Raw genomic sequence first — 60,948 nt, 5'->3', positions numbered from 1 at the left:
CTTTTTTTTTTTTTTTGATTTTTAACCTCCGCCAAGGAACGACAGAGGCTTTGTTTTCATCTGGGTTTGTTTGTTTGTTTGTCTGTTAGCAAGATAACTCAAAAAGTTACAGATGGATTTGGATGGAATTTTCAGTAAATGTTTATACTGGCACAAGGAACAAATGATTAAATTTTGGTGGTGATGGGGGGGGGGCTGATTGGCCGTGGCAGAGGTCTGCTTTTCTAATTTTTTTGTTTCTTTATTTTTTATTTATTTATTTATTTTTTTTACCAAGTTTTGACCTTGTAACTGCTTTTTGGAGTTTAACCAGGTGTCAAAAAATAGCTGGACTGATTTAGAAAAACAAACTACTGAGCCAAAATTCAAATACTTGTTCGGTGTGTTCCAGTCCACAGTTTATGTTCAACTTCCTAAATCTCTTATTAATGTACGTTTGAGACTCGAGGGTTAAATTTGAAAAATGTATTAATCTGGGGAGTCTATCTTCTGATATGACAGGCAATCAAATTTCCATGCCTTTCACTTACCACATCATACCATGTCACTTTTATTTGTATAGCATATTTTACCAACACAAAGTCTCCAAAGTGATGTAGAGAGTCCAAACTAGCATAAATAAAATAAAAAAAAATAAAAAAAAGAAAACATAAAAATTTTTTTATAATCATACAATCAACAATATAAGAATTATATAGAATAAAAAACAATTGATCTCACCAAGTCTAGCTCACCTTTTCTCATTTCTTGGTCATGTTTTTTTTTCTTTGGAAAATAATGTTTTAACTATTCAAAAGGTTTAGAATGATGTTTTCTGGTTAATTATTTTCACTCAGATTGTGTTGGCTGCTTAAGAACACTCAACTGCTATATCATAAATGCATTTGTGCTATTCCAAGCCAAATATCCAGCAGCTTTAAGGACATAAAAAGCCACTTCAATATTGCCTGCGGTACAGAGAGAAGTTAATACAGGTCCTTATGTCTGAAATGGATGGTGAGGTCAGCTGTCAGTGAGTGTGGTTCATTAGTTTACAGCCGTGACTGGCTCCCAGGTATGGGGGTCTCCACTCAGTGACTTATTGCTGTAATTTAGCCTTGATTACATACAACCATTACTTTAACTCTAATTAGTCTGTCACTCAGGGGAGGGTTGAAGGATGCAGACATGCTCCCCGTGAGGCATTGGTATACTGTAGCAGATGCAGGGTTAATGGTCTGAGCGCAAATAGAGAAAAGCCACAAACCGGAAACGCAAAGTCAGATCTGTTTAGTTTCGCCGATGACACCCTCTCATTGACAGACTGATAGACTGATTGACTTGCGTATGCCACAGAAACACTCTAAAACCTCTCTATTCCATACATTGAGATGCAGAGGTATATTAATCAGCTTGCTCCGACCTTTCGTCACATAATGAATCACTGCCTCTGCTCCGGCCCTGACCCCGGGGTCATGCTTTTATAGACGACCACTCCATCACGGAACAATCTGCCTCACGACTGCAGACAAAAGACACACAACCTCACCTGATGACCTTGTGTCCTGATCCGTGGAGGAAGGTTGGAACATAAAATAAACAGGAAGTAAGAAGAAAGACATTGCAATTTATAGCTTTTCATCACTTTATAATGCGAATGTATAAATCCGGATCTACTCCCTTTGTAAAGGTTTGTCGTTTAGTGGCGGAGTGAAAGGATACGGTAACATTGGTGGTGGGTGTTAGTGAATAAATGGAGCAGATAATGATTTTCTTATTTCAGGGTCAGTTGAGCACTGCATGGAATTGCTTCAGTACTGATACTTCATTTACTGAGATAATGTGACAAATTTGGGCAATGCCTTTCCCATTTTTCCCAACAAATTTCCCCCCAAAAATGTATGCAACTTCAGATATTTCCTACAAACTTAGCTGTATATGGACTTTTGCAAAAATGAGTCAAGCATTGAAGTTTATAACTCCTTTGTCTTGAAGTCAGTGGGCTTTTCAACGTTTTTTTTTTTGTTTTTGTTTTTGGGGGAGGGGGGAACTAATGAGTCTCCTATGAGCTATTAGCCATACCTCGGCTACGCACTCTGTATTAATATAAGTCAACATTACAGCGAACCCAAACACAGAAAACACATACTATGCAACAAAATGCACTTCTGCTAATTCAAGTAATAAACCATCAGCTTATTAAGTACAAACTACGTAGGTTCATATTAGTTTAGAGTGTTAGCGTGCAAATTGTTGCTAATCAGCATAACTCAGTCAGATGGGAATACAGTAGAGTTCTGCAGAAATCAATCTTAAACCCAAATGTGAATTCACATGTTCAACTTCCTAAATTCAAGGGGTTATTTGAGAAGGTTTGTGGCTATATTATTCTCACATAAGGCAAAAAAAAAAAACAAAAAAAAAAAAACCTGTTTTGTTCTATGATGTAAAATATACAGATAAATACCCCACTTGATTTTTTTTTGCTAACATGGAGCTAAAATGGGACTACAGAGGTTACTGGGGTTGTAAAATGTAATCACACCAAACACCAGTCTACTTTACATTCATTCACTGGCTTTTTGCAGAACAGGTAAGTGTGTGAAATCAAATTACAAGGTAAGTGGGGTGATGCATCTTCCAAGTCAGCCCGCAGCACCGTATCAAGTCGTAAATTAGGGGTATTACAACACTGTGCAAAAGTCTTACACGACCTTTAGTTTTGTTGTTTCTGCATGGTTGTGATGAGCATTCATATTTCTTTTTCAGTCTGTTTTCTACAGAGACAACAAGAAAATACAGGAAATATGTGCATGGTATTAAAAAGATGCAAAAAATCTGAAGAAAAATATCCTATAGGCTAAAATCTGTAATTATTTTGACCCTATGTGACAAAAAGTAGCCCCAAAAAATAAATGTCTGACATGTTTTGAATGAATCCTGAGTCCTGAAAATTAATGCTATAAATCTCATATTGTCTGATTAAGAGTCAAAAAGATTTAGGTGGAAAGGGAGACTTTAAATACTTGACATTTTAATCCGTGTGTCATTTGATCTTTTCATATTCAATTGAGAATCCTCAATCGGAAAACGAAAAAATGACTTGTTATTTCACCATTCACAATAAATCAAAAATAAAAAAACAAGTTGTTCTTCATTGTTTCGATTGTACGCACAAATTAAAAACTGGAAATTAGCAAATGGACCAAATGTCAGGTTTCATGTTGACATTTTTTGTATCCGATTTGTTATGACCCTGAAGTTACTGACTTTTTGTGACTGGCTTTTGCTTAGATTGGCAACCATGGCCAAAACAACAATACCTGAAAGATCCTGACAATTTTTTTAGTTTTCATGTTCTCCTCCTCGAGAGTAACGTGTTTGCTGCCTCTTAATAACATGAAATTCTCCATTTTCGCAGAATGCATTCGGCAGAATGCTAGCAAACCCATGATTGTCCAGTTCAACACACGAAGAAGTCAGTAACTTCCGGGTCATACCAAATCGGATATCAAAAATGTCAACATAAAACCCTACATTTGGTCCATTTGCTTATTTCCAATGTTTAATTGGTGCGTACAATTGAAAGAATGAAAAACAACTCGTTGATTTTTAATTTGTACATGAATAATGAAATAACAAGCAATTTTTTCATTTTCCGATTGTGGATTCTCAATTGAATATGAAAAGAACGAATAATACACAGATTCATTTTGTTCTGTAGAGGATGTTTTTTGTTTTGTTGTTTTGTATTGTACATATTTCTAGTACAACCTGGTTGCATCTCAATACAGAGACTCTGAATTACAAGGCTGTACATCTATAAGACATGACGCAGGTCTCACTACTATTTATAAGGCATGGAAGGAAAGTGGCACCCATTATATGTGTTTTTTTTCAGATATTAAAGTAAACACTTCATTACCAGACCACAGATCCACAAGAGAAACTGTTCATTTCTACTCTCATGACGCCAAACATCATCGATCCTGGTAAGATGTGAAGATTAATTTAATCCACATGTAAGATGTGTATTATTTTTATAATTATAACAGTGTAAACATGCAGCTCAAAGTTAAACTTGCAACCAATTAGTGCCAAATTGCTTTGGCTTGGAAATATTTAAGTAACTAATGTCAGAATAACAAGTTAGCTTTAAGAAATTATGGGAAAAGTTTCAGAAACCGGCTTCATAGTATTAAGAATAGTGTAAAAAAAAAGAAAAGTGAGCTGACTTACAGTATCTCTTATCTATCTATCTATCTATCTATCTATCTATCTATCTATCTATCTATCTATCTATCTATCTATCTATCTATCTATCTATCTATCTATCTATCTATCTGCTTGTCTGTCTGTCTGCCTATCTGTCTGTCTGTTGCAAGTGCAATTTTTACAATATTCTGTCTGTTACTAAATGTTTTGTGCCTTTGAAGATCCATTCTGATCTGTAAGTCACAATGCACATGTATAAATGATAAACTGAGACATGATATTTTTAAAATTGTTTGTATTTTTCTTAAGACGTTTCAGGTTGTTTCAAGTTATTCGCATTTCTTTGTGAAAGGATAGTTTGTAAATGTTAACAGTTTCACAGTGTAATCTTATTTTTTCAAATTAAAACACAAAAAAACTTTCAAATTCCATTATTTATAGGTTATTATGCTATTATTTTACCGATATGACCCACTTAAAATCACACTAGATGTATGTTTCCCTGAAAAAGTGATGAAGAAAACTGCAGTATATATTTTAAGGCAATTTTACACATATGCAGCTCATTTTAAAGAACATATGTGTGAGTAAATCATATGGAGGGGAAAGTCACTGGAATGACCTTCATTTTCACAGACTTTCCCCAAAACAGTCAAAAAGCACTAAGTTTTATCTTGTTGTTGACAGCGGATGACGTCTCTGTAGACTGGGACTGCAGGACAATGCAGTGGTTTTATGGCATGTGTCACATCTGCTGCCAGATAATGACGGGTAAGCCAAATGGATCATGAAGTAGGTGAGCATTAGTGTGTGCGAGTATGTGCGCGAGCTGGTGCGCGTGGTCGGAGGGGGAACTAATGAGTCTCCTATGAGCTATTATCCAAACCTTAGCTCCGCACTCTGCAATAATAAAAGCCAACATTGCAGAGCTCCCTAACACAAAAACACTCGCTCCTCACAGACTGTAATGCAAGCGATAAACCATCCTATTATTATATGCAAACCTCTTCTTGGATCAATCCTTAAACCTGACGCTAGTTTCTTCCTCTGTGTTTATCATTAGGCTTTTAACATCCACCCTCTTTCATGGAGTTTTCACTTAGAGTTCAGGGTTATAGCAGAAGTGTATAACTGTAATGCATGTATTAAACTTCCTTTTAACAGAAACAATTTCTACTTTTTACATGCACTGTAAAAAAACTCCTGTTGTTTTTACAGAAAAAAAACTGGCAGCTGTGGTTTCCAGAACAATACTGTAAAAAACACATCCAACTGTAAACATATTTACAGAGTAACATGTAGACTGAACATTTTAAACATGTAGATTTAACACTGGATTTAACTGGTAAATGGACTGCACTTATTTAGCACATTTTCTACACCTTCATGGTGTCCAAAGAACTTTCCAAAACCACCAGGTCCAACTAGGAGCAATTTAGGGTTCAGTGTCTTCCATGGACACTTGGACATATGGACTGTCAGAGGCAGGATTTGAACCACCAACCCTTTGGTTATTAGACAAGCCACTCTACCAACTCTACCAACTCATTAATTTACAAATTTAAAATGTTACATTGTTAAATGTTTACTTTTTTTAAATATCTTTTTTATTTAAAAAAAAAAAAAAAGCAATTATGCCGTTATTTCAACAATAAAACAATAGAAATACATCATTTCTACATACAAATCTGGTTTTGTTCACATACTCTTCCTGTAAGGACTACAGCTATATTTGATTCAATCGTTAACACAATTTTTTTTTCAAATAAACAACTTTGCATTGTATTGTCACTTACAGTTTTTTTTTATGTTGCAATTTTACAAGTTTTTGGTGTTAATTCTACAGTCATTTTTTACAGTGTGTAATTCAAGTATGGCTAAAACTTTTACACTGGCACCATCAAGAGTGTCATGTGTTGGAGCATCATCAACTAGAAGGGAAACTCCACCAGGCAGAACTTCCTGACCTGGAGCCTCTTAAGCCCAGTTGACCCTGGTATCTGAGGTAGCCTCAGTTCTATCTGTGCTGCCATGGTAATAGTATAAAACACTTCTAACAACATATATATTCTATACATCCACGTGATTAGAAGAACATCAGCAAAAAACTCAACAAAACCAATTGTCAGACAAAATAAATAATCAACACAATAAATTAATATGTTAAAATGAAAAAAATATCTTTATCTTGGGATAACGAATTAACATCTGACATGTGTTGAATGAAACCTGGTAGAAAACATCAGAAAATTAACACAATAGTACTCATATTGTCTGGACAAATGGGTTAAAGACATGTCAAGTGCAAAGGGAAGTCATACTAAATACCACTTTGGTTAATCGAAGCTTTTGTTTTTACTACTGCACATATTTCCCATATATCCAGACTGGATTTTAATACAGAGACTGAGAAATGCATATGTTTGGTCATTAGAACTTTACTAAACCAACAAACCTACAAACCAATACTGTACATTTATATTTATTTTATCTTGTGTACTGCATATGTAAAAAAAAAGTACATAAATACATTTCACTGAGCATCGTACTCCAGTATGTATAACTAAATGTGCATTTGAAGAATAAATCCTTATCTTAATGTAACCGTTAAACATGTCCTCGACGAATCTGAAAAGGGAATGAAACGCTGCTTTCAGATTCCAGATATTCCGGCTGATGCCTTAACATGGGTCGACAGAGCGCCCTTTGGGTCAGGATCAGTAGAGTCTTGGCAGCTGCAGCTACAGTCTGATACTGTCTGACCACTAAGCTAATTATGTGTTTGGCCTTAGAGCGTAGCACAGGGTCAGCTGAGTGCGATAAAGCCAGTTCCAAGTGGCAGCAGTGACCCACTCATTTTATCCATTCCTGTCAGGTTATTGCTGATAGAGAAAAGGGGGCAGTGTACCCAGGATCCCAATGCAAGGTCCTCAAACAGTCTGGAATGAACATATTTCTGTTTCTAATTAGTGCCTTAAAGGGGTCATATTTTGCTAAACCCACAATTATTAGTCTTTGGTGCATTTATTTGTGTATCTGGGGACCCTAATAGTTCAAAAAAGTTTGAATTTGAACCCTCCAGGTGCTCCAAAGCTATCTTTATATTCATTTTGGCAAAAATCAAATGGATCTCTACAACCTGTTTTAATTTGTGCTTAATTTGTTACATTTTATAACTAGTTAGGTTGTGATATTTGCATATATAAGGTCAAGGCTTCCAACGAACATTTCTCCTAGTACGACATCGTTGTTTATCAGCAGCAGCGGTTGTAGTAAAAACTGAAAATTTGTCTAAACATCAAGCCGATCACCCAAAATGTTCAGTTGTTGGTTGTATTAACAAACACAAGGGGCTGAACAGGACAAAGAAACACAGTCAACAACCTGGAGGGGGTGGGGTGTGAAGTGGCTCATTAGCATTTAAAGGGACAGCGCTCAAAACGACCTTTCTGGTGTCATTACTTAGAAATAGGTTTGAAGATGGACCTGTGGAGTTGAATTAATGAAGAATTCAGACCCAAGCAAAGCATTTACAGTTTATGTAGACCACAGGGACATGTTTTCAAATGAATAATTCCATTTAAAAAAAAAGCAAAATATCACTCCTTTAATGTTGCTTTCCAGGCAATCCATAACCCATGTTTTTCCAACCTACCAGTGAAAATGTAGACCACAGGGAACTGTTTTTAAAATACATAATTCCATTTTTTTCTTTTTTTTAAAAAGCTAAATATCACTCCTTTAAGTATTTGGGCACGAAGGACAATTGACAGTAAAAAAAAAAAAGTATGCACTAGGGGAAAGGGGAATTATTCTGAGAAAATATAGAATTTGGTGTTATAAATGTTAGACAAGAAAAACTCTATATCAAAATCAAAAATTCACAAGAAAAGGCAAAGAAAGAAAGAAACTGGGATGTTCTCTGAGCTGATCAAGTCATACATTTATGGGAAAATGCTTTTCTTTCAAATAAAATTCACCAACTTACAGAAGAACAGAAGCCATTAGTATTGTTTTTTTCTCCAAATATTGCCAAACAAGTAAATTGGTCTAATGCTGCGTTCAAGGCAGGTTTTTGAGTCCGTAAGTCACGACTTCGAACCACGACTCTCGACTTTGTAGCATTCCAGGCAAGTCATGCCAAACTACCTGAGGGCAAAAAATTGTGGTAGCTAGATGTAAACAAACCAGCGTGGTGGACCATAAGGGGCTTATGCTCATTTATAATCCTATCTATCGCCAAAGGTCCTTGGTCCTTGCTTATTTTAGGGAGACAGAGGAGGAAAAACAGCACATAAGGCAAGAGAAGCGGTTATACCTTTTATGTTACATAATTTGAATATTTGGATATGTACTTGGTATTAATTTATTTTTGTCCTCAATGGACTGAAAACTAGCTAACGATAGAGTAGCTGCTGATTATGCATAATGACATTACGCATTATGATAAGTAATGTTTGAGCAATACCTTAATATACAATTTGCATTAACACCCCATCCATGGGCGCCACCATAGTTTTTTCAGGGGCTGTGTGACATCAGAGTACAGAACTGGGAGTACATCAGTCTAGTACGAGTTCACAGGTGGGAAATCACCGGTTTGACTGCCATTCCAGTGCATTTTCACTGGTAGGTTGGCAAAACATGGGTTACGGGTTGCCTGGAACGCAGCATTAAAGGAGTGATGTTCTGCTTTTTTAAATAGAATTATGCATTTGAAAACATTTCCCTGTGGTCTATATAAACTGTAAATGCTATACTTGGGTCTGAATTCTTCATTAATTCAACTTCACAGGTCCATCTTCAACCCTATTTCTGAGTAATGACACCAGAAAGGTCGTTTTGAGCGCTGGCCCTTTAAATGCAAATGAACCACTTCATGCCCCACCCCCTCCAGGTGGTTGACTGTGCTTTCTGTCCTGTTCAACCACTTGTGTTTGTTAATACAACCAAGAACTGAACATTTTAGGTAATCAGCTTGAAGTTTGGACACATTTTCAGTTTTCACTACAACCGCTGCTGCTGACAAACAATTATGGTGTACTCTGAGAAATATTCATCAGACGTTTTGACCTTATATGTGCAAATGTCGAGACGTAACTACTTATAAAACTTAACAAATTAAGCAGGAATAAAAACAGGTTGTCGAAATCCACTCTATTTTTGCCAGAATTAATATAAAGATAGCTTTGCAGCACCTGGAGGGTTCAAAATCAAAATTTTTTGAACTGTTAGGGTCCAAATACACAAATAAATGTACCAAAGACTAATAAAAGTAGGTTTAGCAAAATATGACCCCTTTAATACACTAATGTGTTTCAAGAAAACAACAGACGGAATAAATCAGTTCTCCAAAATGTGGTTTCCTATTAGTAGCAGCACAATGAATTCACACATAAACATTCACCTGCTAAAAAAAAAAATAGGAGAATCATGTGAAAATATCCACTTTCCTTAGTATCTTTCATATACACTACCAGTCAAAAGTTTGGACTCACCTTTTTTTTCTTTATTTTCATGACTATTTACATTGTAGATTCTCACAAAAACCATCAAAACTATGAATGAACACAAATGGAATTATGTAGTTAAAAAAAAAAAAAGTGACATAACTCAAAGCACGTTTTATATTTTAGATTCTTCAAAACAAGACACATTTTGCTTTTATTACTGCTTTGCAAATTCTTGGAATTCTCTCTTGAGCTTCATGAGGTGGTCACCTGAAATGTTTTCCAACAGTCTTGAAGGAGTTCCCAGTGATGCTGAGCACTGGTTGGCCATCTGTGGTCCATCTCATGTCATTTAAATTAGAAGATGAGTCCAGACTTTTGACTGGTAGTGTTTGAGTGACATGTTTTTTGATTTATGTGTGGCAGACATGGATAAAAGGAAAAAGAAAATGAATAAGGTCCACAGACCCCCCCGACCCCCCCCCCCCCCCCCCCCCCTTTAGGGCCCAGCATATTTTTGCTACACCTCTGATTCCTGTCTGCACTAACTTATACTTACTTACTTAATATACATTACCAGTCAAAAGTTTGGACTGACCTTCTAATTTAAATGACATGAGATGGACCACAGATGGCCAACCAGTGCTCAGCATCACTGGGAACGCCTTCAAGACTGTTGGAAAACATTTCAGGTGACCACCTCATGAAGCTCATCGAGAGAATGCCGAGAATTTGCAAAGCAGTAATAAAAGCTAAATGTGTCTGTTTTGAAGAATCTAAAATATAAAACGTGCTTTGAGTTATGTCACACTTTTTTTAACTACATAATTCCATATGTGTTCATTCATAGTTTTGATGGTTTTAGTGAGAATCTACAATGTAAATAGTCATGAAAATAAAGAAAAAACAGGTGAGTCCAAACTTTTGGCTGGTAGTGTATGAGTGACATGTTTTTTTATTTATGTGTGGCAGACATGGATAAAAGGAAAAAGAAAATGAATAAGGTCCACAGACACCCCCCCCCCCCCACCTTTAGGCCCCAGCATATTTTTGCTACACCTCTGATTCCTGTCTGCACTAACTTCATCCATCGATCAGAACATTCTATGGAATATAAGAGTATGATGATCCATCCAAACACCATTATTTCATTATAAAATGTGCCATGGAAACCAGTCATTTATCAGTCTCTTACCCCCAATAAATAATACTGGAATTAAATGTGCCTCAGGACATGACCCTGTAATTAAAGGTATCTAAGGAGAGGGAGGCTGAGGGGAAGAGAGGAACAGAGGGAGGGAAGGAGGGAGGGAGTGTGAATCCCTGGACTCAAATCCCCGTGAGATCAGCCGTGTCAGAGAGAGTAATCCCGCAGAGTGGAAACAGCCACAGATCCCACCCGTCCGACTGGAATATTAAAGCTTTATTCTCCTCCCCACGTTGCCAGAGTGGGCGAGTAAGTGGGCGCATATCCCGTGTGTCACGCAATAACTAGTTGTAGTGATTTAAAGAATCTGTCTGGTCGAGGGGGTGAGGGGGGGTGACCGGCTTAACGCGCACCGGACGCGCAAAATGAAGGAGGAGGATGGGTACGAGCGCAGCGCACTGACACAGACTCTCCAAGAGTTTGCGAAGAACATGACGGGATGTGAGCTGAACTCTCGGTAGAATGGCCCCTCATCTCACATGGATCTCTGAGGGATGGCGACTTTCCACCACCACCACCACCATCATCATCACCATCATCCCAGTGCGGACCTGCGCCGGCTCTTCCACCGGCTCACCATCGCGTCCTCTCTGAGCATCCTCTGCTTCTCTTTGGTGTATCTCCTCACCGGGTGTTGTGAGTCGGAGCTCACGGAGAACTTTGAGATCAAACCGGCAGCGCGTGAGTTCCTCGTATCTGGAGGATGGACGCACGAGAGGAACGGAACCGTGTCCAGAGGCGAGGACGCGGCGGTTGGCGAAGGCGCGTTAAGTGGTCATCCCGGACTGGAGGCGAACAGTACGGGTAAAGAGTGGACCGCCACAAGGAGGTTACCCCAGGCACTGATCATTGGGGTTAAAAAAGGAGGCACCAGGGCTCTGCTGGAGTTCCTGCGTCTCCACCCGGACATCCGCGCTCTTGGGTCGGAACCACATTTCTTTGACCGGCATTACGCACGGGGACTGGAGTGGTACAGGTACGCGCAAATTACGCAGAGCCTCTCAGCAGAGTTTACACTCCTGAGGTGTCACTTTTTACACTTTACACTAAACGTAGCTCAGTTCTTGTTCTAATTTAGACTCAATATCAGATTTTTTTTGTTTATTTTATTTATTTATTTTTAGATTTTTGCAAAATGCCAATCTAATAGAACGCAGAGCAGTGGGCTCTCTCTTTGTCACTGAAATGACAGAACTGCATTTGCTTTACATAAGTTTGTGCAAGTAGAAGGTTTTATTGCAATCCAAGTTGACGGGCTAATTAGGAGCCTCAGACTTCTTCAGTAAGAATCGAATCTCTTCGTGTTGTTTGCATACCCAAACATATCCACAGTTATTCCACCGAGGTTTAGGTGACAGTCAAAGACTCTGCCATCTGGCTATGCCAATCTGTGCATGTGTGTGTTTAGTGTTTGCTGTGTGTAAGTGCATGTGTGTGTGTGTGTGTGTACAGTAGAGAGGCATTGTAGGATGAGTTCTCATAGAGCAGCAGAGTAATCATCTCTGGAGCCGGAGCCAGATGTTACTGTTGTCATGTGGCTCTGTTCTCAGCCTGTTTCTGTGAAAACTTGGAAATACTCAGAAAACACGCACACACGAATGGGATTCAAGGGAGCAGTTTACAATGATTTAAATCAATCAAAAGTGGCTCAGGGAAGTGTGGGGGAGTTAAAATGTGTTCTAGGCAAATAGGTTCCCAGCAAATCCACAAACTCAGATTTTCAGGATGAGTTTTTCTTTGTTATTGTGTATACTGTAAGTGCTTTCACAGACATGTACCACAAAGTTATGTGCCATATACACAAACAGCGTCTGTTGATTTATGTCTGAAACATTTTTTGAAAATGTTTCATAAATATCTGTATAATTTAACAAAAAAAAATCTTGAAATTACATTTATTCTCCCCAGTGTTTGGTTTATTTGGTCTCTTTTTAACCTTCAACAACATTATAATGAATCATCTGGAGTTGTTATGTAAAGCCACTTAATAAGCACTGAAATTGCATGAAATTTATTGATTTAAAGTCAGTTTTGGATACAAAGTTCAGTCTCCTTACTGTCTTCAACTAATTTTGGTTCACTGATGTGTAATGGGATATTAGAGGCAATTTAGGTAAAAACAAAATTACAAGCCGCTTCCCCTGACTTCCTGACTTGATCATTCAGGTGATTCCTGAGTTGATTTCTTATACAATTTTTCTCATAACAAGATTTGTACAACTCAATTTCTTCTTAAAGTAGCCATAACATGCAACTATACTTGTGACACTTATTAAAAAACACAAACTTGTCCATGTTTTTCAAGGCAGATCATTCAATTGAAGCCCTAAGTCCTCAGTCCTTCTACAACTCCTCTGTGCAAGGGGGCTTCAAAAGGTTTGTGGATGAAGAACATAACTTTGACGTGTTTTAAGTCTCATAGCCCACAGATGGACTTAAAGGCTGGTATCAACACTTGCAGATATGTACTGACCTGTGGAGCATATGCTGAAAAATAAACATCATAAGTTAAACCTTTTTTTCCACAAACATTTTGAAGCCCCCTTGTACATGCATATGACTATAGAGCTACAATCTCCTCCAAATACGACAGATTAAAAATGCATCCAAATCTGGACTGTGTGGCTTGTTGTTAACCTACTTATAGTATATTACTGGAGAATCTTGGCACTGCATCAGCAATCGGAGCCTGTTTGGCGTGTCAGCTGCATTTTAACCTATGAGAGCTGAGGTGAAAGGCTGAAATTCTGCTTCTTTTATGGTGTTTATGTTGATCTGATCAGACCCAGACGGAAAAACACGCAGCCAAGGCCAAAGCTGCGGGATGGAAACAGAAGCACCAAATTCTGAAAATCTGGAGGAAAGGCTTAAGCCAGCGTGTGTGTGTGTTGGTGTGTGTCGCACCAGGTGATGTGAATGTGACAGCAGATTGTCACCTCTTCCCCCTCGGGCCAGATGGGGCTCTCTGCATGTCGAGCCACTTGACATCACTGTCAGCTCTGTCAATTGACCTCTGACTCCAGGTCACTTTATGCTGGGAGTTAATGATGTGTTCACACCACTTAATAACAAACAGAACACACCCAGAGTACACACCATGATGTAGGAAATGTCTTTTTTCACTTTCTCTTCAATTACACTCAACAGTACTTACATGGTTACTTGTGAAATGTAATTACAACTACAGTTACCTCGTTAAAACTTCAGTGTGACATTTTATTTTGTGTGCAATTGGGCAAAAAATCCTTAATTAACTAACAGGAAACCAGACTTCACCTTTTCTGTAAAAAAGCTCCCAATGGAAGATAACGGGGTAGATTTTGGGCGAAGCAGGCTAATCGCTAATGTTTTTAGAGAAGTGGAGCAGTTAATAAAGTTGTGATTGACAATTTTAATCATAAATCACCGCTAAGAACCCAAACGAAATGACCACATCAAGTTTGTGGCAGCTCCCAACTACCCTACTCCTGCTCAATAAATTTCATCCTTGGGGGGGACAACCAACCAATTGAAATAACAGGCAGGTTGTGACTGAGTTTTCTTACAACTATATCCTACATTACTGGCACTAACGTTCACCTGAACCGAACTCTTGGTAGTCTCAGAATTCACGAATGTCCCCATGCACTGAGGCGCCGTAAAGGGGTGGTAAGCATGATAAAATCATGGGGCCCAGCATTTGTGGGGGGCCCATAGAGCAGTGGAGGGGGTCCAGTGGATACAGGTTAGAAGTTGTGAAAATTTCGTGTAAGATCCATTGTATAAGAGAGGAATAGAACCTGGGAGTGGGACATTGAAAGTATGTAAACTTTAACTTTCATTTCACGCCAATGTTAGTTACGTTAGTTATGGACACACACACACACACCCAACTCCAAAAAATAAATAAATACAAACATCCCCTCCTCTGTTTTTTTGACAAATCACACCCTTGGTCTATCTATCTATTTATATTCACATTTTTGGACAGGGAGGAGAAAGCTGCTTGCAGTTTCATTTACTGAAATCCTTATATTTGTATTACTTTTAGACTCCTTCTCTAGCAGTTTTTTTTTAAATTGATTCATAAAGCTAAAAAAAAATAATTCTAAAAACTATATTTAAAAGTGCAGTATTTGGCATATGTAAAGATTTACTAATCACTGCTTTATTTCCAATGCGCGAATCAATTAAATAATGAACATCGTCCTTCAGGCACCAGAGGCATTGAAGAAATCTGAGGAAAAAGCCAAGCAGAGACAGTCTGTACATAGAAATCAATGCACAGACTCTTATCATGGACATAGACACCTGAGAAACTATATCTCATGTCTAATCTTTTGTCAAGTAATGTATTCCAAAATTAACTCACTAACTAACTTTAATCTCCTTTCATTCTTCAGTGTCAAGATGATAAACATCAGAAATTAACAACAGTTGCATATCCAATGGAATCCAAACAAACCTAAATTTATTCATAAAGTGCATTTTAAAACAACATAGCTGACCAAAGTGCCACACACAAAACAATAAAATGCATATTTAAAAAAATAAAACACAAAAATACATTAAAATAATGTGCAAATACTCCAGATTTTTTAATGTGGGTTTAAGAAAAGAGGTCAGTTTAGTTTTTAAACAATGTCATTGAGGTCTTTTTGATGAAAAAAAAATCTATAAGAGCTGCAGTGCTTAATAGTTTTTAGTTGTGCATGAACGATTTGTCCTTGTTTTCAGGAAAGTACACCCAATGATGCCCTGATTTTGACAGGGTTTTCAAACTGGTAGGAGGAGTTGAATGGGTGATTGACAGCTGTAATTACCAATCACTGATCAGATTCTATCAGACATGACCTGGACTTGACATTATTACTCTACTCTGTCCATCAACATGGAAATCTCTGCCTGGAAAAGTAGATTTGCTTTTCCATAACAACATGAAATGACATCAGGATCATTTAGTAATAGTTGTAGTAATTTTTTTTTTAGGTTTGGACTGAGAGGAGCGAGCTACAGATGGCATTTCATATTCTGGCTTTTTTGTTCCTGATATTGGCTTCTGCAGCTCTAAACCCAAATTATGAATTGATGGAGACAATTTTTATTGACTGAATGGGCCTCTAATCTTTTAACTGGGAGTTGACCAATAATGACATTTTAAAGCCTGATTTTATAAAGGTAGTTTGAAGCAGGAAAAAGATAATAACTAATTAGTTTGCTGCTATTCCCTCCTCTCCCCCTAAGATACCTTAACTTTTTAAACCTAATATTAACTATTAGTCTCTATTGGCTTCAACTTCTGCTGCAGTATTTATACAATATCCTATTTTTGGTGAGCAATTTGGTCTATCACTTCCTTTAAATAAATGTACTTAATAACAAATATGACATTGCATGTAAAAGCCACACCTGCAGGTGTACAACACGGTAAAAGTTACACAAATCCCAGTGTGAATCAGTTTATCGGTGTAAATAATGGTCAGTGGGATCACAGGCCATAAAATGAGTATTTCTGTTATAGGTGGAATAAAAGCCAAGACAAAGCTCGCAAACAAGAGAGCTTTATATTGTAAACTACATTATAGAAAGGTACAACTTAAAGGAGAACACAAAGAGATATCGCAAAAGGAAATGGAGGGTCATCTGAAGTACTTGCTTGAAATTACATTTCTGTATAGAAGCTTTTATCTTTCAGACCGTATCATGGAGAATCAAATGGACAATGAGATATAGCGTATCTTCCTTAGAATCAGTCCTCTTCTCCCTCTGAGTGAAATAACATTTAGATTCACGAGGGCAATTGAGATCAGAGCCTCTGACAAAGATCCACTAATGGCGTTTGGAGCGGAGATTGGATCTGGAACAGCGCTGCGATAAGCCCAGAGATGGACTGGAAGTTTCCTCCTTAGTGCGCTGTCTGGGATCAATAGCTCTATCTCCTCACTCTGACCTTGGGTTGACTCCGGCATTAGAGCGGTTAGCGTTGGTCAGCTCGGCTTCTGTTACAATTAGCAGGAAGCTTTATCCTGCATTGGCATAATCCCCCCGCATAGGCACACAGGGGTCAGGTTACACAGCCTTTTTTTTTCTCTCTGCAGCTCTGGAGGAATCCATTAAAATTGCTCAGCTGGAAATTCACATCTTACTCGTGATGCTCTTTGCTGAAAGATGGCATGACAGGTGAACGATGAAAGAGGGGAGAAAGAGAAGGGAGGGAGAGAAGATAAGGCGAGGGTGAGCAGGAGGTTAAGAGGTGAAGTCAGTGTTACCACAACCTCACACATCTCCGCTGACCTTTGCATCAACCTTGGGGACTGTCATCAGAGCAGGGATCGTGTGTGTATTTGTGCGGAAAGGTTGACTTCTTCAAGTTCTGCCACAGTCTGGAACCGCTCTGTCCTCCAGCTCCAGACAGCACGGCTGGTTGGAGTTTTTTTTTTTTTTTTTTAGATACAGCGAGATTTATTGATATATTATTGACTCTGAGTTACGGGCAGAGCTTTAACCTGAGAGGCTGCATTGTCAGTTTTTGCTTCTCCCTTTCATTTCAAGGAAGCCACGTAAAGCAGTCACACAGAGAAGGCACTTTGCAGATGTCAGAGTCAAGAGTCTCTTTTCTAAACCCTATAATTCTGTCACCACATGCTTGGCTTATTGTAGCCACTCCTTGGTTTTATGGTGCTTCTCCGCTGCATGGTCTTGACCACAGACTGTACAGAAGAAGTGGATGCAGCCACCGTGACATTTGTAGGCTGTTGTTTTGAAGCATTAAGCTGGAAGTATCTGGTCTTTGAAGACATAAGTAACCACTTTTGGACAGGAAGGTTAAGCTGGGAAGAGAGGTGAAGCTTGCCAAAGCTAAGTGAAAGCACTGGCCTCACTTCTAACACTGTCATGTTGAATGCCACTAAGTCCTTTCAGCTGCTGGTTTAACCTCTACTTGCTTTTGGTACTTGGTCATTCTTTTTCTGCCACTAAGTCGCACTTCACACATTGGTAATATAATGATAGTAAAGATTCAGTAGATCAACACTCTGTGGTGTTTTTGTGTCATGGTTTGGTTTTGCCTCCATCTGCTTAGAACTATACAACTGACAACTTTTACCCGATGGAAAACTAACAAGAGACAGGTAGTGTTGAGTGGAAGAGTGTTATTACATACCTCAACTTTGACCCCTCTATCAAACTTTTGCTTGACTTTTCGGAGCACTTTCTTGTCCTGTCAGTGCAACTTTTATTTCAGAATGTTAGCTGGATAAATGTTTTAGAACATTAAAGAACATAGTATTTTGCTAAGGTTTGTTAGGCTAATTATTGTCATGTTCTATCAAAGTCCTGGTCACTTTAATTAAGTTACTTGAAGGTCATTTTCTATCTATATGCACATCTTCTGAAAATCAAGTTTCCTCTGCTCCATCTGTGAGGCATTAATTTGTCTGAATTTGTTTTGAGACATCATTCGTGACAATAAGGGAGGAGCAGAATTACTCAGTGTTATCCGAGTCATCTGCTCCAATAGTACTGATTCATTTGCAATTCATATTGAACTCGTTAAGGGAAGCTTTTAAATTCATACCCATACATTGATGCCTTTGTCTCACCATGACGCAGCACATGGTGCTACTTGTGTTTTTGTGTATCTACAATGGGATATAATTGCCATGCAAATCGCATAAGAATGGCTGCCAAAACATTTGATGTTGAGCAGGATTCAGTGGGCGGGAATTAGCAGAAAACACGATAGGCGGATTTTCTGATGAATCAGATTTGTAGATCTGCAGGGAATAGGAGTAGTAAAGTATAGAAAGTGGTTATTTTTTAAGTCTTTTTAGTATATTAGCATGTTTCTGGATTACAAACATCATACTGAAATGGGAATTAATTAATGCTATGAAGACAGATTTGATTTGGCCGCCACGCTGTGTTTCGTTACGCACACAAAAGTGAGTGTGGCTGGGGTTCAGGTGTGGTCTATCCTGTCTTCATACTGTACTGGACGTGATCACCATAAGGCCCAGACGGGTGAGGCTATCTAGGCTTCATTAAGAGCCTCCCTTGGGGTTTGGTAAAAAAGAGCGGGGGTGTCCGGGGCCCCTCTATGATGGATGTCTCCTGAAAGTGGACAGGGCACAGTCACAATGGACCGACCCCTTAATGGTCCCCCATACAGAGGAAATGGATGAGCGATCCTCCAATAGCACGCATTTTGACACAGGAATACACACGTGAATCTCAGATTTGACTGTGAAATAAGCAGCCTAATGAACACAGTCGATATTCTGCTCTTTTACTGATTATTTCTTCCTCTTTGGATTAGACATCAAAGATAAACAGACCAGACTTTGCATGTTTGATCCACGGCTCCTTTAACCCCCCCCCAACTTCATCCCTGCACATTTCCTTCTGTACATGTGATAAACATTGCAATTGCTTCAATTTTGTTAACACACACTCACACACAGAGACACACACCCCAGTAGATGACACAGCATGCTTCTGATGAGGCTCCAGAGGGTCCTGGCACCCCCAGTCTCCACCTGCCACTCTCAGTCCCAGCTGAGACCCAGTGCTACATTACAATTCTCAACCCCCTCTTTGCGTTTACACTACACTTCTTGATTTCATACCGCACTCCTCGTTATACAAACATTGCCTACTGGTTGTACAGCATCTCTAGCCGCCTACACTTAGTTACTCTAAGCCCTCTTAGGATCAATAGCCGTTGGCCTTGGCTGGCCCGGACCAATTCACCGGGGAGGGTTCCTGAAATATTGGGAAATGGACGGACAAAAGAGAGGTTCCTCAAAGGCAAACACAGGCTTATTATAAGCTGGATAATCCCTCTGTTCACCATACTAGATGTTTGATCTTACACTCGCTGGTAAATGAGCAGTGTAAGGATTCGGCTTAAACATGCTTTTAAAACTGCCAATTAATTCAGTTAACTTTTTTTTTTGTGAGGGATTTCCTTTGTAAATCATGGTCCTGCTGGCCCCTTCTGTTCACCTACTTAAACACAAAGCTTGGGGCCATCCCGCTGTTAAATGGTCAAGTGTATGAGGCATTCTGATGTGGAGTTTCACCCTCTCTGTGAGTCCGCAGACATTCCTCAAAGACTTACATATAGCTAATAGCAAAATTTGTGATGTAGAAATGTAGTCGTCCTGTCTTCCAAAAAAATTTACAGAAACCAACCGACCGATGGATTGTGTTGGGAAGAGTCGTACACATGCACAATGTCTGGTTGGACCGCCTTCACATCTGATTACAGGCTGAATTCGCCATGACATTAGTCACACCAAATGTTCTATTTATTTTTGTCCATAGTTGCATTCAGTTCTGGCCAAGCTCTTGTATTGATGACATCTTAATCACATCCCAAAGACTCTCATTGGAGTTCAGGTCTGGCCAATCCATGTGTGAAAATGATGTCTCATCCTCCCTGAACCACTCTTTCACAGTCTGATCCTAATGAATCCCAGTATTGTCACCTTTGAATATGTATGTTTCAAAAAAAAAAAAAAAAAATCCACTGATATTCAAACCCTTTCATTCATTCCATTCACGTCATTTATTTGACACGTAACGTTGTGAACCTAGACCTGATCAACCAAATCAACCACAGATCTTAACACTGCCCCCACAGGCTTGTACTATAGGCACTTGGCATGATGGGTAATTAATTCACCTGCCTCTTGTCTCACCCTGATACATCCATCACCCTGGAACGGGGTCAATCTGGACTCATCAGACCACATGACCTTCATCCATTCTAACATGCTCTCTATCAAACTGAGGGTTGTTTAAGAAATGAGACGGTTAGAATTAAGGAACTTGTTGCAGCTGAAACATGTTAATCCTGGTAGTAATTATCCAATGGAAGAGTCTTACCTATTTGCTTAATTAAATCCAGGTGGCAGTGTGTTTAGTATATCAATAAATTTTGAGCCTCATGATCTAATTTAGTAGAAAAAAACAAAGAAAAGCAAGGCTTCTTTTTTAAAACTATTAAAATGCTTTTTTGTCACAGTGTGGTCATGTTACCATTAGAATGGTAAATGGTCCTGAAAGAGAGTGCGCTGATGCTGATAAAGTCGGAAAAAATTATTAGGCTACCCTTATTTTCTTCAATTTCTTGTTCATTTTAATGCCTGGTACAACTAAAGGTACATTTGTTTATACAAATATAATGATAACAACAAAAATAGCTGGCAAAAGTTTAATTTCAGAGCTGATATCTATCCATTTTCCATGGTTTTCTTGACCCAAAAACCCAACCCAAATCATTTAAGTTCTCAGATCAATATCTATGGCATTGTACTGACAAAAACAGTGCTTTTAGGCATTCCATGTTTTCCTTTCTGTCCGTTTTAGTAACATGATACACAAGGAGTTAGTACTTGATTGCATAACCATTGTTTTTGACGACTTTTGATGGTCTAATATTTTTTCCGCAACTGTATATGTCCAAGTCTGATGAGCACCTCTAAGAAACGCTTTTGAGAACACGTTCATTAGCCTTTTATGTAAGCATGACAATTCATCATCCACTTTCATGCCTCAAGTCCTGCTAATAGAAATTACCACTGTGTTTACATACAATACAGTGTAGATAAATTCAGTATGTTAATGGACATGACTGTCAGGAGATGAGCAATGCAACATAAGAGGCTCAGCAAGAAGCAACCACAGTGGCCACAAATGCCATTTGAGACATTGCTTACAGCTGTATAACTTATCTCACATGACTCTTAGTTCAATATTGAACATGAACTGCACTGAAAATATGCTAACCTCCATTAACACGAGTCGTGGCAGGAAGATTCACAGTAGTAAAAGCTGTGAGAAGAAATTTGTTATATTCTCTTTAAAATTAAAGCTAGAAATATCGGTATAGTCTGAATGATCTGTTAGATGTATTTTTTTACAACAAAGCACATCATTTGTAACGTCCTTGGTTGCACAATGAAAGAGAAAAAAAACTCCAAAAGTTAAATTGAAGATGCACCCTTGGAAGTTTTCTATGCCAAAAGCAGGATAGGGGCATATTAAATTATCATAAAAACTAACAGCTACTTTGTCTGTCAATTAGTGCGTCTGGGCAAAGCTCATAGCTGAAGCATATTTATAATAGACCTTCTCTTTTGATGGTGCTCTTTGGGGCAGTAATTAGCTCTTTGTGCTTAGGTAATGGTATGGGACTCTTGGCTCTAAGGCTATTCACAGACAGATTGCTAATGGAGGTGCGTTTGTATTCACTCCCATCATTCCTTCATCAGTCACCCAACCCCTTTCATTTAAAACACTCTAGCAAATGCTCTTAGACACACAAACAGTCGGATGAGTGCACACACAGTCCAAGTCTAGTAAAAATCCACCACACCCACCCTTTATGTCCTAACAGATGAAGGGAGTTTGTGTGTCTACGTGAGTGTAATTTGGGTTTTTAGAAATGTGTCTTTGTGACGGTGAGGAATGGGTCCGTAGGGAGCGCAAATGGTTGACTAATGACTGAATAATGAGTGTATGTTTGTGTTTTTCAGCGAGTGTGTATGTGTGACAGACTATGCGGCTCCTCCTGTTCAGGGTATTGCAGTTAAAAGGGAAGTCTTCAGGCTAAGTGGTGGTAAGCGCTCGCTCACACTGATCAGATCAAATGAAATCACTGTGTGTGTGTGTGTGTGTGTGTGTGTGTGTGGGTGTGTGTGTGTGTGTGTGTAGGTGTGTGTGTGTGTGTGTGTGTGTGTGTGTGTGTGTGCGCCTGTGTCGGTTTCATAGAAGCGGAGCCAGTTTGGTGGGTGGATCTATTGACAGGGGCTTGTGTTGCAGCTCGTTCTGAAACCTGAGCTGATACCAGAGGACAGTCAGAGCATCCTGTCCTCAGAGTATCAACGCTGTGTCCCTTTTGTACACTTTCTGCTTCATTTATCACCATCTCATTCATAAACACCTGCTACTTTGGTCTGGGTGTTTTTTTTTTTTAGGCACAGGGACACAAACTGACCCAAAGTGAATAAGCAGAAAACAAAATGTGATCAGCCCTATTGGACTGAAGTCAAATATTCTTTAAAAACATCCAAATTTTCTTGTACCTTTGGGGTAAGCACATTTTGCTCGGCTAGATTTATTAATATTTAGCCACTGAAAAATTCAACTTAAAAATGCCTTCAAAAAGCTAATGCTTTACAGTTTAATCATTAAAAATAGATAACAACAATAGTGTTTGGTTGTTAAAAATTGCCCTGAAAACATGAAAATATTTTTAGAAAATAAATATCCTAGAAATAAGATTATTTTACCTTCTTGTCATTTCTTTTTTTTGTGTAAGGACATAAACAGGATTAAATGGACTCAGAAGAAACAATTCTTTTGGGATATGATGACAGAAAACTCATTTTAAGAAAGTGTGTGTACCTTGAAATGTCTTAAAATTACTTTTAACAGTGATTTCTGATAATCTTATGTATTCTGGGTGTTTTGATGCTTGATTTACCAGAACAATTAACACCGAGGATTAAAACTTTCAATCCCCTCACATAAAGAACACTTGACAGATGTTTTCAAGTCTATTTTATGGTTTTGTTCCCATATTACATACATATTTTAAGTCAAATTTCTCCCTTTTTTTTTTTTTTTGTCCTTTTTCCACTTTTTTAAGAGCTGAGATCATAACTCACCCACACGTACATTTTCCTCTCATCTATGTAGTGTGTGGTATCTTTTCCCTCATTCTCTTATTTTTCCCAGCCCTCTCACTGCTCACATCATCCTCTTTTGTTTCAAGCTGAAGATGGCAGCTGCAAAAACTGTTTGGTCCGAATGAATGTACGAAAGTGCCCTGAATCAAGAGACAATGATATAGAACTGTCTACTAAAACATTTAGTAGAGCTGGATGTTTTTCTCAGAAGCTGTTGAGAGTAAAACAGAACCACTATTGTACAGTAAATATGGGAATTCTATATTCACAAGAGGACACAAACAAAATGCTTATGTTGCTCTGTACCTGCTTTATGTGTAAATAAGCAACACTTGGCATCGCCCTGTGTACCTTTTCACATGCAATATTAATGTTTTCTCTGCAATCTGCTGCAATTTGTAAGTAGCGCTAAGTTCAGGAGAGTACTAAAATAGTCCTGGGACGACATAATTTCAATGTAAAATGTTGACACAATATGGCGCATGTTGGAAAAAGGCAGAACAAGGTAAACACGATTTGTATTTATAAAGCTACAACCTGAAATACGCAGTCGCAGTTTTACTATAACAGACGCAGTGCTGCTCTAGTGGTGTGTACAAAGTGATGCTGAGGTTGTGTGTGTGTTGCGGGTCAGTCAGTCAGGTGTGAGGCAGGTGTGTTGGCAGATGTCCCCGAGTCCCCAGCCGGCCCTTTGAGGCCTCTGGAGTCATTTATCTCTAAATGAGTCCCATCTGCTGGGCTTCTGCGGAGGTGACAGAAGCAGAGCACAGACAGACACGCCAAAGGATAGGCTGCTGTGTTTGTGTAACACCGCCGTTATTTGCCAACGTGTCTGCATTGCCGGAGACTGAATGAACACTCCATCGGTGGGATGAAGCCAGTCCAACTAAAACGTGGAGTGTGTAGGAGAAGTTGTATCTACGACACGCATCAATGACCCCAGTGATGTAAAGCATTCTGAAACAACAGTTGTGTAGCCTCTTAAACTCAGCTAAATGACCAACTCCAAGAACAAAACAGACTCAAGAGACTCAAAACTTCAAGCATTCAAACATGTATGAATCTTCCTTCTGCACAAGAGATAGATTAAAAATAAAGAAAAGTGGCAAAATAATACTACTGCTTTTATTCCTGGTACAGAGGGCAGCGCAGTTAAGTCTAATGCTAAGTGATGACTGTAGCCATATTCACATGCTATACATCCATGTAATGAGAAGACCAGCTAAAGCACAGGTGTCAAACATGCAGCCCGGGGGCCAAATCCGGCCCGCCAAAGGGTCTAGTCCGGCCCTTGGGATGAATTTGTGAAATGCAAAAATTACAAAAGATAAGCAAAGATATTAACCCTTTCATGCATGAATTGTGAGAACCTTAGTCAAGATTTTTTTCTTCAGTGTTTTTATTCCTCCTTAGGCATGAAAAAAACAATGCGATCGAGTTTTTTTTTTCTGTGGAGTTACAAAAATATCCATGCATTTAATTTTTGAAGTAAAGAAACGTGTTTAAAACCCAATACCAGAAAGTAATATGAAAACAATGAAATAAAAACATTTTTAATGCTGCTAATCTGATGTCTTCTCACATTTTAACATATTCTAATGCTAGTAATTACTCACTTCATGGAGATAATATGCCAAAAAAAACCCTTCTTGTCTAACAAATAACAATTGATTTACACTTAAACATGTTACTGCAGATCAGGTTTATGAAGAACAGCAAAGTTACAGTAATGGTATGAATGTCAGTGTATGGGATGATGCATAAGTGTCCACTGTGTTGGCTGATATGAAACTAAAACATCAAAACCCATGAATATACAAGAGAACAGCTGGAGAATAATTGTCCACTGTAGTGACCTATGCATGAAAGGGTTAACAATCCTTTCATTTCAGATTCCACATTCAGACCAATTCAGTCTCCAGTGGGTCAGACCAGTAAAATACTATCATAATAACATATAAATAATGAATACTCCAAATGTATCTCTCTGTAAATGTAAATATTTTCAAATATTTACATTAAAACAAAGTCTAATTTCACAAAAAATGTGAATAACCTGAACAAATATGAACATTTTGAAACATCTGAAATGCAACTTTGCCAATATTCTTTCTGTTACTAAATGTTTTGTGTCTTTGTAGATCCACTGTGATCTGTACGTTATAATGTACGTGTGGAAATGATAAACTGAGACAGAATATTGTTAAAATTACACTTATTTTTTCAGTTTGTTCATGTTATTCACATCTTTTGCAAGGATAGTTTGTAGAGGTAAACCTTTTCATAATGTAAATTCACTTTTTTCGCTCTAAAACATAGAGAAAAGTTTGGAGTTGACATTATTTATATATTATTATGTTATTGTTTTACTGGTTTGGCCCACTGCAGATCAAATGTAGCTGAATGTGGCCCCTGAACTAAAATGAGTTTGACACCCTGAGCTAAAACAATTTTCAGAAAAGCCACGGATACGGAACAGTATGGAAAGAGTAGGAATACAGCATGCATTCTGATTGGCTAATTAGTATCACGTGTCTCCGTAAATTCCGTATGAATAAGAACCATTACTACCCGTATGGTAAAAGTTTTCTAAAAATACGAAATTGCATACGGTTCCATATTGATAGCTACTTTGTTTCAGAACACTGAACGTAATAACAAGCAACAAGCTAATAGTTCGAGACTAATGTATGCCATGAAAAATTGCATTAAACCAAAGACCAATGTGACAAACTTTGCACTGCTAAGCTAACACTAAGTAGCTCCAACAGTAGAAGTACCACTAAAACTCACTGAGACAAAGAAGTGCAAAAATAACTGCCATATTATAGATTATGATGAGATCGAATTTGTCTTCCCTTTACTTTTTTTTTGACCATAACTTGGTTTTATATGAATGAATATTCTGTCATCAGCTAATCCATGTTTTGTGTTACACTGAAATGAATTATACTGGAAACACAAGACCCAGGGCTTAACAGGTTAAAGTTAGATTTTTTTTAAAATTTTTTATCAGCTTTATTTACATTTCTTCACACTCCTGTGTTTTTCTTCATTATGACTCAGCTGAGCACTGAAAAGTAGTCCAACATTAAAAACTAGAAAAGCATTCGGAGAGCGCAGACCTCTGCCAAGACAGATCAGTCCAGTCCCCCCTGATCACCACCAAAATTTAATCATTTGTTCCTTCTGCCAGTATCAACATTTCCTGAAAATTTCATCAAAATCCTTCCATAACTTTTTGAGTTATCTTGCTAACAAACAAACAAACAGACAAACCCTGATGAAAACATAACCTCCTTGGCGGAGGCAGTAACTGCAAGGTGTCTGATAAAGTGCTCTGTGTCACGGCCCAGCCTTTCATTTTCATGTTTATCTAGTTGCTCTAGCTCTAGGTTCCACAGGTGCTGAAACTTCAGCAATTACCTGGGGCTTGTCTATAAAGGGAGAGGTTCTCTCTCTCTCTCTCTCTCTCTCTCTCTCTCTCTCTCGCTCTCTCTCTCTCTCCTTCCTGCAATTCACACTGATAATACAGATGGATCATTCATACTTTTGGGTTGATTTGCAGCATTCTCTCTGATGATTTAAAATAAAATGTAATTAATTGTTCTCAGTATGTTTGGTTCCCTCTAGTTATGGTCTTGAGCCAGGCCATGACATCTGTTAGCTTAGCTCTGTTTTTAGACAGAAAACAACCACTGTAAAACCACAAATCAGTTTATGAGCTACGCTAAATATATGTTATAAATTGTCCACATAAGGTCCACACGTTACTCACAAATCACTATTTACATAAAGTTCTGTTGAAACAAGTCATTTGCATGTTACATAGAATTCCCACAAATTTTAAAGATTAATTCTGTAGGATTTTTACACAAAAGGAATAATGTAAGAATCTCCTTCAGTTATTACTTATGATGCTGTAGGAGTGTCTTGTTGTTTAGTTGTGTTTGGGGTGTTTCTGGGTGTGGAGCTTTGGACAGTGAGTTATGGTGTGAGGACAGATTTAAAAAATGACTGCATTTACTCAAAACCTTCCTGTTTGTTTGGGTGAAGGTTTGTTCTTTTAGATTTATTTATTTGACATGGACATGACTGTAGCTTTGGAACTGCAACAGACAATATGAATAAAAACCACATGGACTTTATTAAATGCTTGTAGCGAAACATAAATTTGCCACAGCTTTCCACAGGAAACATAATGTAGATAATAAAAACTCTACAGCCTATAGGAAAATCCCTTGTCTCTGTTTCAAGTATTATATTAAAACCATTTTGCTCCTTTAAACGGAAAAGGTTGATCGACCAAACGAGATTTATACCTTGAAACATGACAGTTACTATTTACTAAAAACATGACCACTGTTAAATTTAAAAAAAAAAAAAAAAAATCTCATTAGTTTAGTAACAGTAGTAACAGTTTGCTTCACCACCAATCTCTCGATTATAGTGGATTCTAGTCTTGAATGCTTCAATTCCATCATTCATTGTGGGAATTTTCACTTTTTTATCTCTCTGTTTGGACTCTGTATCTGTAAACGTTCCATTTAAAGTGTCATTTGACCTGACCTCTAACCCTCAATTCCCAAAAGAGATAGTTCAGCATACCCTGTGCAGAAAAATGGGTATGAACAAGTGACAATTTATGCTTTGGGCTTTTTAGGAGCATACATTTTGTTTCCCACATCACTACAGCTAAGATATTGATGTAGCAGGTTACCATGACTTAAAAGTTCCCCTTTAGCCTCCCTACAGGCTAATGTGAATCAGTCTCCAGTCACCAGGTACCTACAAGGCACTACATAAACTAATTCAATGTTCTAAATCACGACATATAATTCTTTAAGTCGTGTTTTTCTTCATATTTTGTCTTTCTCTGTTTCCAGAAGTATGATGCCCAAAGCCCTGGAAGGCCAGATTGTTATGGAGAAGACCCCTCGCTACTTTGTTACCGTGGAAACACCGGCTCGAGTCCATGCTATGTCGCAGGACGTTAAGCTGATTGTGGTCGTGCGAGACCCTGTAACCAGAGCCATATCTGACTATACACAGATCATTTCCAAAACGCCTGACATCCCTCCATTTGAGAGCCTCGCCTTCAAGAACCGCACCACAGGTACAGACTCAGGGGTCACAGTTTGAGAAAGTCCTCCAATTAATACTAGAACCTTTCAACTTTACAACAACAAGGAGATTGGAGGAAAAGTGGGGTCTTTGCTGCCAGATAAGAAAGTTCATCACTCATATCAGTTTGTTAAAGTAGCTAAAGGTTGGAGGTGGTTATTATCACAGCTTGTCATAGATCCAAGTGGGAAAAAAAGCTACATTTGTTTTAGATGTTTGTTACCACCACCTCTTTTTTCTTGTGACTAATAGTTTCCCTTTTTTTGGTGCTAAAACCATGGTCAGTCTAGCTTCATATTTACAATACAGACGTGAGATTTTTAACCTCCTGAGACCCAAGAAAGAGAAAATTTTAGCTTTTTTACATTAAACAGTTGTCTTGATTGGAAACTGCGTAATGCAATAGTTGTTTCAAATACATTTTTTAAAGTTATTATTATTATTTTTTTTTTTTCAGTGGAATGTCCTTTGCAATGGACAGCATTTTTGAAGCAAAACCGTCAAACTTTTGTCCCCTACAGAAGACAAAAATGCATTGCTGGGTCTCAGGAGGATAAGTCTCATTTATCCAACTAAATGGCTAAGAAACAGATTTTCTAAAAATTGTTGCATCCAAATTGCAATTTTTCAGGTAGAGAATGTGAAATGTGGGCAATACCAAAGAATCTGGCAGGTAACTGATGAAGACAGACTGATGGAGATGTCATTTATTTCCCCACCCCCAAAAGGGGAGGCAAGGGGTATTGTTTTTTATTCAGTTTTTTTGTTTGTTTACACTATAGCAGCAAAACTAGCAATGAATTCATACCAAATTTGGGTTACATTATTGGTTTTTGGGAAAAGTAGGCCAAAGTTCCAATTTTTTATGAAGTTTTAAAATCTGTTTGTTTGTTTTTTTCTATTTACCTATAATGGGCAAAATTTCAAATGTCAGTAGCAGCAAAACTATTGGTTGAATTCATACTAAATTGGGTTTATAGATTGCCAATGACCCAGAATAGATCTCATTACATTTTGGGAACAGTAGGTCAAAGTTCCATTTTTTTATGAATTTTTAAATCTTCCCATTTACTTATAATGGGTGAAATATGTGCGAGGGGCAGGGTTTTTTGTGCCTGGCACTACTTGTTGGTCTTTTGTGCCAGAGAAAAAAAGAAATGTTTATCACTCAAAAAAAACCAAAAAAACAACTAACAATAGTGTTTTCATCTTTTAACATCCACCCTTTATGGAACTCCAATTCAAAGAAAAAGTACATAAAACCAGGGTTATAATAGAAGAACTGTGTGGTTAAAATGTACTTATTAGACCTCATTTCTGTGTTGCTACAACACAAACTAAACCAGTGTTTTTCTACTGGGACCTACATTTTTAATAATTAAGGTTTTCATTTAACACTAAAACCAGTGTGTTTTGATTCTAAATGACATTTCAGATTTGATATTTTAGTTCAGACAATTCTCTTTTTATTGTCGATGTTTATTAATCTACATTCAACTCACGTAGGGTTATGGGTGTAGTAAATCTCACCTAACTGATAATATTTCAGCTCTTCATCATACTGTCTTTAACTCAGAGCATAAAATAAAAATATTATCACAAATAGTTTAGTAGCAACATTTAATTGAGCATAAAGACTATATTTTGGGTGGTATCTACAAGGCTGATATTGTCTGACATCAATGTTCAATTGATGGATCGGAGCATCTTTACTTTCAGAAATAAACCCTCATCATCCTCAAGCCACTGGCAAGCAATGTTAGTGAGGATCAAGAAAGATGCCAACAGTACAATCTCCGAAATGACAAACCTGGTTCCGTCTCCATCTCTGTCTCCAGGTCAGATCGACTCTCTGTGGAGCCCATTGTGGATCGGCCTGTATGCCCAGCACCTGGAGCGCTGGCTGGCCTGGTTCCCCAGGACTCAAATCCATCTGGTCAGCGGGGAGAGGCTCATCTCCGACCCAGCTGGAGAACTGGGTAAAGTCCAGGACTTTCTGGGCCTCCAGAGGATTGTCACAGACAAGCACTTCTACTTCAATAAAACAAAAGGCTTCCCCTGCTTAAAGAAACCAGAGGGCAGCAGCAAACCTCACTGCCTGGGGAAAACGAAAGGGAGGACTCATGCTTCTATTGACCCGGAGGTGATGCAGAGACTGAGGGATTTCTACAAGCCACACAACCAGCGCTTTTATCAGATGGCAGGTCAGGACTTTGGATGGCAGTGACCTTCTGCTGCTGCTAAAAGCCTGTGCAAATCATCCATCTGATCTAGACAGATGCAGAGAGTATAAAAGATCCAGAGAGGAGCCTATTGTCTGGCAGAACAGGATCTCACAAACTGGGCAACGGAAATCCAGTGTCAATACACTCACCTTTAACAAATGATCATCTTGTTCATGTGTAAAAGACAACAGTGTGAGTTTATAGATGTCCAGTACAGGTGCTTCATCACATATCTCACCACTTATTCCTATGTCAGGTGGTCACATAAAGCAACGGGACAAAAGTGTCTAAAAAGATTTGCTGGTGGATATACATTACAGCTGTAAAAAAAAAAATGGTATCAAACATACTGTAGCTTTTAGTGTCTTTGTTATGGTGCTGATTTCCTGTTAAAACTTAACCCATAAAGACCCAGCCACCAGTGACCAAAAGCAACTACCGATCTAAACTGTTTAATACCTGTTGATCCTCTAATCCTATCAATACATGGAAATAATTGAGGTAAAAGGCAGTTTCTCAGCTTTAAATCAAAATCAGATATGACCCATTTGGACGTTCCTACTCTGTATGGAACATGGAAACACTGTCATCTTCTACAACACTGATTAACCAGTAAAACCCATGGAGTTGGATCGATGAAATTGGACAGACACTTCTTTTTATATTCAGTTACTGATATTTTTGTTAAAAAAAAAAAAAGTCTCTTTTTCTGCATTTTTTTCTGTTTTTTATATAATAACCTCTGAATTTACTTATGTTTTTATGAACATCTACATGATCAGGGAATTAGATATAGGAAAATGGATGATTTACACTGAAAAATGCAAAACACAGAGGACAATATTATCATAAATGGTGATAAATTGCTTAAAAATGGTTAATATAAAGAAAAATTCATTTGGGAACTGTCACAAAAGTAACACTGGGTCTTTATGGGTTAAACAACCAGAGAATATTTTTCAAATGCACCAGGATTCATCTGTCAAACAAATATGAAACATAATTATAGTATGTCAAACTTAAGTAGATACCACATAATCTGTTACAAGTACAAATAATTATTTCCTTCAATGACCAAACAATGGGATGTGATCCGTAGTGTAGGTTTTTGTTGTTTGTGTTGACAATTTTCTCACAAAAGTCCTGAGTAATTCACCTTTTACATCAGCAGGTGGTGCTACGAGTCTGCTTTATAGTACTATGGTTATGCCAAGTTCTGCTAAAATCAATTCCATAAAATAATGCACTCTATTTAATATTATTTTCCAGATATTATACTGTTTTAGTGTGACAGTGCAATTTTCCCATCAAAATTTCCTACATTGCCTACAGGGCGGGGCTTTCATCAGGTCAAAAAGACAGACACATCCCAATAAAAGGAAGAATTTTAGTGTTCTGGAACATGTTTTATTGTTTTTAGGTGTAAACTTCCCCTACAAATTCTGCTGGATATTACAGAACACTTTAATGAGCAATAATAAGTACAAAAATTGTCTTAGGGTTTAAATCTTTCCATTGAATTTTTTACCTAGAAACACAGAGTCCAAGTTTTTCCACGATCTATTTCAGTCTGATTGGCTTGATTTGGTTTGTTTGTTAATTATTGTTTTATTAACGACATTTTAGTGCTAATACAAGGCTTCAATGGACACAACATCGGACTTGACTGACACCCAATGGGCTTCTTTACAGCTCAACTTTATGGCCAATGTAGAGTTTTAGTCCCGCCCATTCCACCGCACCTTATGGGATGTAATTTATTTAAAAAAACATAACATTGGACAAATAATTTTATGATCCTGTGTGACCTGTGTGAGTTCCACCAGTTACACATATTGCGTTTGTTTACAAGATGATTTTGCAAGTCAAGAAAGTCATGGGTTGTTGCTGTGTTCGTGGAAAAATGCCTAGTTTTGTGTTGAAACAGCTTAATAGACTGCATCTCTCCTTGCAGATGATATACATCATCAACACCAAAACAGCCACTATCTTAACACATTTTACATCAGTCTTTGAGACAGAGGTAAAAAACTATTAAAAGGTGAAAACCACATGTTACTTCTTCAGCGTTCTGATATGTAGTCTTCATATTTATGTTTTTTCATGGTCTGATACTTTACCAGTTTTGCCACATACTCAGACTTTCTTGACTTTAAGAATTATCCTTTCAACTGACAAATACAGTCATGGAAAAAATGATTAGACCACCCTTGTTTTCTTCAATTTTTTGTTCATTTTAACGCCTGGTACAACTAAACGTAGATTTGTTTGTACAAATATAATGATAACAACAAAAATAGCTCATAAGAGTTTAATTTCAGAGCTGATATCTAGCCATTTTCCATAGTTTTGTTGATAAAAACCAAAATCACTTCAGTTTTTACATCAATAGCTATGGTGAAAAGCTATTGACTGCTAAAAACATTGCTTTTAGACATTCCATGTTTTCTTTCCTGTCTGTTTTAGTCACATGATACACACAGGAGTTAGTGCTTGATTGCATAATCGTTGTTTTTGATGACTTTTGAGAGTCTTAATACATTTTTCTGGGACTGTATATGTGGAAAGGATGCATAACTCAAACAGGGAAAAAAAAAAAAAAAAAAAAAAAAACTCTCTCTATATATTTCTTTCCTGAAATAAGGTCTCATGAGGCACAACCTGATAGGTTCAGACTTTGGCTTTTAATAAGATACACACATATTTGATGCAGTTTATAATTTTATCTTGTCAGTAACTGAGCGTTTATTGGCTCAACCATCAGACATCACACTTCCCCAGCTTTGCCCTTCTGTCCAAATATGATCACTTCAGCCAAGATGGCAACAACCACCGCCATTTGTGAGAATGCTGTCGGCACAAACAGTAGAGAGAAGTCACGCCACTTTTCATTCTTGAAGGAAATGTTCTTTTTATGCTTGTAAGACATGCTGGAGTTGCCTCTACAGCTCTGTGTATTTTTTTGTGGGTAACTTTTCCAATTGTAAACTGTGTTAGTGAATCAGGGTGCATTTATAAAACATGTTTTCTGTCAGTTTTTGGCAGGAGATCAGCTCCGTACTCTGGTCTGCAGTTTAATGCTGATGCTGTAGTTGGTAGGTTGTAGTGGCATAATGAACCCAGATCAGATGCATCTCTACATTCCGAAATTTCAGTCACTCTTTTTTTTTTTATTCTTCAGTCTCACTGGTTAAGAATTTAAGGCAATCAATGCATACATATTGAGTATCGTCCTCCAAGCATTGTTCCCGAAAAGGGGGGATGAATCTTTTATGTGGCGAGCAGCAGAGGGGTGAGCGAGAGAATCTTTATATGAGCTCAGATTTGACTGAGTGGTTTTGTATTCTTGAATAATGAATGTGGATAAATGGATGTAAGGGAACTGGTGTGGGTCACTTGCCTCTTCTTTGCCTATTGGCACATTTCTGTGGTGGGTTTAGGTTAGCATCCCTCTGCTAAACCACCTGACCGTACCAAGAGTGAAGTAAAGGGACTGCTGATGGACAACCAAAACAAGACCGGGTCAAATCAATGTGAGAAGGTCATCCTATCAATGTCCATTCCTCTTGATGTGATATATGGAGCTTTCAGGCTGTGTTACTGTGGAAAAAAGCCTGCATACAGGGTTGTCTGTTTTCAGTTTGCATGTATTTGCACTAGTTAAAAAGCATTAAAATTAAAACTATTTTTGAGCAAGGAATACTTCTCTGCATTCCCTGTTTTTTTTTTTTTTTTTCATCCATTGTTTTCCATAGAATACAGCTGTAAAACGGTTTTATTGAGCCAGTAAGGATTTACACTGAATGTGATTACAGTCAACATTAGTGCAATTGTTTTTGCAAATGTAAATCTGTTTACGTCAGAGATGCAGCGGCTATAAACAGCGGCCGTTAATGAGATGCAAAGCATTTTAGGGGTTGATTTAATAATGTGAATGAATTCATTTTTGTATGATTATTGAGTTTGTTTGGTTATTCTGTTGAATTATATGACTGGTAATACTTTTAAAATAACCAAATTAAAAATATTTAACAGATTTTTTTTTTAGATACAGTACTGTGCAAAAGTCCTAGTCCGACACTGGATTTGTTTGTTTAGTAAAGTTATCATGACCACACATATGCACTGCTCAGTCTCAGTATTAACCCATAAGGACCCAAGCATTCACAAGTGACCAAAAGGATTTACTGATATAAAATATTTAATACATGTTGATCCTCTAATCCTATCAATACATGTAAATAATTGGTGTAAAATACAGTTTGTCATCTTTTCATGGTCATCAGATATGACCCTTTTGGAAGGTCAGAGCCTCCACAGTGAACATGGAAACACCGTGTCAAACTCATTTTAGTTCACGGGCCACATTCAGCTAAATTTGATCTGAAGTGGGCCGGACTGGTAAAATAATAACATAATAATATATAAATAAGGTCAACTCCAAACTTTTCTTTTAGTTTTATAGTAAAAAAAAAAAAGTAAAATTACATTATGAAAAGGTTTACGTCTACAAACTATCCTTTCAAACAATGTGAATAACATGAACAAACTGAAAAAAAAAAAAGTAATTTTAACAGTATTCTTCCTCAGTTTATCATTTCCACATGTACGTTATAACTTACAGATCACAGTGGATCTACAGATACGCAAAATATTTAGTAACAGGTGGAATTTTATTAAAATTTGCACTTCTCTTAAGACATTTCAGATTGTTCATATTTGTTCAGGTTATTCAGATTTTTTGCAAAATTATACTTTGTTTTAGTGTAAATACATGAAAACATTTACATTTACATAGAGAAAATTTAAATTTGTGGGTATTTTTAGGTTATTATGAGATTGAATTGGTCTGAATATGGAACCTGAACTAAAATGATTGTTAATGTCTTAGTGTAATTTTTTTATTTCACAAATTCATCCCAGGGGCTGGACTGGACGCTTTGGCGGGCCAGATTTGGCCCCCAGGCCGCATGTTTGACACCTGTGTTCTACAACATTGATTTACCAGTAAAACCCATAGAGTTGGATCAATGACAGTGGATGGAGACATTTATTTTATGTTCAGTTAATGATAGATTTTACAGAAAAAGATACTTTTTTCTTCCGTTGTCTCTGTTTTGATATAATAACCTTTGGATTTACATTGAGCTTTAATGAACATCTACATTATCAGTGAATTAAATATTGGAAATGTCCTGATGTTTACTTAAAAATGCAAAATACAGAGCACAATATTGGTAGAAGTGGTGACAAATCACTGAAGAAAGGTTAAAAATACAGACAAAAAATAATTTGGGAACTGCCACAAAAGTAGCACTAGGTCTTTATGGGCTAAGATCCAAACTGGATACATGTGAGGCATGTACAGCAGTAACGTCCTGAACCCTTTTGTTCAGACAATATGAAAATTATAGCATTAATTTTATGATGTTTTATACCAGGTTTCATTCAACATGCGTTAGATATTTCTGTTTGTTCTGCTTCTTGTCATGGGGTCAGGGGTCACACTAAAAAGTCATTTTAACATTTAGAACCCAGTTAATTCAGTTTGTTATGTATCTTTTAACCCTGTAAAGCCTGAACCATTAAATCACTGACAGAAAATTCCAGTTCTTTGAAACTGGAGACTTTATTGGTCCTTCTGAACAACCCCAATTAATTTTTTTTTTTCAAATATCAATTTCTATGTATGGATTTCAATTTTGTATCATATGCTCAAATATTGTTATTTTTGAACAAACAAAAACATAATATAACACAAACATGTCTAACAAATTGGCAGTTCCTCTTCAAAATGAGTAAAGTTCTGCCTCCTTCCTCATTAATAATAATAATGTCACTGGAAAGGCCTCTGGTGAACAAATTCCTCCCCCCTGGTGGATTATCCATGTATTGCATGTATCTAATTATATACATCAAGTTTTTCAAGAAAACAAAAAAAAAAATCACACTGATCATATAGAGCACAGGTGTCAAACATGCAGCCCGGGGGCTAAATCTGGCCCTCCAAAGGTTCCATTCCGGCCCTGCAGGATGAAAGTGCAAAAATTAACCTGAACAGTCAAGGCTGTTCAAACCATTTTGGTTCAGGTTCCACATACAGACCAGTGTGATCTACAGTAAAAATAACAACACAATAATCCATAAATAATGACAACTAATAATTTTCTTTGTGAAAAATTATGTGGAAAAAATTTAAGTGAAAAAAAAAAAACATTACACTGTGAAAATATTTACATTTACAAAACTATTCTTTCACAATAAAATGCAAATAAATACATAAATAAAAACAAAGATGAACAACCTGAAATGTGCAATTTGAACAATATTCTGCCTGTTGCTAAATGTTTTGTGCATTTATGGATCCACTGTGATCTGTAGTTGTGTTAATAGTAAGAGATGGAATATTGTAGAAATTGTTCAAATTTTAGTTCCAAACTTCAAAATTTTAACAAAATTCTGCCTGTTAGCAAATGTTTATGTAACATTGCATGTAATGTACATGTATAAATAATAAGTCCAGGCATAATATTGTTAAAATTGCACAAAATTTTCGAATGAAATTGCTGTTTTTTCAGGTTATTCACATCTTTTTTGTAAAATGTAAATCATTTTCATAATTTAAATGGGTTTTTTTGTACCAAAACAAAAAGGAAAAACTTGGATTTGTCATTATTTAAAGGTTATTAAGTCATTATTTTACTGGTCTGGCCCGCTTGAGATCAAATTGGGATAAATATGGCCCCTGAACCAAAATGAGTTTGACACCCCTGACGTAGAGGCCTTCAAAACTCATGCATCAGATATGATACGTTTGACGTTACAGGGTTAAAGCTATGCACATACTTCCAGGATGTTCTTGAATGTGAAGAAAAGAATGAGAAATAAATATACATGATCATTTTAACCCTAAAAAAAAAAAAACAAATTAGTGTCGGACTTAGACTTTTGCACAGTACTGTATCTTACCCATTGTGTGTTTGCAAACTATGTAGTAACAGGCAAGTTTAATAAGGCATTAAACATCAATATTATAGATCAACACTGCCCTCTTGTGGACAGTAAAAGCAACAACAAACACAACAGCTTGCTAAAAGAAGTCTTTATTATGATATACTCTCTTCATTTACCTTTAAATAATATCTTCTCATAGAAATTCTTTTATTTGTATTATTAATATGTTAGGTTGTAAATAATTAACCACAAAAATGTAACTAAAGAACACTACACAAATAGTGCCACTGCAGATACAGTAAGTCTGACACACACATAAAGACACAACAGCCCATGCTTCAGTATTTACTGCAACCCATGACCATGAAATAGAATTCAGAACCGAACCAGAATAAAGCTAAAGTTGTCTACGTTATATTTCACTTTAACAAATAAAATACGTAAATATAATACACGTTTGTCAAAAGCACTTCAAAAATAGCATTCCTGCTCTACGTTAATACACTTCAACAGCCACACATATAAGAAAAGTATCCCCTTATATCAAGATTTGTTACAGGTGGAGCTTTAAAAGAGGCGCGCTCCTGTCGGGTTTTGGCAGTTTGCACAGACAGCTACATGTTTCCTCTATAGGAGTAATGAAACAGCATTGCTCTCATTACAACGTTGTGAGCACAGAGCATGCTGTTTGACCAGAGGCATGCTGCTGTGGGAAAAAAGGCACTCAGCATGGCCTATGAGCATCCACACATGTAGCGCTCATCCTTTACACTGTGAAAATAGCCTTTATTCTCCTGTGTGTGAAGTCGGTCCACCTAAAGTCATTAAAACCCCACATTTCAGTCCAGTGGATAAAGGCTTTTTCTGCTTCATCCATGGTTAGACACAGTGAGCCTTTAATGGGAGTGTTTTTGTGTAACTCAGAAGCTACTTAATGCTATTTCTTGCTATCTTAGGTTTTTGGACACCCATGAAGTTATACACAATCTCAAATATTTTAGGTTTCAAAAAGTGTACCTGCATCAGACAAACATAAAAAAAATGTACATTATTTATTATTAAATTCTTTGTTTATTGATGAAAGGAAAAAATAGCAGAACTAAAATCTTGACACTCTTTCAACATAACTTGAATGTTTTATTATCTTTTTGAAACATCCAGTTTTGACCTCGATGTTACTGTGCAAGTGCAGAAGGGAGCATGTGATTATGGAAAATGGAGCAACTGATTGTGATTCTTAACCCATGAAGACCCAGTGCTGCTTTTGTGGCATTTCCCAAATGAATTTTACTGTTTTAATCTTTCTTAAGTGATTTATATAACTTTACCCTAATATTATTCTCTGTATTTTGCATTTATAAGTGAAAATCAGGTATTTTCCTATATTTGATGTCTGATTATGTAGATGTTCATTGAAACTCAGATTAAAGTTGAGGTTTATTATATCCAAAACAGAGAAAACTGAAGAAAAAGATGATTTTTTTCTGCAAAATATATTCTTAACTGAACATAAAACAAGTGTCAGACTCTATGGGTTTTACTGGTGAATCAATGTCATAGAAGATGATCGTGTTTATCCAACTTTACCCTAATATTATTCTCTGTATTTTGCATTTATAAGTGAAAATCAGGTATTTTCCTATATTTGATGTCTGATTATGTAGATGTTAATTGAAACTCAGATTAAAGTTAAGGGTTATTATATCCAAAACAGAGAAAACTGAAGAAAAAGATTATTTTTTCTGCAAAATATATTCTTAACTGAACATAAGACAAGTGTCAAACTCTATGGGTTTTACTGGTGAATCAATGTTGTAGAAGATGATGGTGTTTACCTAACTTTACCCTAATATTACTCTCTGTATTTTGCATTTATAAGTGAAAATCAGGTATTTTCCTATATTTAATGTCTGATTATGTAGATGTTCATTGAAACTCAGATTAAAGTTAAGGGTTATTATATCCAAAACAGAGAAAACTGAAGAAAAAGATGATTTTTTCTGCAAAATATATTCTTAACTGAACATAAAACAAGTGTCAGACTCTATGGGTTTTACTGGTGAATCAATGTTGCAGAAGATGATGGTGTTTAAGTAATTTTACCCTAATATTATTCTCTGTATTTTGCATTTATAAGTGAAAATCAGGTATTTTCCTATATTTAATGTACTGATTATGTAGATGCTCATTGAAACTCAGATTAAAGTTGAGGGTTATTATATTCAAAACAGTGAAAACTGAATAAAAACATTGTTTTTTCTGCAAAATATATTCTTAACTGAACATAAAACAAGTGTCAAACTCTATGGGTTTTACTGGTGAATCAATGTCGTAGAAGATGATGGTGTTTATGTAACTTTACCCTAATATTATTCTCTGTGTTTTGCATTTATAAGTGAAAATCAGGCATTTTCCTATATTTAATGTCTGATTATGTAGATGTTCATTGAAACTCAGATTAAAGTTGAGGGTTATTACATTCAAAACAGAGAAAACTGAAGAAAAAGATTATTTTTTCTGCAAAATATATTCTTAACTGAACATAAAACAAGTGTCAGACTCTATGGGTTTTACTGGTGAATCAATGTCGTAGAAGATGATGGTGTTTTCATGTTCACTACGGAGCCTAAAAGACGACAAACTTCATTTTACACTAATTATTTACATGTATTGATAGGATTAATTGATCAACAGATGTTAAACATTTTATATAAGTGAATGATTTTGGTCGCCAGTGGATGTTTGGGTCTTTATGGGTTAATGCAGTGTGTCTCAAATGCATGGGATGTCCAAAAACCTTTCTTCCATCACTGTATATAGTAAATATGGAGCTACATTCTGTCCTCAGACTCACTGTTAAACAATGTGTATCTACAGCTACAGTTAAGTGAGTCTTGAAATATCATCAACGCACCCTTTTTGCATCTTCGTACATGGTCCTCAATTAACCAAGAGTTTTGAGAGTCACTTGTTCTGGATTATGAAGCATTAACAAGCACTGAATCTATCGAATTCACACCTGAAGGCATGGAATCGGGGAAATGCATTCCATAAAAAGCCATATATCCCCTGCTCTGGGTTTGGTAGTGAGGACTTAACCTTTGACCTTCCGTAGTATCACATCTAAAGTTAACACATCTGTGGTGCTGAAAAGATACGGTGTGTGGTGCATTATGTTAGCATCAACACACCATTTGTTCTGTCAATTATAAACGTTCTCTACCATCCAGATAAATTTCATGAGCCAAAACATGGAAACGTTTGTATTTTCAGGGGGAACACTTATTTAGATACCAACCATATAAGGCCTAAATGTACCAAATTACAAAGCAGCGACATGTGTATCATTAAAAAATCCTAAAAATCAGGCTAAGGTCACAGGAAAATCCGCTCTCGTGTTAAATAGCTGAATTATTTTCTTTATTTTCACTGTTATTGGGTATTCTGGCAAGTTTCCTCTCATATCAGCAAACAACGACATAAAGAAGGCCATTATTTTGCAGCTAATTCGCTATTTAGTCTTGCTATGCTACTACTGTTACAGCTAGCTAGTAAAAATAAATAAAAACCAAAACATAGAGAGGAGCTAGACACTTATTTGCAAGGCGTTGTGGCAGTTTTATTTATGTTTCACCTTCATCTTTACTTTATAGTGTTAATTTTGTTTCCATTTGTAAGAGCGATGCACGTAAAAGTGGCGTTAAGCTAATTGTTTTCTTGGTACAAAAGTTGCTAAGTGTAGCTTGTTATTTTCACCTCGAAAAGTAGGTGCGGCTGGTGAATGTAATAAAAAACATATCTAGTCATGAGCCGGGTAATTTTTCTCAGGATTAGGTTAAAAACAAGTCAGAACACAAAGAAAGATGAATATTCTACTTTAAATACGTTGTAAAAACACGACTCAGATCAGATGCTAAAGCTCTGTTTGCTATCACCGTTTCCATGTGACTCAGTTCACTTCCTCTCAACTGTGGTTACATTTTGTTTACAGTAATTACACCATTGTTACTGGTCAAGTTTCGGATGCTACATGTTGCCCCCTCTAGCAGTATTCCTCCCCCTGTGGGTCGGGCAGGTCATTGAGATCCAGGAAGATGGAGGTGTTGGACAGTTTGCGTCCGTTGGAGGACAGGTCCAGCAGCTCCTCGGCAGTGCTCGGCACAGAGCTGATGTACATGTCCCACACCTGCTCTGGAGAGTCCAACTCCAGCAACTTCTGCTTGATCTTCAAGTTCTTCTCGATGTTTCTGCGCTTGTGCTTGAACTCCAGGATGGTTTTGGTGTAGCGGTTGATGGTGGTGACTGAGGACGCCATGCAGGCTGTGAAGGAGCTCCAAGCTAGACTGAAGAAACACAAATAAATGAGTCCGTTAGTCAAAGTATGGCATACATTTTAGACCGTCTAGTGATCTGCTGGTGCCCATTGGCTTATGTGAAGTTTGTATTGGAGTGTGTTGTTTATTGACATTAGCTGAAGTCTCGATTGCCTCCATCAGGGGTGTCAGACTCATTTTAGTTCTGGGGCCACATTCAGCTACATTTTATCTGCAGTGGGCCGGACCAATAAAATAATAACATAATTATATATATATATATATATATATATATATATATATATATATATATATACACACACACACATATATATATATCATGTCAACTCCAAACTTTTTTCTATGTTTTAGAGCGAAAAAAGTAAATTTACATTATGAAAAGGTTTACAGCTACAAACTATCCTTTCAAACAATGTGAATAACATGAACAAACTGAAAAAATAAGTGTAATTGTACCAATATTCTGCCTCAGTTTATCATTTGCACATGTACATTAGAACTTACAGATCACAGTGGATCTACAAACACACAAAACATTTAGTAACAGACAGAATCTTGTTAAAATTGTACTTATTTCTCTTAAGAAATTTCAGGTTGTTCATATTTGTTCACGTTATTCACATTTTTTGCGAAATGATACTTTGTTTTAGTGTAAACACATGAAAATATTTACTTTTACAAAGAGAAATATTTGGAGTTGTCATTATTTCTATGTTATTATGATAGTATTTTACCGATTTGACCCACTTGAGATTGAATTGGTCTGAATGTGGAACCTGAACTAAAAGGAATGTTGATATCTTAGTGCAATTTTTGCATTTCACAAATTCATCCCAAGGGCTGGACTGGACCCTTTGGCGAGCCAGATTTGGCCCCCGGGCCGCATGTTTAACACCTGTGGCCTACATCCATGATAACAGCCTTTACACTGACTTCTATATGAAGGACCTACGTTGAATTCTCAGTAAAAACTCTACCACTCTCTCCTTAGTTTATGTGTGTTTTCTGCTCTTCTACAGCAGCCACAGTGTAGTCATCTCTCATTTACAAATGAAGCTAACATCAACAAATGACCAACTCCAAGAACAAAGCAGACTCCAATGCAAACTTCAAGCACTCAAACATGTATGAATCTTCTTTCTCCAAAAGAGAATGATTAAAAAATAAGAAAGATGGCAAAAGAACACTGTTACTTTTTAATCCTGGCATTGGGGGCATCCACAGTTCTGTCTCTGTTGCCATGGTAATGCTTTGTAAGGTTTGTAGCAATATCCATATGCAACACATTCATGTAACCAGTTATGGATGGATGGATGGATGGATGGATGATCCAAACTCAGATACATGTGGTGCTGATGACGATGATGTTACTAAAAGAACATCACCTCAAAGCTCAACAAAACCAGTTGTTCAGAAACCGAACCCAATCCAAATAAGCAAATATTGAGAATAAAGTAACAGTGTATATCAACAGACCAATGCGACAAACTTTGCACCGCTAAGCTAACACTAAGCAGATCCAACAGTACAAGTATTACTTCTCTACTGCTAAAGCTCATTGAATGAGTCATAGAAGATGATTACAACTTTTATGTTATTTTTCTGTTTTCTGAGCATAACTTGGTTTTGTATGACTAAAGCTTCTGCTATCAGCTAATCCATCATTTTGTGTTACAATAAAATGACCAACACAAAAAATAACTGTACAGTGTCTTATAATCTTCACGTGCTGATAGTTTACATTATAGCTTTGTTAGCTTAGCTCTGTTCATCATCAGAGAGCAGCCACAGTAAAACCACAAATCACCTCTTTTTTCTGTACGTTTTTTGATATCATCTATTAACAATTATTTGACTTAAAACACATTCTATTGACACCACATTTTAATGAGTAACTTGCTTTGTCTTCTGATTTTGTCTGATCATATCCAAACTCTCTGTCAGGGCATTTTTTCATAATAAAACAGCAATTACTGCGCAACACAAAGACAAAGGCGTTACGTTCAGTGATCAGTAGAACAACTAATCAGCTAAAAGATAATGATGTGTTTGTCCTTGAGAACCTTCATTATAAACTTTGAAATAATGAAGCTGATGAAAAATGAATGTGTCTTTGTTCAGTGTTTGTTTTTCCTCATTTGGGTTTGATCCAGAGAAAAAACAATAATCTGCATCAGACTGTAGCCTTAAAGGGCCTTTGTATGTTTTTTTTTTTTTTTTCTGTGACTGTTAACCTGATGATTTGACACATGTTTAGATTAAAATACTTAGTAATTTAATCCTTGGCTCATTTGACTAATTTTCATCATGTTATTTTTGTCTAATATCACACACAAGTAACAACAGATTAACATAAAACTAGAACACAATACATACTAAATTTAAAACAAATATAATTACAACTGAAAAAATAGTTCACTCAAAAGAAAATTATTATACAACTACTAACACCCACAAATCACATGTTGTACTTTTCGGCATTTTATTGGACATTCAATATGTCAATCATCAAAACAATTGGCTGCCATTGGCTGGAGTTTGCCTGCGATGAATAGAAGCTGGAAACAGCATAGTGATTGCCTAGTTGGTCAAATAAGGTGTCAATCACAAGATCAGCATTCCCAGGTGTTTTTGAAAGCCCAAAGTGGCTCATGACTGCTAACAAACTCATGTTTTCTTTAGAATGAGTGGAAAATAATGCACATGTGATGCAAAATACGAAAAGTTGCAGCAGTGGACTTTGTGGATTTATGGAGGAAATACTCGGTGTGGATTAATTATTTCACTGGAATGGATTTATTGGATTTTTAACACAATTATAAGGCTGTCTCTGTTGGATGTCTGTGTTTTGGTGGAGAACCATGAGGCTTCATTGGTGAGTTTTATTAGTTTGTTTGTTTATCGCTGGTCTGAAAACAAATGCTTATTGATTCTGCTGCTGTGCTTGAATGATAAAATGGCAGTGCATTGTTGAAATCTCCAGTAATTAAGCTTTCTAATGATGTATAACATGCGGTTGCTCAAACTCAGTGTTGTTTACAAGATAAATTAATTCATGTTTAAAGACGTAAGGACCATTTGGGGTTTCAAAGGGTTATTATAGTCTAGGCTGTGTTGTGTTGACAGCAGATGGCAGTGCAGGCTGCAATACAAATGAAGTAGATGCAGTATAGCACTATTTTGCTTTGTTTTCCATCAATATTAGCAATATTTGAGGTTAAATTTGACGATTCCAATAAACTAGAGCCTGCCTTAATGCTGCTTTGGGCCCTAATCATTATTATAGTTACCTGTTGACATTTGTTGTTTCAGTTATTCATCGTAACATGACCCTATAAAGTATTTTTGGAACATCTTACATGTCTGAATGTCAGAAGTCAATTTGCTAAATAAAATATGAGCTAAAGTAATTTTACTATTCACTGGTTTCCTTGTTTTATGTGTATTTTTCATGTCAACTAAGAATATATTAGTTGGATTTAAAGATAGTGTACTGAAACCATGTATGGAATGACCTGTAACCACAGAGTTTAGAAGTTAAATGTTAAATACACTGCAAATTATGTGGTTCTTACCAAGGTTATTATCATTAACGAAAACTAACGAAATGACCAAAACTAAAATTGAAAAAACATTTTTGTTAACTGAAATAAATAAAAACTATACTTAAAAGAAAAAAACGATAACTAACCGAAACTGTATTGTGTGCTTACAAAACTAACTAAAACATATAAAAATTATGGATAAATTTCCCTTAGTTTTCATTTTCGTCAATGCTGGATTGATATGAAATCGATTTATTTCGCTCGAGCAGTTTTATCTGCTGTCGACATATGACACTTGACGGTCCGTCACTTGTGGTTTCCAGTCGTCTTCTGGTCCCCATTCTACCTGGAAACATGGAGACTAAAGTTGGGAGAAAGCAGCAGAGTCCTGTCTGGGATTTATTTGAATACGACGGAGAAGAAGAGAGAAGATATAAAGAAACTAAAACTAAACTAAAACTAAGCATTTAGAAAAAAAAACGAAAACTAATAAAAACTAGCAAACCTGCTCTAAAAACTAATTAAAACAAATTGAATTAGAGAAAAAAAAGTCAAAATAAAACTAAACTAGAATGAAAAATTCAAAACTATTAGAACCTTGGTTCTTACCAAGATTAAAAACAAAAACAAAAAAAACCAACAACTTAGATTTAGAAGTGTTAGATGATTTATCTTGTTTTAAGAGTTAATTTCCTGCTTATGTCTAGATTTAACAATCTTAATTCAAGAAATCTTGTCAAGTGAAATCATCTTGCTGCATGGACAGATATTTCACTTGTTTTGAGCACCTTTTTCCTCAGATGTAGTGTTTTTATCTAGTTTTTAGACACCCTTTTTTGCAGCGTACATATACACTGTGAAATACTCACATGTATGACCAGCTGTAATCCCATGTCTGGGGTTTCCAGTCCTCTGGACCCAGGCTGACAGTGAGCTGGAAGGCTGTGGTAAACATCATGTGGGCCACCATACCTAACAGACCTGTCACACAGAGCAGAAGAAGTCTATTAGTTTGGATAAAGATGAAGACAAACTCACAACCTGGTATTGTCATATACTGCACTTCCACCCAGTTGCCACTTGGGGGCAATGTTTCATCACTATATGAAGTTGATTCATTGAAAAAGCATCAAAGGCCAGTTTTAAGAGTCATGTCATGTACTTCCAATAGAGTATGCAAATTAAATCTGACATATTTTCCCCAAATAAAAACAATTTAAGCTCATAAACTGCAAGGTGAGATGAGTTATAGTGAGTCACAGCTCATACAAAATCAGAACACAGTGAAGAATAAATGAATGAATAAACAGTCGTCATTGCTATTGTTTGTGACTAAGAGGAGTCACATGTCCATCCTGTAAGTGATAAGACTACAGAATACCCCTTTTCAACATCATTACAATAGTCACACTGCAGGATGTGCAATGTAAAGTAAAGCAAATTAAGTCAAACACGTAATACTTCTACGGTTTTACTAATTAATACAAGAGGAAAACTCACACAGTTCTCATTTTACAACCAATCTACGAGAGACGTCTGGGTGATGAAAAATGACTCTTTTCAATTTAAAACAGAAACGCAGAAATGTAAGATTCATTTGAAAAACAAAAGCACTGTCAGTGTATAACTAATTATCTCAGATGTTTAGATGCAAAAAAAAATGTGTAAAAGGTAAGTTTGTTAGTTTACAAAGTTATAATAACCATACATAATATGTACAGTTGGTTGTTGCTGCATATTATGCATTTCTGTCTCTGGATCAAGATTCAAATGCAGGAAATGTGTTTTTAAAAAGTTATAACAAAAATCAGAAAAAATGACATGTATTTACTGTGACCTCCTTTGCATTTAATATCTCTCTGACTCTTTTGCACCTGTGACAATATGAGATTTATGGGACTAATATTCTACTGTTTTACACCACTTTTCATTCAACACATCAAACGTGATTTTTTTCATCATGTGAACAGATATTACACTAAATACTGACTTCAGCCTGTAGTAGCCATTTAATTCTGATTTTTTTTTTTTTTTTTTTTTTTGTCGTGTGCATAGTTTTGCACATATTCACTGTATTTTCTTGTTGCTTAAGAAAGACACTGGTACATGAATATACACTGAATTTCCACAAGTTCCATCCTGAAGTGGTCCAGGCCTGTATTTACCTCAGCTGCAGAAGGCACCAAGCCTTTATTCTGTCTGTTTAACCCTTTAAACCCTTAGCCAAAAATGGTCTGCCTGGAGTTTTTTTCTTATAATGACTATAAAAAAGTTATATAATATATGTTCCTCACCACGGGGGTCCCCCAAGGCTCTGTGTTGGGCCCCCTCCTTTTTGCCATATACACCACCTCACTCGGTCAGATCATCCACTCACATGGCTTCTCATATCATTGCTATGCTGATGATACCCAGCTCTATCTGTCATTCCCACCTGATGACTCCACAGTCTCAGTGCGGATCTCAGATTGTCTCTCTGACATATCTGCATGGATGAAAGCCCATCACCTTCAGCTGAACCTGTCCAAAACTGAACGGCTGGTCTTCCCAGCTAAGCCAACCATACAGCAGGACATCTCCATCACTATTGACTCCATACCTCTGGCTCCTACCAGTGTAGTACGTAACTTGGGAGTCATGATTGATAATCAGTTGACCTTCACGGACCATGTTGCCTCTGTCACCCGATCATGCCGTTTCACTCTGTTCAACCTAAGAAAGATCAGGCCATACCTAACCGAACAGGCCACCCAGCTCCTGGTGCAGACTATGGTTATCTCCCGTCTTGACTACTGCAATGCTCTTCTAACGGGCCTCCCAGCTTGTGTTGTCAAACCACTACAAATGGTCCAGAATGCAGCAGCGCGTCTGGTCTTCAATCAGCCTAAAAGGGCACATGTCACCCCCTTACTCATTGAGTTACACTGGCTACCCATAGCTGCCCGCATCAAATTCAAATCTTTAATCCTAGCCTACAAAATTCTCAGTGGGTCTGCTCCTGTCTACTTAGGTGCACTAATAAAAGCTTATGTCGCCCCACGACCACTCCGCTCATCTGGGGAACGTAGTCTGGTGGTCCCCAGACCTTGTACAAGACAATCCAGGCTCTTTTCATGGGTCGTTCCACGTTGGTGGAACGCTCTACCAAGTGCTACAAGAACAGAGGCATCCCTGCCTATCTTCAAGAAGCTCCTGAAGACCCAGCTCTTCTGAGAGCACCTCCTATCCTAGCACTTTCAAACATTCCATTTTAAATATTCTAATAAGGTTTTTCCCAGGATAACCACAGATTCTTTCACGATTATCTCTGGACCTGCTGCGGTGGTCCGGCCTCTTCCCTGCCCTCATCATCACCACTCACTTATCCTCAACCGCCTCCATGTGTCTCCCCCTACTCCCCCCTCCTCCCCCTCTCCCCCAGTCTCTATCTCTATCGCTCTCTCTTTTTCCCCTTCTCTACTCTCTCTCTTTAACCCCAACTGGTCAAGGCAGACGGCCATCCTCCAGGAGTCTGGGTCTGCTCCAGGTTTCCACTGTTAAAGGGAAGTTTTTCCTCGCCACTGTCACCAGTCACAAGTGTTTGCTCCTGGAGGATTCTGTTGGGTTTCTGTAAATTGACTTAGAGTCTGGTTTTGACCAACTCTATATATAAAATGTCAAGAGATAACTTTTTTGTGATCTGGCGCTATATAAATAAAATTTGATTGATTGAGTGATTTAATTGGTTTTCCCCTGTAAGTCGCTTTGGAAAAAAGCGTCTGCCAAATGCATAAACATAAACATGTTCCGTGAGTGAGTCTGTTTGCCCATTTTTCCAGAGCACTTTTTTTTCCCAGATCTTTCAAAATCTAGCAGTCATTTACAATTTCCTGCATGTTTTAATACTGCTAAAATGGCTTCTTCTCCAACTTCTAGTCCAGGTGTGAGTGAAATTACTGTAATGTCCCAATAAAACCTATAAAGTGCAATGTCTGAGGTTTCAGAAACCGTTGGAATGTTTCCAATTATACAAACAGTGAAAGAGTCACAGTCATCCAAACTGCATATGCGCAGGGTGTGTCAGCAATGACACGTCAGGTTTTAAAGGGATAATTAGTAGAAGTCGTTGCTCAGTTCACTGGTTTAGGTTGTATTTACCTGTTTGGTAAACCTTAAAGAAGGGTTAAGGTTTAAGTTTATTCAGTTCTCTTCCATAATACAGAACATACAATGAATGAGGTTGATTTTTAAGTCAACCGACTGTGAATTCTGTTGAGACTGAACCATACGAATCATCCATAAAACTGATCGTTGTGCACACACAACTCCACTGTTTCTAAATTCCCATGTTATGAAATTCAGTGACTTGTTTTATTACAAAACTGTGCAAATAATGTTCTGAGCCAAACAAAGGTTACTCCCAGACTCTGTTCAAAAGTTCTTTTTGATACGGGAAAGCAGGTATGATTTCAGAGGTGTTTGTATGTTTACGGTACAAAAAGCTGTTAAATGTATAAGAAGATGTATTTCTGTTATTGGGGTTAAATTATGGAATGAAATAAATACACATTTAAAGATGTGTAATTCACTAATGGTTTTCAAAACATTGGTTTGTAAAGATATTTTTGAGGGATAGAAGTAAGATTGATTTTTGATGTATTGGTTGGTAACCTAAAACTGATTTTAATTTGAATGTATGTATGTATATGTAATGTATAAAGCAAGGCGTATATAAGCATTTAGCTTCTGCCTAAACCTTAAAGAGCTAGAACTATTTCTGTTTTGATAGTTTAGATTCCCACATGATTTTTCACTACATCTAACCTTTCCTAAGTGATTTCTTACCATTTACTGGAGCATTATTTTTTGCATTTTTCAGTGAAAAGCAAGTATTTTCCTATATTTAATTTACTGATTACGTAAATGTTCATAAAAGCTCACTGTGAATTAAAAGGTTTCATTAAAAACAAGCTTCTACAACCAAAGCCATTTATCAAACTACATTAGTTTATTGGTGAATCAATACTGCAGAAGAAGGCAGTGTTTCCACATTCACTAGAGAGCCTCTGAATGTCCAGATGAGACACATGCGATGTTTATATTTTTTATTTTAGTCACTTTAATAAACTTGTTTATATATTTTTTTATATTAGTCACTTTAATAAACTTGTTTATATTTTATATATTTTTATTTTTCTATTGTATTTGATGCATACTGTCTTGTGCAGCTGCACACACTTGAATATTTCCCATGGGGGATCCACAAAGTACATCTTATCTTATTTTATGTTGCTGAATAGCTGAAAAAACTGCATGTCACCTGATTTATTTAAGCATCATGATGGGATTTGTGGTTCAAAAGTTATAGATGCTGTAGATCAGGGTGTCAAACATGCAGCCCGGGGGCCAAATGCGGCCCGCCACAGGGTCCAGTTCGGCCCCTGGGATGTTTTTGCCAAGTGCAAAAATTCCACAGTCTTGAATTGAATTAAGCCAAAAAATAAAAAATAAAATTAGCTTGAATTAAGGAAAAAATCTTGAATTAAGCCAAAAAAAAAAACAAAAAAAACTTCAATTAAGTAAAAAAAAATTCTTCAATTAAGCCAAAAAAAAAAAAAAAATCTTCAATTAAGTAAAAAAACAAATCTTCAATTAAGCCAAAAAAAAAATCTCAAATTTAGCAAAAAATCTTGCATTAAGCCAAAAAAAATCTTCAATTAAGTAAAAAAAAAAATTCTTGAATTAAGCCAAAAAAATCTTCAATTAAGTAAAAAAAAAATTCTTGAATTAAGCCAAAAAAAAAAATCTAGAATTAACAACTTACATTTTTTTTCTTTGTTTTAGTGCAAAAAATAACATTAAATTATGAAAATATTTACATTTACAAACTATCCTGTAACAATAAAATGTGAATAACCTGAACAAATATGAACAACCTGAAATGTCTAAAGAAAATTAAGCACAATTTTAAATTTTTTTCTGCTGTTACTAAGTGTTTAGTGTCTTTGTAGATCCAATCCGTAATGCACATGTAGAAATGATAAGTTGAGGAATAATACTATTAAAATTGCACTAAATTTTCTTACGTTTTTTAATTAAATTTCAGTTTTTTCAGTTTTTTTTTTTTTTTTTTGGATAGTTTATAAAAGTAAGTATTTTCATAATTTAATGGAGTTTTTTTTTTACACTAAAAGAGAGACAGAAAGTTGGAGTTGTCAGTATTTATAGGTTATTATGTTATTATTTTTCTGGTCTGGCCCACTTGACATCAAATTTAACTGAATTTGTCCCCTGAACTAAAATGAGTTTGACACCCCTGCTGTAGATGTTTTCAGCCTCTGGTGATTGATTGATTTGATTGTTTAACATGGCAACAACAAAACATTAAAATGAAGTCTGATCCATTCATTCTATGTCAAGAAAAGGTTCAATGTTAGAAGAGCTACAGTTGGTTTTTCCTGTACATTTTTTTGCTCCCCCTCATAAATCATAATAACTCCTCCCCAGCATACAATTCCTTCAGCCTCTGCCCTCTTCCAGCTCTCGTCCTCTTCGCTCTACTCCCATTAATCTTTTTTGTGTGTCTTTGTTACATGTCAGATTTTGTCGGCTGTAACATGGGTTCTAGCTCTCCTCACACCGGGCTTCTCATCGCATATAAAATAAAGCAGGAATAAAAAAGCAGCATGTGTAACCTACCAATCCGATTACCACGTAAGCCCCCCCCTCAAATCCCTGGAATGAACGAGAGCACACCAGATTCAGCACCGAACACCTAAATTCCCATCTCATCCCTATCAATTCTCATGTTTATTCCTAAGGATATCCCTCTGCAATATTATCATAATGCGATGCAGATCACAGAGGGCTTTGTGTCAGGATGAGTGGAACAAATCTGAGATCCAAGCCTTGGCACGTTCTGTCAAGTGGAAATTATGCGTGCTCTGTTCACCCAAGGTCAGATGGCTCCATGTGAAGTCAATAAATGTCAATACAGGATGTTCATTTTTACCGCCAAAGCACTTAACAAGGACATGCAGCCTCACAGGCTTATGACACTGTGGCACCGTAGTATTACACAGAAAAAGTGGGTAAATGACCCCAGATTAGTGTTGTTTCAATAGTGCAGTACCATCTGATGGCCACTAGGTGACAGCATGGTAAACTATTAAACAGTGAATGGGTAATGCCTCCTACACCAGAAGACTATGAAAGGAGCAAAATAAGTATTGGACACAGAATAGAAGATTTTTGGTATCTTACAGGGTCATCCATTCCATGTCTGATGCTAAATTCCTCATGAGTTATGTTGGTTTTTCAATACAAATTTATTTTATTTGTTTTACCTTAGATCAGGGGTGTCAAACATGTGGCCCGGGGGCCAAAACCGGCCCGCCAAAGGTTCCAGTCCAGCCCGCAGGATGAATTTACAAAAATTACACTTCAGATATTAACAATCAAGGATGTCCAACTCGTTTTAGTTCAGGTTCCACATACAGGACAATGTGATCTCAACTAAAATAATAGCATAATAACCTATAAATAATGACTCCAAATTTTCTTGGTTCATTGCGAAAAATATAATATTACATTACACCTATAAATAATGACAACTCCATATTTTTCTCTTTGTTTTAGTGTAAAAACACATTCAATTATAAAAAAAAATATTAACATTGACAAACTATCCTTTAACAATAAAATGGGAAAAACCTGACATTCTGTAAGTAAAATTTTAACATTATACTTCCTGTTATTAAATATTTTGTGCCTTTGTAGATCCAGTCCATAATATGCATGTATAAATGGTAAGTTGAGGTGTAATATTGTTAACATTGCACTTGTTTTTCTTAAGAAATTTCAGTTTTTTCAGGTTATTCACATCGTTTTTGTTTGGATAGTTTGTACATGTACATATTTTCATAATTTAATTTTGATTGCACTAAAACAAAGAGAAAACTTTGGAGTCGTCATTATTTACAAGTTATTATGCTATTATTTTACTGGTCCAGCCCACTTGAGATCAATTTGGGCTTAATTTGGCCTTGGATGGATGGATGTATAGATGGATGGATGGATGGATGGATAGATGGATAGATAGATAGATAGATAGATAGATAGATCCATCCATCCCTCCCTCCCTCCCTCCCTCCCTCCCTCCCAAACTGGGAAATTACATTTTACTTAACCCTCAAATACCACCACTGACCAAAAGCATCAATTGATTTAATGTGTTTAACAGCTTCTGAACTACTTATCAATACATGTAAATCATTCAGGTAAAATGTGTTTTTTTCAGCTTTTCAGCATCATCAGATGTGACTCATTTGGAGTTCACAAGCTCTGTAGTGAACGTTGAAGATGGACCTGTGGAGTTTAATTAATGAAGAATTCGGACCCAAGCATAGCATTTACAGTTTATATAGACCACAGGGAAATGTTCTAAAATGCATAATTCCACTTAAAAAACCTTTAAGAGTGGACTAGCCCTGTGGTGAACTTGCAATACATTCAGTGTTTAACCCACATTGACCCACTGGTATCCAGTTGGTAGACACTGCGACCCCTGGGGCCCTTATGAGGATTAAGTGGTTCAGAAAATGAATAAATGAATGAATGAATGAATGAATGAAAGAAAAACACATATTTGCACCAATGCATTTTCTAGTTCTGGTAGAAGAGTCTGGATTAGATCAGCTCTGAATGTGAAGTGTCATGAGATAACTGTTGTTATAATGTGAATAAAATTTGATTGATTAGCAAATACTTACACTAGCGCGTGAACTCATGGGGATACATGGGTTCTAGATGTTTTAGTTTGTATGCTGTTGTGTATTTGTGCATGCTGTACCACATTTGTCCAGCAGTCACCGCCAGAGCGTTGTGGGTATAGCAACATGACCATAAGACTACTGTATTCCAAAATTACTAATATCTCCCAAAGTATTGGTCCGATCAACTTGCTGTTTTTGCTAGTCTGTTCCTTAACCAAAAATACATAAGTATGACGAACTGTCGCAGTCAGCTCCTTCCAGATTTTGTGCGAATCCCGAGACACACATACATGTATGCACACAGAGGACATTTGGCTTTTATAATATAGATGAGAGGAATAAAATTTGTTATTCTGACACCGGTGAAAAAGACAATAACCTGTAAACATTGGAATCCATTTCTGTTAGCACCAATGTGGCAATGCTAGCAAGTTTATTCCAGTCTGTTTCTAGTGATTCCTTAGAGTCTGTTGATTAAACCTGCAGATCTGTGCTTTGAGTGTTTGCTGCTGCTGCGAAAAGGTGATAGTTCAGCTACAGGCATCCATCAGTGACCATCTAAACATGGTGTGAGTCTGATCTTTAGTGGGCGTGCTCTATTTTCTGTTACCGTTGTTACCACTCAGTTTATCATGTTATGTGTTATTTTAATGTACATATGTCGGGTTGTCGAAGCTGTAAGACTGTGAGTGGGTGCACCATCATTAGCATCATCATCATCATCATCATCATTGCTTTGCTCGTTAATCAAACGCCTGGAATCAAGTTTGCTTCCTGTTTTGTGCTGGAGATAAAACACCTACCGGTTGTTGACAATACTCATGTAAGTGTTTGTGTGGCCCTAAGGCTTAAAATTTAAACTGACGGAGCATAAATATAGAAAAAAAGACTGTTTTTTTTATGACTTCCTCTCAGTAAATGATCCGATGTTTGGAGTCTCAACTCTCACAGCTCTACTCCAACAATAAAAATTTGTCTGCGATACTGAAATTGCTTGAAGAATCATCTTGATTCTGACTGTCTTAAGGCTCAACACTTTGAAAAAAAAATCATGTATCGTAATGAACACGCTACAAAATACCTTCTCTGTTATGTCGCTAATTATATTTATGCAATACTTACTGAGGTTTTGGAAGGAGCATTAGACTCTAACCAACCACTACAGCACAGGTGTCAAACATGCGGCCCGGGGGTCAAATCCGGCCCGCCAAAGGGTCCAATCCGGCCTTTGGGATGAATTTGTGAAATGCAAAAATAAGATATTAACAATCCTTTTAGTTCAGGTTCCAAAATTCAGACCAATTCAATCTCAAGTGGACAGGATTCAGTAAAATACTATCATAGTAACATAAAAATAATCACAACTCCAAATTTTTCTGTTTGTAAATGTACATATTTTCATGTTTTTCCACTAAAAAAAGTATAATTTAGCAAAAAATGTGAATAACCTGAACAAATATGAACAACCTGAAATGTCTTAAGAGAAGAATGTATAATTTTAACAAGATGTTTTGTGTATTTGTAGATCCACTGTGATCTGTAAGTTCTAATGTACATGTGTAAATGATAAACAGAGTCAGAATATTGTTAAAATTACACTTATCTTCTCAGTTTGTTCATGTTATTCACATCTTTTGAAAGGATAGTTTGTAGATGTAAACCTTTTCATCATGTAAATTTACTTTTTTCGCTCAAAAACAGAGAAAAGTTTGGAGTTGACATTATTTATCTATTATTATGTTATTATTTCACTGGTTCGGCCCACTGCAGATCAGATTTTGCCAAATGTGGCCCCTGAACTAAAATGAGTTTGACACCCCTGCACTACAGCAAGGAATCATCCTTATCAATTTGCAAATTTAGTCCCATATTTACTCACACCATGTAAGCACAAATATGAACACATTGGTTTAACTGATCCATGGTTGAGACTGGGGTCCGGTTAGTGCAGGCTATTGTCAGATATTTAATAAAAGGAGAACAATAAGCGGACAAAGTAATAAAAAGTCAACTTGAAAACACATAAAAATGGCCAGACTTTTAATGTAGGCTATTTTCTGAGAAGATGTGAGGGAGGTTATGAGTGGATGGCAGAGCAATGCCCCTTAAAGATAAGGAAAGGGTGGTCGGTAGATATAAAGGTGTGCCGTCTGTTCATTTTTCTTTGTTGACACAGAAAACAAACACAATGACAGGATTAGGTACTGTATAGTGCACTTGTGAGACTGCAACGTAACACCTAAAAACACTAACTGGATCCGGATACACAACATGAGCAGAGTTTGAGGCTTCCAAGTGTTAAATTAAAATAAAACAGTCAGACCTAAACAGGAAGCAGAGGCCAAAGCAGAGGACAGCTAAAATTAACGGTGATGCACGAGCTGCGTCACCACTGCTTTTCAACTCTATTATTGATAAAATATGCTGACATTTCCAGCTCTGTTGAAAATTTAGCCTGTCTCCACATACAAATAGGGATACTTGACTTAACAGCCATCATCCATCTGCATCATTGTTGTGTTTGGAAAATGCGGTCCAAGAGAAAAAGCTTAGGTTGCAGACATGAAATTGTTATCACAGCAGCACGATGGCACTTATGTCTTTAGTTGTTGCTTTGAGACTGTCTGACTGTACAGGTATTTGGTCCTAGGGTCAGAATTTTAATGGTGTTTTACTGTTAATCAGCTATTAATTCACTTAATAGGAACAGTATAGGAAATTGTGTCCCTTGGTACCTTATTTTTTGGGGAAAAAAACTGTATTAATCAACAAATTTTTGATCCTGTTTGGATTATGCACAATTTTCAGACAGACGGGGAAAATTTGTAGATAAAAATACTGTAGCCTACATCTGTGTGTGTCTCACCTCAGCATAAATTTTCGCATATTAAATGTAAAATGGGGCTAGGTGGCTATTAAACATATTTAACTTCTAAAATCGTGACAGCTAATAGTATAATTCATTAAAGCAACGGCGCTAATGTTACATATTGTCTCCTACGTTAAGTTAGCTAGCATATATTAGCTAACCATTTTCCATTAATTAAAATATTTTGCATTTTTTTAGTATTTTAAATCAATATAGTAAAAATTTAATTTTAAAAATAAAATTTTGTTACTTTGAAGTTTTTAGTTATAAAAAAATTACTTTATTAAATAAATGTTTAGCTTTTCAAATAGTAATAGCTAATCAGCTAATAACTAACAATTTCCTGTATTTTACACTACTTTCTCTCATACTTTTACTTAACTATTTTGTTACCTGACTCTTTATTTTAACATTGTTTAGGTATTGAGCTATTTTCAGCAAGTTTAATGAAGTCGTATCTTATTTTAAATGATGCTACTATTTTAGCTTTCCTGCTAACTTTACCATTAAATGCAACATGTGACGTTCAGGATCGCAACAGACTCGGCTTTTTTAATCTATACATGACATTAAACTTATTTTTGTAATTTCCTCGCTCCACAATTATGTGGGTTTAAATTACAGTATTTGTATTTTATTTTTTCAATTTGTGTTTAGATCTATTCTTAACCCAGATAGCAAATATTTTGGCAGTATTATAGCATACATTTGACATTTTTTGCTTTCTTTTGGCATTATGAAAACCTTTAGGCTTAACTATGGTGTGATTAAGGTTATCCATAATAGATATTGATGCACCAGCAATATATGGCTGAGTTATGGCATATGTGTGGTTCACCAAAAGACTGGGCAAAGAGCGGTATAGGGATGGTATGGCATGTTTATGGCAAGCCAGAAGATTGACTAAGATTGACTTTTGGTTGTGTTCTGGCAAATTTTGGTAAAGCCAAAACACTGCGCAAAGAGCGGGAATTTCTACCCAGAAGAAAAGCCCACTTCATTTTAAAAGCATGATCAACACAAATTTTGGGTGAATTTTGGCCTCCTTTTGGCCTCTCTTTGGGTCAGTTTTGGCTACCTTTTGGCTGGATTATGGGGATTTGGGGCTTTTCTGGGACAATTATGGCTATATTTTGGCAGTCCACGATAAGTTTTGGGGGAATTTTGGCTTCCTTCTGGTTTGATTTTGGCTTGCCTATTTGGGGCCGTTTAGGGCCCATACATCCGGCCAGAACTTTGCCAAAATGGCATGCCAGTTTTGGGCCGGATTTAAGCCATAATGAATTTGCTATCTGGGAAGTGACAAATTATGACAATGTGACGGATGTGTAATAGAAGAAAGTCATGGCACAAACCATAGAATCCACTGCTTCTCAGTCATTATAAAACCACGACCGCTGCTCTTATTCTTTACACCAGTTGTCACTCCCACAGGCGTCTTATGGTTTGCTATCTATTAAAAAAAACTATTAAGAGCAGTCTGTTTTTGTTGGATTTTTCTGCAGTTGCAGCACAATGAGTTCAAAACCGTGGAAGCTGCTCCAGTTAATTATCCACAGTGAAAATTTAACAACAAAAACTAAGCTGTCATTTTGCTTTACATTCAGTTTTCTGTCACACTCTAGTTCATCACACCGACAGATGATTGACACTTGTATAAAATGTAATCTGGTCCCTTCTATTATTCCTCTGGACCTCATTACAAAAGCACTCTCAATCTATCCACCCCATTAAAAACAAACAACAGTAAAATGCCTTCCTTGATTCAAACATTTTACAAGTACACTAAACCCAAAAGCTGTTAAAAAGAAAAAAACAATGCATAAGGAAAGATGCTGGAAAAAAAGCAAGATTGTTTTCTTTTAAGGACTAAAACCAAGGCTCACTTTCTTGTCGGAGCGAGCGCCATTCTTCTCCAGACGGTGACTCGTGTATAAATAAAACATGACACATGCAGACGGGGTTGAGAGGCTCAGTCGACGTTCGGCTGAAAGTTAGAATGAAGACATAACTCGTTGAGGCTTCAGGAGAACATTCTGGGTTCACCTCCTGTCAGAGGATGTCACCGTGGCCATGACAGCGGCTCAGACATTGTCAGAATTTCTTTTCATATGGTTAAGATATTAGAGTGATGTTAAGCTGCTTGGAATTCGGAATACGGAATCACATCTAATCCTGAATATGGGTAAAATGACAAGACTCCATGTGCAAATCATGTTTTGATTTTGCATTATGTTGGTCAGGGTCTGAAAATAATGGTAATAATGATGACAGTAGTTATAATAATACAGATGATAGTAAATGTATCATTATTAAAACTGAAAACAAACAGTACGTTGGTAATATTGCTGATATATGGACCACAACAATATTATGTTACACACTGACTGATAGGAAACAGCTGAATAAATTTATAGTAAAGAATATATGACTATGGAATTGGGGGTGGGAGTAAATAGGTTGTGCTTTTCCACACTCCTTTTCAGGCAAATATATGTAATTATATGTAAATAGTGTAGATCTATGAATGAATGAATGAATGAATGAAATCTATTTTGACACATACATATAGAATAGTACAATAAATAAATGCATACATTTATATAACCCCTGTAATGTGTTCAAAGGAAGTAGGCTGATGCAAAAGACACAAGCTACGCCAGTGGCTCCTAACCTTTTTTGGCTCATGACCCCATTTTAACATCACAAATTTCTGGTGACCCCAGACATTTAAAACAGAGACATTTTATTTGCTAAAATTAATTTGTTTTTGATCGTGTAATAGTTCGCTATTATATGTTGCAAATAAACGGTAATTTTAGACAACATTTAGACTGTATAATGTAAGGTTTTTTTTAGTAAGTTTTAATGTAAATTTCTTTTTTTTTTTTTTTTTTTATCAATTATTAGAAAATTCAGCCGACCCCACATGGGGTCCAGACCCCAAGGTTGAAAAACACTGCATTAACTACTCCCAGTCCCCTTTTTAAGTTGTTTGGTACAGTCTGTTCTTCTTCAAACTGATAAAATCTTGTGCCACAAACATCTTAAACCAGTGTACACATCTGAATGAAGGGGTTAACCCAGTGGTTTCCACCTTTTTAGGCTCGTGACCACATTTTAACATCACAAATTTCTGGCGACCCAAGACATTCAAAACAGAGACATTTTATTTGCTAAAATTAATTTGTTTTTGATCGTGTAATAGTTTGCTATAATATGTTGCAAATAAACGTTAATTTTAGGCAACATTTAGGCTATATAATGTAAATTTTTATTAGTAAGTTTTAATTTTTTATCCATTACTAGAAATTTCAGGTGACCCCATTTGAATTCCAAGCGACCCCGCATGGGGTTCCGACCCCAAGGTTGAAAAACACTGAGCTTCGCCAATCTATATTAATACAACATGTATAAATTTCTTTATCAAGTGATACAACAATTATATATAATTTGAGATCATAATTCAGTGTATGTGCTAAATATAAACCAATATAAATACAATATACAGTCTGCTATAATCTACAATTATATACAACCCTCCCTACAGTTTGCACAATCTCAATTATGTTTTTTAATACAACCCACACACCAGTAAATACAGCATACAATATAT

At 36.7% G+C, this 60,948-nt stretch overlaps 2 protein-coding genes across 2 annotated transcripts in view; one reads left to right on the top strand and one right to left on the bottom strand.

The window, feature by feature from the left end:
• Window positions 1-10,984: 10,984 nt before the first annotated feature.
• hs3st3l (heparan sulfate (glucosamine) 3-O-sulfotransferase 3-like) lies at window positions 10,985-31,212 on the top strand. The gene is made up of 3 exons (XM_030121793.1): window positions 10,985-11,827; window positions 28,415-28,644; window positions 30,491-31,212. Exons 1-3 carry the CDS (start codon window positions 11,346-11,348, stop codon window positions 30,877-30,879), a joined length of 1,101 nt encoding a protein of 366 aa, XP_029977653.1. The 5' UTR covers window positions 10,985-11,345; the 3' UTR covers window positions 30,880-31,212.
• A 10,440-nt stretch (window positions 31,213-41,652) lies between these two features.
• gsg1l2b (gsg1-like 2b) overlaps window positions 41,653-60,948 on the bottom strand; it is a 42,421-nt gene continuing 23,125 nt past the window's right edge. Inside the window, exons 4-5 of the mRNA XM_030121548.1 lie at window positions 46,580-46,691; window positions 41,653-42,174 (exon numbers count right to left, since the gene is read on the bottom strand). Of these exons, the coding sequence (XP_029977408.1) occupies window positions 41,874-42,174; window positions 46,580-46,691 (413 nt within the window). The 3' untranslated portion in view covers window positions 41,653-41,873. The remainder of the gene's footprint in view (window positions 42,175-46,579; window positions 46,692-60,948) is intronic.

The sequence above is a fragment of the Sphaeramia orbicularis genome, chromosome 19 (genome assembly GCF_902148855.1).
Source record: "Sphaeramia orbicularis chromosome 19, fSphaOr1.1, whole genome shotgun sequence".
NCBI lineage: Eukaryota > Metazoa > Chordata > Actinopteri > Kurtiformes > Apogonidae > Sphaeramia > Sphaeramia orbicularis.
Note: the sequence above shows the minus strand (reverse complement) of the source record. Positions and strands in the feature narration are given on the sequence as shown.

What these genes read in the sequence shown, in the direction of transcription:
- hs3st3l (XM_030121793.1), top strand. Translation starts at nt 11,346, where the DNA reads ATGGCGACTTTCCACCACCACCACCACCATCATCATCACCATCATCCC. An exon ending in CGGGGACTGGAGTGGTACAG is followed by an intron (nt 11,828 to 28,414) that starts GTACGCGCAAAT and finishes CTCTGTTTCCAG; the next exon opens with AAGTATGATGCCCAAAGCCC. An exon ending in CTTCAAGAACCGCACCACAG is followed by an intron (nt 28,645 to 30,490) that starts GTACAGACTCAG and finishes CTCTGTCTCCAG; the next exon opens with GTCAGATCGACTCTCTGTGG.